Source organism: Tiliqua scincoides, chromosome 3 (assembly GCF_035046505.1).
Source record: "Tiliqua scincoides isolate rTilSci1 chromosome 3, rTilSci1.hap2, whole genome shotgun sequence".
NCBI classification, from domain to species: Eukaryota; Metazoa; Chordata; class Lepidosauria; order Squamata; family Scincidae; genus Tiliqua; species Tiliqua scincoides.
Genome location: NC_089823.1, coordinates 65857824 through 65929912, shown reverse-complemented (window position 1 = coordinate 65929912; position 72089 = coordinate 65857824). Strand labels below are relative to the sequence as shown.

At 43.4% G+C, this 72089-nt stretch overlaps 1 protein-coding gene across 1 annotated transcript; it reads left to right on the top strand.

The window, feature by feature from the left end:
* Window positions 1-22721: 22721 nt before the first annotated feature.
* Window positions 22722-38292, top strand: SIK1 (salt inducible kinase 1). The gene is made up of 14 exons (XM_066619119.1): window positions 22722-22847; window positions 23730-23960; window positions 24824-24940; window positions 27208-27271; window positions 27696-27857; window positions 28214-28338; window positions 28472-28595; window positions 29726-29949; window positions 30509-30658; window positions 31140-31262; window positions 31591-31813; window positions 33048-33314; window positions 33725-33989; window positions 35125-38292. Exons 2-14 carry the CDS (start codon window positions 23808-23810, stop codon window positions 35528-35530), a joined length of 2403 nt encoding a protein of 800 aa, XP_066475216.1. The 5' UTR covers window positions 22722-22847; window positions 23730-23807; the 3' UTR covers window positions 35531-38292.
* Window positions 38293-72089: the final 33797 nt, after the last annotated feature.

Sequence of the window (72089 nt, the reverse complement as noted above, 5' to 3'; positions counted from 1 at the left end):
GTAAGGAGGGAAAGAAAATGGGGGGGGGGGATTTAGCACCCCCCCTTTTTATTAGGGCTGTTTGGCAGTTCTCACTGCTCGCCCTCTGCTCCAGCCTCTGGCTGTCCATCATCAGTCAGTGGCAAGGCTCTTATACTTTGCTGTTTGACACACAGAGCTACCACCTTCTTCTCCTGCTGTGCCTAGCTGTAGCATCCCCATTTCCACAGTGACTGGGGTGTGGCAGTGCTCCGGGCTTGCTACATGATTGGCCATGGCATGGCTCCTTCCTGGACTGTTGGAGGTGTGGCTACATGCTGCACTGCATTGCATGGCCATCAATAGGCCAACGAGGCCTCTGTTCTTTGGGGGAGGGGGGCTCATCCCCCCCAAACACATCTAGCTTTATATTCTCATGATGCATACAGAGGATAAATAAGTCCAATTAGTATATCTGCCTCACTATATCAAGCAGTACAGGTGGAGCTTCGATATCCGCAGGGGATCTGTTTTCGGACCACATGCAGATATCGAAAATCACAGATAAGCAAATTCGCGATTTTTGGCCCCTTATGCCCTCTGAAGGAGATACGAACTGTGCTGTGGCCCCTCTAGAGGGCTTTCTGAAGCCCAGAGAGGCAGCATGTGTCCTTCCGCTCGCTGCCTCTGCAGGCTTCAGAATGGCTCGTAGAGGCCAAAAAAGTCACTTTCCCAAGGGAAACCGGAAGTGATGTTTTTATGCCTTTTAAGGCATTGTGAGGCCCAAGGAAGCCCTCTGGTCACAGGTCCAGACCCCTTTAGAGGGTCCAGGTGGGGCATGAATCTGGCTGAATGCCGGTCCGGTGCACCTGTGTTGAGCCAGATCCGCAGATACAGCATCTGCAGATACAGAGGCCCCACCTATATTCTCCACTACAAGGGATTTAAGAATGATTTAACCACTGCCAAAATTTTGACATCAGAGAGTCAAATCAAGTCCTAATTGGCTGCTAAATGACCACAGAGACAAACAAACAACAAACTCCATTGGGTAACTTCAGTCATCACAATTGCCTCATGACAAAGCTGTGAAAAATCATCCCAATTTGTTCCTGTGAGAGTATATATTTAGTTCAATAGAGCCCAGGGGTTCTGTGTCAGTTCTGAAGGAGCTCTATAAAACAGTTTAAAGGCCCAATCCTATCCAACTTTGCAGCACTGATGCAACCTTGAGGTAAGAGAACCAATGTAGGAGGCCTGCATGACTGCACTCCGATTGCAGGATGCAGCACACACCCTACTGACATGGCTGCTGGAAAGTTGAATAGAATTGAGCCCTAAAGTTGCAATCCTAAGCATACTTATCTGGGAGAAAGTTCCATTAAACTTGATGGGACTTACTTCTGAGTAGACATGCATAGGATTGTAAGAGCAATCCTATGCATGTCTACTCCAGACTAAACCCCACTGAGTTCAATGGGACTTACTATGACGTAAGGGTATATAGGATTGCAGCCTAAGTATTTTAGCTCTTTTGAGTCACTCAGTTTGCTCAGGATAGCTGTTGAAGTGTCATTTTCATGTAATAACCATACCAGAGTCGTTTGGTGCACAGTATCTGAAAGTGAGAATGATGGCAAACACGCAGACGTGCAGGCAAGCCATGTGTGGGCAAATATGCTGCCATTGATTTTGTGGACACAGTCGTAGAAAAATGAAGAAAGACCTGCAGGCATTTTTCCATAGCTGACTGCCTGTCATCCAATGAATCTGTCATGATGTCAGTAGCCAAGAGCACAAGCAAATCCTGTAAGGAGAAAAAGAGTAGCAAACCAGAGATTAAAAATAGTCAGTAACATGTTATCTCAGCTGTACAGGACATGGTGAAGAAAATGCACTCATACCAAGGACAGTTTGGTCCTGAAACATGGATAATGTAATAAAATACATGAGCATCAATGTATTTTTCATTCAGGTTCCAGCCTTGTCACCAGATACTATAGGTAAATTTTTGTCCACATTCTTTTAATCCACAAGCAACAGAAAATCTTGTGCAGTAATTAGCTAAGTACAGTCATGCACCACTTCATGACAGGGATGCGGACCAGCATCCCTGTTGTCAAGCAGGGCTTAGCATAATGCAAAGCCTCCAGAGGTGAGGGGATGCTCTACTTCCCTTGCCTCCGGAGGCTTGGGGGGTACGCCCAGGTTCGACCATGTGACCAGCGGCGGCCGTCACATATGCAACTCATTGCTGGCCAGAAGGTTGTTAAGGGGCACACTATACTATACACTATACCAGTGCTTCTCACACATTTAGCACCAGGAGTCACTTTTTAGAATAAGAATTTGTCAGGACCCACCAGAAGTGATGTCATGAGCGGAAGTGACATCATCAAGCACCAACGTTTTTAACAATCCTAGGTTGCAATCCTACCTGCACTAACCCAGGAGTAAGTCCCATTGAGTATAATTGTTTAAGGAATATACATAGCTTGTTAAAAGTACAAGACTGTAACATTTCCCCAAATGCAGTCACATAACATGGCAGCATCAAGTCTAATAATAAAAATAAAATATTGAAATGAATGGGGACCCACCTGAAACTGGCTCACAACCCACCTAGTGGGTCCCAACCCACAGTTTGAGAAACACTGCACTATACTATATACTATAAAGTGATTGAAAAATACTTTTGCACCATCACTGTCACCTGCAAATCCAGACATAGCTATGAGCATTGAAGCTTTGCATAGCCAGGGAAGACCGAACAGGCCCACTGAGATGACTTGCTAGTGACCCAGCTCACGTAATGATACTGTGTACAAGACCAAGAAGTGCTGGAGAAAACATCTTCTAGATATGGCTTTTCTGCCACTCTCAGTTTCAAAGGGTCAATCATGATGAATGGCACCCTGTTCAAATATTTATATGGCAATTGACGGTTCTCATTTTCAGTCTCCTGCTAGTTACTGGCACTTTGAAGATCTTCAATGCTTAAACGTACCTTTTCAAGGCTTGTTGTAATTTGCACTTTAGCACATTACTGGCACAAGGAATGTGATTTAAATAGGTGTGCTATTGATGCTCACTCCAGCTTCATCCAAGAAACCGATGAAGATTATGATTCTAAGCACGCTTTAGAAATAACCATAAGCAAATGTTTAAGACTATAGTGTGAAATTTCTGTTTGAATACTGATTTATTGAATTCTTACATCATGCTAGTATGCACCTTCTCTTTGATCTTCTTTCTCTCTCACCGCCTGTAAAGTGTTGCTGACTGGGCATGTAATTACTTAGGCCAAAATTGGCTTTTGTGATCACTAGATTCTCTAAGGCCACAATCCTATCTGCACTTACCTGAGAGTAAGCTCCATTGATTTTTTTTTTAGATTGTGAGCCCTTGGGACAGGGAGCCATTTAGTTATTTGATTTTTCTCTGTAAACCGCTTTGTGAACTTTTAGTTGAAAAGCGGTATATAAATACTGTTAATAATAATAATAATAATAATAATAATAATAATAATAATAATAATAATAATAATAATAATAATAATGGGACTTATGTCTGAGTAGACATGCATAGGATTGGGCTCTTAGTGTTACACCCAGCATCCTCAGCAGTGAGGTGACCCTACTTGCGTGTTTGAATCATTGGTCAAGGCCAGGCCAGAGTTAAGCCTGTGAGCCAGATTCAGAGTATCTTTTTTACCTGTTGCTTCCAAGATTCCCCTCCCCCTTGTTATAAGGCTCTGTTATAAGTAGAGCCTAGATAAGAACCAATACGCTAATTCCCCAGAATGGCTTTCCCTTCCCAAGCACACCCAAAATGCCTGATAGACTTTTGCGCCCAAATCCTAATCAACTTTCCAGCTCTGACATAGCTTTGATAATGGGGCATGTGCTGCCTCCTGCAATTGGAGGGCAGTCACGGAGGCCTCCTCAAGGTAAGGGAATGTCTGTTCCCTTCACTCAGAGCTGCATTGCCCTTTGATCAGATTGTGCCCTTAAGATATTAAGGGGGGGGGGAGAACCTGTTCAACTCAAAGGTAAGGTCATTTGTTGCCACAATAAACCAGTGGTTTCCTTAGCAGGCCTTGGTTAAATTTGTCCTGCCTTTGCCACAGAGAAACGACAGAGCACAAACTCTTTGATTAAATAAAAAGCAGCCAATGGCTCTAGCCTTAATCTAATCTACTACAAGACTAGGGAGCCCAACTCTCAGGCACTGGCGTTGCTAGGGGGTGCAGGCTGCACTGGGTGACACGCGGGGGTGTGTGTGTGACGCGCCCTGGGGGAGGACGCGCTAACTTCACGACTTTCTGAGCTACCCTGTCATGCCAAACAACTTTGGATGCGGAATTCCCAGCGGAATGCAATGCAAAAAAACGGAATTGAAATAGCTCTTTTCATTCAAAAGTTATGGCCAAAAAACTGGAAAGAAAAAATGCATGAAGCCCTATGGAAAGTGAAAGTGAGCCGTATTGCGCGTTTACTCATGAGTAGGCGTACTTGCCAAAGGGCAGGCTGAGAGGCATCCAATGACACCACAGTGGTCCCGATCCAATGAATGCAGCCCCCAAAAACACAAGAACGAGGTCCCTGCCTCCCTCCCAGCTGTGTCTATTGGGCCCGAAATGAAGCCACGTGGCCGCGTTTACTCGTGAGTAGGCAAATTTGCCTTAGTCCAGGCAAGGACTGAGAGGACTCCAAGGACGTCAGAATGGTCCTGATCCAATGAATGCAGCCCCAAAAAACACAAAAGGGAGAAGGATGTCCCTCCCTTCCAGCCCTATGGAAAGTGAAGCAGCCTCACGGTTGCGTTTACTTGTGAGTAGGCAGGCAAGCCTTGGCTGGTGATCAGGCCAGGCAAAGGGGAATGTGAGGACACCATCCGATGGAACTGAAGCTCAACATATGTTCCAGAAGGCAGCCTCCCCCCTCTAAAAAGGACAAAAAAAGGAGGCTTGAATGGTAAGGGGAAAGTTTTCTATTTTGCACTTGCAAAGTCAGGTGGGTCTTTATATGGATCTGCCTGAAATAGAAGAACTTTAAATGGGGCACTGGGGAGGGCTAGAAATCTCACTGATTCTTTTTGGGGGGTTGTTATTGCAAGCAGACTACAGAGTAAGCTCCATTGACCACTATGGGACTTACTTCAGACATGCATAGGATTGGGCTCACAGGCTGCAATCCTACCCACACTTTCCTGTGAGTAAGCCCCATTGACCACAACAGGACTTACTTCAGAGTAGATTCAATTGGTGGAACAGGACTGGCTCCCCCTTATTTAATTATTTTATTTTAATGTAATTATTTATTTTAATTTGCTTGATGATGTCACTTCTGGCCATGACATCACTTCCAATGGGTCCTGGACAGACTGTCATTCTAAAAAGTGGGTCCCAGTGCTAAAAGTTTGAGAACTGCTGCAATAAGGTGTTAGTAAGTTGACACGGGTGTGTGTGTGACTCTACAAGTTTTCAAAATCACTAAAATCAGAATTTGGAGGAATAATACCACCATGTTATATATCAATCAATGTGTAATTTCATGCAAAATGCAATGAAACAAACCACATTGAAATAACTGTGTTCAAACAAAAGGTACAACCAAAAAACCAGTGGGGGTGGGGCGATGGCACATCACCATGCCCACCACCTGGGGTGTTGCCCCACCCACTGCATGGGGTGATGTGCAGGCCTCTGTCATGAATATGTACAGGCCTAGTAGCATTGCAAGGCCTGAACTAAGCTAAAACATAACACAGAAGTGGCTTGCATTTCCTAGCTGCTAGGATTTACATCTCAATGGAAGGTGATTATGTAGCACCTAGGCAGCCAGAAAGACACCCATCAAGGATGGAATGCAGCTGCAGATCTCCAGGGGGGAGGGAAGAGCTGAGAGGGTGAGCTTCCAGCCCCACTACTTGAGGACAGGGTCTTTGTTCCTTGTCTCTTGGTGAGAGAGGTGGTGGGTGCACATCCTGCCCCGCCAGGACCATGTGGCCATAGGTAACTGGCCTGAGGATCTACAAAAGAAGCTGATCCAGGTGAGGGTTAGGAAATAATAGAGTTAGCCAGTTAGCTTTGTTGTTTTATGCTGTTATGTTTCCTAGAAGTTTTTTTATGCCTCTAGCATTTGCTGCCTTTTGTAACCTTTTGTAACCCTATGTATTTAATAAAGTAGAAAATCTTTTTACCATGTTGGTTCATTGTCTGTTGGGGACAAAGGTTCAGAATCCTGCCTAGCCGTTCAGCAAGCTACCAAAAATCCTCATTGTGGACTAGAAACTTGAGGACTGAGACTTTAAGTAAAGAAAGTGCCCAGTGCCTACAGGGGATATAGTTAAGCCTAAAGGGTCTTGGTTTCCCTGGACTGAGGCACTGGCTCTTACAGGGTGGTGGCAGTACTACCGAACAGGGATCTTTGAGGGCTCTAGGGTTCAGAACCAACAACTCTGAGCACCCAAAACCCTGGGAGTGAGACCCAAGTGTACGACAGCCTCCCACACTGAGTGATGCGAATCCTAGTGACACCACTGCTCTCAGGAACTGAAAATGAAAGCAAAAGATCCAGTCTGAGGTCCAGCTTTGAAAGATAGAAGACCAGGATGAGCCTCAGTAAAACAAAAAACTTCTTTGTTAGCCTGGGGGAACATGTCTTACACATAATCTGGCTGTAGAGAATTCCATACTTTGGAATTCCATCTCAGTACCTCCAGACCAACTGGAGTATCTCCACTGTGCTATCCCCACTCCCTTGGTCTAAAGACAACATTCCCAATGAATGAGGTAGGTAATATTTTGTTGCCCATTATTCTTCATCAGTGCCTCTCCCCCTCTAGCTGCCACCCTCTTCTCCTCTGTTCTTCTCCATGTCCTCCTGGGAATTGCAAACCCCAGCCACCAAGCTATGGCACAACTTGCCGTCCTCATCCCTGCTTCCTCCTCCTCTCCCTTGAAGTGTGGAAGCCTAGCAAGCTCACAGCAGCCCTGCTCCCCTCTCTTTTCTGGAACCAGGCTGACATGCTCGTGAAGCACCACATTGCCCTTACCGCAGTGGAGATAAAGCTGACATAAGGTGATGATAAAGCCAAGCTCCTATAAGTGGAAATCACAAAAAAGCTAAGATAAGGCTGAAACCACACAAAGTTATAACAAGAGTTCGCTTGGCTGCTTTTCCCCCTCTCTCGGATATTCCAGGACATTGATCTGGAGTTTTACTTGCCTGCGTCAGCCTGAGCAGCACAGCTCTGGCTCTTCAGATATCAGCTTGTTTTGGCAGATTGGGATGGGTAATATCTCCTGGCCACCTGCCTCCCCCTGAATTTTTCTCCCTCTTTCTCCCATGCAGCCCATTAACTTCTAGTCTTTTACCCTTTAGCCTTCTGTTGTGGTCATCTCCTGTGGCCCTCACCCTGAAGGTTCAAGTCAATGTCCTAGGGCTGTGGATGCCCTTCTCATCTTCTGTTTCTTCCTGCTTTCTTCCCTCTGTCTCCATTCACATACTCCTCAATTTCACCATTCCCTTTCTTCCACATCTACTCTCCCATTTACCTCCTGTCTGCCATTCCTCCACTGTTGCCTCAGTTGCACCCTCCTCTTCCTCCCTTCTGTCTCTCCTGTCTATTTCCAGCTGTCAGCCATCCCAGCTGGGGAGCTGTCACTCAGGCCTGGGCAGGAAGCACAGGATGGTGACATCATCACCACTTGGTAACAAAGTGAGACTGGGCAGCACAAGGCTCACGGAGCACTGAGGCAATCCACAGCTAGCCGAACTCCCCCATAAATACTGCTTTTTTTCTTTCTATTTCTCATCAGCAAGAGCCCGGAGAATCAGCCTCCAGAATGCATCTCTAAAACAGGGATTCTGACCAGTCTAGCAGGACCTCCAAACAAATGAAATGTGTCTATAATGTACTGAACAAACTGCTTTTGTATCTGAACCAGTGAAGGGCAAGCCATCCTTTGCTTGCTCAGTGGCTTTGGGATATTGGTTAAGAGTTCTCACGGAAGAGAGTAAGCACCCTTAACATGGATGAATAGCAAAGTCCTTTTAAGGCTTTGCCTGCACCTCTTTTGTCTCCATTCTTGAATTTATTGAAGCAGTGAGCCACTGAAGCACCTTTGTGCCTCAGCCATGCTCTCTCTTGCTCTGCGCCTTGCACCCATTTTTCTTTCTTTCTCACTTGCACTTTCTAACAGGAGAGTCTGTTTTTCCTAAAAGTTTGCTTGCCCTTCTAAGTTCTTACTTTTCTTCTGCTTGCCCTTCTTGCTCTAATCATCATTATACACTAGTGTTTGTCTCCCCAGCATGATCTTGGACCTCTTCCCTCCTTTCACCATAGAAACCAAGCACACCCCTCCTCTCTTTCTCCCCCCCCCCAATTCTAAATACTGTACTGTATTAAGCTGCTTTTAGGATAGTTCTTTGGGTTAAAACACACATGCACAGAGAGAGCAAGAGCGAAAGACCTAATTCTAAGTAGAATTGTTAGTGTATGTTTGCTTGTTTATTCTGCGTCTTGCTTTTAGCACTGTTTGGCTCTAATGTTTTGCCTCTTGCACTACATTTATTTTGATTCTCCCTCTTTGTTACTGAAAACAGTCCTTCACAAACTGTGTTGTGATTTGAACCATTTGGAACACTTTCTTGTTCTTCGTTCCCCCCACTAAAATACCAATTCCCTCTAAGTGCACCATGATCAGCAGTCAGGGATCCTGTAAAATGCTTGTTTGTGATAAAAGTATTATTATTATTATTACTATTACTTATTACTTATTAATAATTATTATAATAAATTTTATTTATTATATTTATATAATTATTATTAATTAATATTATACTTATTAATAATAATAAACCACTTTTCCACAAAAATTATTATAATTAATAATTAATTAAAATAATTTTTGTGGAAAAGTGGTTTATTATTATTATTATTATTAATAATAATAATAATAATAATAATAATAATAATAATAATAATAAACCACTTTTCCACAAAAAGTTCGCAAAGCAGTTTACAGAAAAAGCAAATAACTAAAGGGCCTAAAGCAGTTGTCTTCAACCTTTTTTGTGCAGTGACCCAATAAATAAAGTATGAGAGTGGGGACTCACTCTTGGTCCCATCCCTTTCCTTGGACCCTATCTGCCTACTCCCCACCTCTGTCGCTGTCCACTCCCCACCCCTGTTTACACCCTCTCAGCACTGTAACCAACTATTCTTATTAGAGAGAGCAGAAAGAGTTACCATGAAGCCTGGCACTAGTGAAAGCTATTTTGTGCAATCACTAAGAATATGAGCAAGACGCGGACACAATCTCCTACCTGGTACCAAAAGGGGTACACCAGATGCCTCCTCCTTTACCTGGTGGTGCTCTAGTCCAGAGGTCTTCAACCTTTTTCATTCCCCTAAATTGTCACAACCCCACAACTGACACTTTGCGTTCCCATTGGGTCCTGACCCCAAGGTTGAAGAACACTGGCCTGAAGTATAGCGTCATTCCAATGTGCAGGACTGACTTTAAGCTAATTGGACCAATTGTATCCAACTGGGCCCCAAATCTAAGGCGCCTCTGTGATAGGCTGCTCTAGTTTTGTCAAATACATACAACATATAGCAGTGGACATTTTGAATTTTTTTTCTAAACAAAAAAATAAAATTAATATTTGTTACTAAGTAATTTCACAGGCATTAAAACAAATGGTTTGCAACTATTTGCATTTCAAAGGTCATCTACACATTTTGTTTGTTTACTTGTAGGCTTACATGTATGCAGTTTTATATTAAAATGTGCTTAGATCCTCTTGGTCCGTTAACTCACGTGCACTTTTTAAGCACACATTCAAACAGTGCCCTTCCTTCTTTGTTACTCCTGGAGTCTAGAAGATGGAGATTGGGAAAAAGACGGACACTCTCCTGTTGGGCTGCAGAAAGTCTCTTTAGCGTTGCATATAGTCTAACAACCACTCATTGTTTGCCCCTAGTGAGACTAGCAAGTCATTTTTGTTTTTTAAACAAACTCAGAAAAAAAGAGAAGGCATTAGTGTTTGTCCGCAGTCACTGAGACTCCTGCAATAATAAACCAGGTTGCCTGTAACCATGGAGAGATGAATATCAATGAAGAAATATTTTCTTTTTTTCCCCAGGGAGAAAAGTTTATGATTGTTGTTCTCCAAGAGAACATTTAAATAAACATTTAAATAAACAGGGTTTTTAGTCAATCCCCTCTTTGTGAGGCAAGGCTATTTGAAATTAGGCGAGAAAGGGGGTAAGTGTCCATAGCTGCTCCACTATGATATGCTGTGTGAAAAAGCAGCCATGTGACAAACAATTTGTAAGCTCCTAGTAAGTACGGTCAAATTAGCAATTGTGTTCATGTATCCCTCCCCTCCAAGTAGCAAGTGTAGGGAAGAGGTGTTCAACTGCCATTGGCGCTAGTGCACCACTGAGAGCTTTCCTTTGGACATAATGGGGGGAATCTAGATTGAGACTACAGTAGTTAAAGCTCCCTCCTCCCATGTAATGTTCTCATTCTTGAACATGTTCCCTTAGCTGCTGTTTAGGGAAAAGAAAGTAAGTACATGATTGACGAGTATGTCTTTTACATAACATGTAGCTTGGTGTTACCTTGTGCTGTTTGACATCTTCCAAGGTAGAAACTATTTGGGGGGGGGGTGTCTGTAAGGGTGGATGGGGTGGGGCAGGTGCAATAATGCTTTTCCTATACCTGCAGGATGTAGCACATGCCCCACTGGCACAGCTATGCCAGACCAGTGCTGGAAATTTGGTTAGGATTGCGCCCTCAGTTTGGTCAATGTTGAAATAATCATGCATATATAAATAGCAAAAGTCTGTGTGTTTATGTCTTTGCAGGATGAATATACTTCTTGCTCTGTGGTATTTCACCAGTTCCTGTTATGTGGGACGGGAGAGATGGAGTAATGGGAGCGATGAGATTGCTTAAAGATTTAACCGTTGTCTCTGGTACATGGGGCTGGGGCATGGAAGGTGCGCTATAGTAGCAAGGTACAGTACAGGTGGTGTCTAATTCTTGCGTGGTGGTGTGGACTCACTAGGAGCCCTCAGGGGTGTTACCACAACATTAAAAGAATAAGCATTGAGCAACATAATGGGGCACTTCACGGTCACCAAGGACAGCCAAAGTGTGATGATTTGCATGACCTCAGTAACCTGCCATTTAACTGGAAACAAGTCTCTGATTGAACTTAGACTTGCTTGCAACTTTCTTTGGCTGGTTAAGACAGTGAGTCAAAATATTGCCTTTCTGGAATGTTTGTTCTTTGTGGTTCTGTGCAGGGGCAGTGTTAGGGGTTGACTGAATACAAGAAGGGGCGATGTTAGGGGTTGGCTGAATGTAGGTGAGGTATTAACTGAAGGAGTGTCCACTTGGCCGGACTGACTCCTGAGCACCGGTGGCAGGGATAGTGGCCAATGCACCCTCAAGGGACATATGGGGTGCCCTTGGGAACTTGGTACCAGAATGGACCTTAAATGGTTTTATCTCTGTGGTTTTAATTTGTTGGTTTGCTTGATGTTTTTCTGCAGTTTGTATAGTGCTGTAAACTGCTTTGTTTTTAACAAAAATCACGGTTGTAAACAATCCAAATAATACATACCTGTGATATGATTACCCTCAGTTTGGTTATATAGTGGGTACCCAGCAGTTCCACTGTGCCCAGTGCCCTCGGGGTTCAAGAGAATAGTGTCTACCTTGACCCAGCCACTGTCCAGGATTTCCCAGACAACGTCCAAGTCCAAAACTTGGGCTGCACTACCTCTGCCAATCTACTTAGGAAACCCAAGCACAGGGAAATCTTACAGTAAGGAGGAGAGGGATATTTTGGGATCATTTTTCATTCTTTCTCACAGTACCACCTGTAGAAGCAGGATTTATTATTTCCCCATCCCCCCGCCCCCGGCATACACTCTACCTGGCCAAATATTCAGGGTTATAATGCAACAAAATGCATTTCTCTTCAGTTCTGCCACCATCTCTGCTCATGGTTCCTGGTTCATACTGGGGTGTGCAGGAGGTGAGAAATAAAGACAGAAAAAAGTCAGACAGAAAAAAGTCACTGTGGTTCATTATTAATTTTTATCCAATTCATTTCTCTGACATAATGGCACCATTATTGTGGTGGGTTGTGCGATATCTCAGGGAAGTATGTGTTGATGTCAACCCTGGGGGCTGGGGATAAGAATAGGCCCTCAGTTTGGCTGTACTTGTAAGAGGTGACTAAACAGCCACTGGGTAGATGAGATTCCTTAACCTGGGAAGGCAGCTCATCTGAGAGAAGGAAAACTCTGGTCCCAAACCTCCACTGCCTTGTGGCTACATCCAGTTATGGAAAAGGCTTCAGGAGAACCTTGAGGCAAAATCTGGAGCCGGAGTCCCTGAGGCCATTCATGGCTGAACACAGTCACGTTCTGGCAACTCCTGTGATGCCGCTGGAACCAACCGTATTGGCTTCTGCCTTTCCATTGGACCATTTCAGCGATATGGAGAGGAGGGATTTGCTGCATGGGTAACAGTCTATCCTCCATATCTACCTTACCCAGGCTTCGCGCACTGGAGAGGACACTCTGTTCCAGAACCACCATTCAGAACGCGATACCATAGTCTTCCGAGACTGAAGAATGCCAACACGTGTTGATTCATAGAAGTACTCTGGTAGATGTATTCTGGTGATAGCAAGGGAGAAGGATATGTTAGAGGTGCTCTGCTATGGTAAGGGAGGTACCTCCCTCACTACCACATCTCAAAGCTCCCCCATAGCACCTTTTCGCTAAAGCAAAATGTCCTTCCTGCATGTTACCTCTAGCACCCACACACTCCTTACCCTTCCACTACCAAATATCCCAACCTTCTTTCCTGCTCACACAAAAAAGTCCTCCTATATGTTGGATAGGGTACAGCAGGTGAGCTGAGCCACCCAATGTACATAGCCATAAGGGTGCAATCCTGAGGCGCCCATGGGCTGGTGCAAGTCGCATGTGCCGGCCCAGGAGGTCCTCCTCGGGAGGAAGCCGGGCTTGCCCTCAGAGGTGCACTGGCCTGCGGAGGCTGACACAAGCCTCTGCGCCAGCTTCCTCAGTGAGGCTTGTGTCAGCCCGGCTGGGTCGACACAAGCCTCTGGGGTGGGCGGGGAGGAGGCAGGGAGGAGGTGGGAGGGAGGCATTCCTGGGTGGGGGGAGGGCAGGCAGTGGGCGGCCCCAGGGGTGGGTGGGGGGAGCAGGAGGCGGGGCTGGGATCCAGCACTTATGCTGGATTCCAACCCTTGTTCCCAGGGAGTTTGGAGCGGCATGAAGCTGCTCCACTCTCCTCGGACTTGCACCACCTCAGGAGATGGTGCAAATCCGAGGAGACCCATTGGGGCAAAGGTGCCTTACCCCAAGGTAAGGGGAAAAGTTTCCCCTTGCCTCTGGCTGAGCCACTTTGGGCCCCTACCCTGTGCTGGATAGAGTGCAAGCCTCTTGGCTTGCCTGTTTCAGTGCAGGGTAGGATTGCCCCCAAAGTGTGTTAATGTTAATGAGTTTGTTCTTTGTTTAAAGCAGAGGTTCCCAAATGTTCCAGGTTCACAGCACCCTTAGGGCCCAATCCTATCCAACTTTCCAGCTCCAGTGCAGCTGCAATGCAGCCCCTAGGCGAGGGAACATATGTTCCATTACCTTGTGGATGTCTCCATAACTACCCTCCCACCACAGGATACAGCACAAACCCCATTGGCATGGCTACACCAGGGCTGGAAAGTTGGATCGGATTGGGCCCTCAGTGTCTCAATAATTTTTTCACAGTGCCCTTAGGCTCTGTTTGTACAGTATTGCTGTGTTTCCCTTAAAAATTTGAAATATTCCATGGTGCCCCTGTGAATCTGTGGCTCCCCAGGGGGCCACAGCACATAGTTTAGGAACTGCAGGTTTAAAGGCATGTAGGTTGCTTTCTTCTGCTGTTACTAGCCCTCTGTTTTGGAGTCTTTTCATGCCTTGTTGTTTCTGCCTGTGTGTAACAATGGCTGCAATTCTTTCTTAGTACTAATAAAGTTCTTAGCTAAAGTCAGTTTGCTGTGTGTGGGTCTGCTTAATCCATCAGCCTTGCTAACTCTGTATGCTAACACTCTTTGACATTTATTTGGTGAATGACTTCAGGAAGTGGAACAAAAGGTAATGGCCTTAAAAGCAGGTGCCCAAGGAAATACTGGGTAGCTGAGATACAATGCTGAGAGAGGAAAAAAACAAACCTAGGAGAAGAACTTGGGTAAAATTACATATGGGGCCCAGAGACAACACACTTTTGAAAGGAAGCAAGTGGCAAACGAAAGGAACCAAGAGTGCACAGAGTTGCCAGGTCTAGCGTCTGAACCCTGATGGGGAAATTCTCTCAGTTGTGGTGTCCACTGTCATACAAACATAAGAAAAGCCCTTCTGGATGAAGCCAAGTGCCGCCCTTTGTAGCATTCTGTTTCACACAGTGGCTTACCAGTTGCATCTAGGAAGTGGGAGAGAAAGACATACTTCTCTCCATCCATTGCTTCCCTGCTGGTATTTAGAGGCATACTATTGCAGAACCTGGATGTAGTACATAGCCAGCATTAGAAGTCACTGGTAGCCCAGTCCTCCATGAATTTAATCAATCTCCCATTAAAGCTAGTCCATTTCTAGAGCTCTTTGAGAGGAAACATTGGTCCTTTCCTAGAGTTCTTTTACAGGGAGCATTTATCAGAGCAGCCCTTTGATCATTATGCTTTGCCTCTTTTGCACCTCTTCCAACTCTACGGTATCCTCCTTGAGGTGTGATGACCAGAACTGGACATGGAGTTCCAAATGCCTAAAGCCTTTCATGAGAGACTCGGTCAAAAGTTTTTTGAAAGTCCAAGTGTACAATGTGAACTGGATCACCTCTTTCCAAATGCCTGCTGACATTCTCAAAAAATTCTAGAAAGTTAGTAAAGCTTTGCAGAAGGGGCCTGTCAGCAGTGCATTGTGACCCGGAAACCCCAATGAGGCAACAAGGCCCTAAAAGCAGTGGGTCGTGGTAATGGGCTGCATTTCACATATAGCTTTGAATTAACCAGCCAGTTCTGGGGCTGCAGGCTTCTAGTGATTAAAGAATAGCTCAGCCTTTAGTTCATCCATATATTCAAGGCCAGCCTAGCTGTGAGACTGACTGAAGCACCTGCTTCAAGTGGTGAGTTGGGGGGGGGCAGAGGCAAAATGATGAAGGATGCCCTACACCCCATGCCTGCCCACTCCCCCCTCTGCTCACTGCCCACCAAGCTGTTTCAATCAACCTTCATTCCTCTTCTTGCTCACTGCAAGCGAGTGGGGAGACAATTGTGGCAGAGGCAGTCCACCTTTCTCCAGTGCTACAAGCGATTGCAGTAGCAGTAGCGGCAAAAAGTCACAGCAATCTCATTTGATTGCTCAATTTCACAAGTGATCAGAACAGGATCTCCCAGCTCTGCCTCCTTCTCCTTGCCCCCCTCCCACCAAGAAGACCAGGTGAGCAAGAAGGAGAGGAAGGGGAATCCCAGCACACCTCCTTCTTAACTGCAGTTTTAGTGCTGCCTCTTCTCTCATCCTCCATCTGGTCCTTTTGAAACAACCAAGTTAGCTCTTCCCATCCTGTTTGTTTCAAACAAGACTGGGAGGAGGAAGGGAGAGGAAGCAGCGCAGAAGCTGCAGGTAAGCAGAAAGAAGCATGGGGGAGGCTTTGTTTTGCCATGTCAAGTGGGTTTCACCCACCTCCTTCTCTTTGCCCTTTGGCTGTTTCTCTAAGCAGCTAGGTGGACAAGGAGGAGGCCACATGAGCACCGGTGGGGTGAATGCTTGTGTGTATTGGTAGGGGCAAGGTTTCTTTAAATTTTTAATTGTTTTTAAAGGAAGAGGGGAAATTACAGGGCCAGTGGATCTGCCCCACTCAGGCAGCAGATCCACTTGGGCTTCTCCTGCATACATTCCACCAACAAATACCCCTTATTCATTTGGAAGCCACAACCTCTGTTTCAAGGTTTCAGTCTTCTATATCATAGAATCGGAGTTCCCAACCTGAGGTTAATTTATCTGTACCTTGCTTTCACACAAGCTAGGTACTAAATGTTCCCCCAAATCTGCTCATTCCATTGAAGTGAGTGGGCAAGTCAATTTATGTAGGAGCTTTGTGCACATAATATCATTAGAGAGCACACTGGAGCCTATGAACTCATGCCTGTAAGAGATGCACTGCTTCCATGCTGAGAAAGTGATGAAGTACATACTGGGAATATCCTGCCGACTGCAGTGTTCAGAGAAATCATTCCAACTCATCCCTACACAAATTTCAAAATGGTGCAGCTGAGCTACAATATAATAATATTTTTTTTCCTTTAAAAAAAATTAAACAAGATCATTAACGCTTTCAAAACTTCTGCCTTTACACTGGCTGAAGTGTGATGCAATACTCATTGCATTAATGAGTAACAGAAACAGTCAGACCAAAAAGTGGGAAACCTGCTTTCTCAAGTGAATCATTACATAAATGGCATAGCAAAGACTACCCAGCATTGTTCCTGCTAAGCTCAGAGCTCAGCTGAACTGGAAGTTGGCAATGATATACGACGTCATTGCCAAACGCCAGAAGATGTCCTGTCCAAACACGCAGCAAGCAAAGGGGTCAGTGTGGTGGTGTGGATTCTTACATAGAACATTGCTGCCAAGGTATTGCAACAGTCTTTTGATGAGAAAAAAAGGCTAAACCCGATTTGCCAAACCCTAGAAAGTGTGCTACCTTTTAGAACCAGTGAACCATTAAGACAAAGGGGACTGATGTGACAGAGAGAGAAACCAAATGCATGGTTCACCGTTGATGAAAGCTTGAAAAGATGCCTTTTTATAGAAGACTCTGGCTTTACATTCCTCTTCTGTAAAGTATGCTTCAATAGATCCCTCAACACAGAGGGCATCAGTAGGTAGATAAGGACCCAGAATTCTCAGGTGGGTTGTGGTAGAGCTGCTGTTTGAGCACCATTTATTCCATCATTTATTAAGAATATTTCTGTTCCACTTTTCAACAAAACGTAGGACACAGAGTGGCTTACATAGCAACATAAACACCAATAGTCAGGGCTAAGGGTTTTAGATGAAGTAATCTCACCAGCTACTTTGGTTTTGGGGGCACTGCTTTGGTCAAGCTTTGGTGAAAATATCTGCATTTCCCATATTTTTTTGTCTATTTTTCCTTTTCCTTTCCAATCTATCTTTCAGAAGCTTCTGAGATGTTTCAGCATCATTAAAGCTGCAGAGACATCCTCCTGCAGTAGCCCTTGTTCTTTTAAAATTTAGCACCATTACAGAAGGGCCACATGGTACCCTAGACCAGTGGTTCTCACACATTTAGCACCAGAACCCACTTTTTAGAATGAGAATCTGTCAGGGCCCATTGGAAGTGATGTCATGACCGGACGTGACATCATCAAGCTAAAAATTGTTTAAAATTTTTTAACAATCCTAGGCTGCTATCCTACCTACACTTACCCAGATGTAAGTCCCATTTACTATCATTGTTAACAGAATATACATAGTAGCCTATTAAAAGTACAGGTCTGTAACATTTTCTCAAATGCAGTCACATACCATGGTAGCATCAAGTCTAATATATTAAAAACCAAATATTGAAATGAATGGGGACCCACCTGAAATTGGCTTGTGACCCACCTCGTGGGTCCCGACCCACAATTTGAGAAACACTGCCCTAGACAAACCTTTGTGGGTTTGTGTGTTTTCTGTGACTGACTATATAATGTTGGTCAGTCACTCCATCTGATGGGGGGGGGGGGAGTAAAGTGGATCAGGTAGTTGTAAACTATCCAATCAGATGACCCTATGACATCAACAGCCCTAGTCTTTTTAAAGTTCATGTGCACACAGCTGATTGCAGTTGCATCGCTGATGCACCTAGTCTGTGCATTACTAATGTACAAACTGCAAGAAGGTACTGAAGTACAAATTGCAAGAGAGGTATAAGCTAAAATACAAACTGCAAGAGAGGAGATTCCAGACATCAGGAAGAGATTCCTGCCAGCGAGGGCAGTTTGGCAGTGGAACAGATTGCTGAGGATTGCCATGGATTCTCTCTCACTGGAGATCTTCAAGCAGAGGCTCAGGAGGCACCTGCTGGATATGCCTAGGATTTCCTGTTACAGGCAGGGGGTTGGACTACATGAACTTGGGCGTCCTTTCCAAGTCTATGATTCTATTGTTCTATGAAGGGCACATTCTCTTCTTGTAGGATTGTAAGAGCCAGACCCACCCCTTCTCTGGGAACAGTGTGATTAGGTCATAGGGAAAAATATCCAGCTGTTGCATTCAGGGACTTCACATTTTATTTTCAACGTCTTTTAAGCTTTATGTTAACTTAGCCAGCCACCCCGCTTGGTTGGTCCTATTTCATTGTGGATATTCATCTTGCTTTATGATCCTTTGGATCTCCATTTTGTTTGTTCTGTTTATTCAGTCTTTTAGCAATCTCCTTTTTATTTTAACTGATTACATCTTTGGCCTTGATTTACCAGGAAGAATGTGAATTGTCACACTTCCCAGATGCCCCAGTCTCACTACTGTTTGGTTTTAAGTGGGACCCTGTTAGGGGCCCCTTGCTAACCATTGGGGAGGCTTTCCCTAGGTGGCCTTTTCCTGTCTGGGCTTCCCCAGTTTTAGGTGGTGGCAGCAAAAGCTGTGGTTTCCCCTGATAACTCCTGGCCTGACCAGTGGGAACAGTGGGGAGGGCAAGGTAGAAAGGGCCACCATTAACTGCTAGGCACTGCACCCATCACAGGGTAAAACAACACAATAGAAACACATACTGAATGGCTGCTCAGTTGTCCACCCCTTCTGAAGATGAATCCCATGTTGAGGGTTTGAGGAGATTCCCATCTCTTGATGTTGAAGATGTTGACATAAATTATGTTTTATTACTTGTGCTGAGCTAGTCCTTGATGTCCTCCTCCAAGTGACAGATCCTGTCTTCTTGGGACCGACAGTAAACTGTTACCTTCTTCCAGGCGTGCTGGATTCAGGACAGTGTCCTCTTTTACTGCCTGTCACAGTTTGCTTCTTCCTTGCTAGTCACTGAGAGAATTGTTCAGATGCAGCAGCTGTGCTTGGACATGCTGTTTTGTTAGGGCTTACAAGTACTGCCATGAGAACAATGAGTTTCATTTCCTAATAAGAAGGAATGTTAAACTTGGTATTTCATGTGAGGTTTTCTGAGCACTGCACAGGCATCAAACTGATTATCACAAACTAGGCAGATAGATGTCATCACTGGTGCTGGCCCAAGAAGTCCTTGCACTTGAGGCACGGTGACAAATGCTGCCCCCCCTTCCTGGTGATGCATCAGCCTCTGATCCTTCCATCTCCTGGATGGAAAAGGAAGAGAGGAATGGAAGAGGAAGTGTGGAGGAGAGGGCAATGGTGGGCTAGATTGGGTAAGAGGCACTCTTTCAAGTGGGTGTTCCTCTTTTTAGCAGGGGGAGAGTAACTGGCCCACCTCACCCCAGCAGTGTCTTTTCTAGTGGCTGTCTGCTGGTGTTCTTTTTGCATCTTTTTAGATTGTGAGCCCTTTTGGGACAGGGAGCCATTATTTATTTGATTTTTCTCTGTAAACCGCTTTGTGAACTTTTAGTTGAAAAGCGGTATATAAATACTGTTAATAATAATAATAATAGAGCACTCTAGCCTGCCACTCTCCTTTATTTTATACTTCCTCTTTCACTTCAGCCCCCTCTTCCTTTTCCATTTCAGGGAGTGGGAGGAACCATGGAGGCATGTGGGTGGATGAAAATGAGCACCTCCACCAAACTGCTGCCTGAGGTGACCCCTTCAGTCAGCCTCATGATCCTCACTCCCCATCACAAGAAATAGGTGGAGGGAGGCCGAAGGTCATTGGAGAAATGTTTGCCTAGGAGCTCAATGCACTCAAATGCCCAGAGCTCAGTTCTACTAAACCCTCATTGTCTGCCACCTACACACCGCTCTTATAATCCACTATCACTTTCAAGCTCATAGAAACACTGTTGCATATGAATCATATGGTAGACACAGATGACTTACATACACATTCTGAAGGATGTACATCCCAATCTTATATAAGGGTTTTTTCCCCATTCATCTCACCCTTTCATTTTCACAGAACTGTAACCTTAATTTTAGGACTCTGCAATCAGACTCTCCCTTGCTGTTTGTGAGAATTATCCAAGAAATATCAAAGGGACATTTTGGAATATTTTAACATTATACAAAGGTGTCACAAAATGTTTTTGTATCTGCATGTTTCAACTTGGTCTGGATTGAAAACAACAACAAACTATTGTGATTATGCTATTGCTGTAATTCTAAGGGGAAAAAAGAATCCCAAAGAAACAAAAAAATCTGAGCTGGATTTGCAAAAAGGAGACGGAGGTCATGAACCATGTAATCAAGTGAACAACACACTTATATACATATACATGCATATATCTTCTCTTCCTCCAAATCACTGCTCTTGCATCTTGGCTCCAATGGATGGTGCTGCTGGTTAAACCCTGCTCCTCAGATGCTAACATCTCCACTCTAAACTGGAAGTTCGATGCTCTCTTTCCCACTCTCAGCAAATTAAACTAGTAGGTCTTTGGACTCCTGGCAGGCCGCCAAATTGCCTCTTCTGAGCAGCTGCTGAGCAAACGCCTGGCAAATTTTAATGGCATTGACTGTAGGAGTTGGAGCAAGGTGACCTAGAAATTGAATGCAGAACAAACTGTCAAGGTCATGCCAGATGTTTTCGTTCAGGACTGTTTGTTTACACATACCAGGAAAAGAAGTATACTATCCATGATGCACTTTTTTCCTGTATTTATTGCTTTTTGATTTTGAGCCTAGACCCCTGTAGCCACATTGGGAACTCTTCCACGCACAGATTTCTCTCGAATGAACTGCCAATTGGCTTCTTCTGCCCAACACACAGAGGGATTTTATTTCCGTCCCTCACATTTCCAGGTAAGGCTCTGAAGTAACCAGCCAGTGAGACAGAGCAGCAGTAGGTGGCACTAAGCCTCTGGAATCAGCTGCTAGAGGATCTGACGGCAGCCTCTTTCAGTGTATGGTGGGGTTTGAAGACCCATCTGTTTTGTAGGGCCTTTGGGGAGGGTGGCACTCCTTAGGGACCTCTTTTTAACTTTTATGCTGCTGTACACTTTTATGCTGTTGACATTTTAATCTGCTCTTTCACTGTTATCTTTTAAATGGTTTTAATTTTAATATTTGATTTTAATGTTTTATCTTTATGTGTTTGTTTCTCTGTACACCACTTTGGGTTTTCAGAAAAGTGGTATAGACATCTAATAATAAAGAAATAAAAACAATCTTGAAAGCCAACAAAAACTTCCTTACAGCAGTGCAATTTGTGAATGCTATCTGGCAGCAGAGGTTTTTAATCTTATTTATGAATGTATGTAAAAAACGGAAATCTATAAAGGTTGTCATTTTCCCTCAAAGGTTCTAACTGGATGACAACAATGACAGATGTGCTCCTTGGAGCATAGATCTTTCCAGGGAAGTGGGAAGGCACACGTGGGGTTAAGAGCATGGTCATGCTCAGCCTGTACTTGTGGCTTAGCTGCTGCTGGAGCTAGACAAGGACCTCATTTTGGGTGCAAAATGGTTTGAGGTGTGTGTGGGCTTTGATGCCTGGGTGTTGGATTAGATCTCTCCAGGAAGGGGACATCCTGGAGAGAGCTAGGAGCCCTATCCTAGGTATGTCTACTCAGAAGAAAGTCCCATTATAGTCAATGGGGCTTACTCCCAGGTAAGTGTGGCTAGGAGTGTAGCCTAAGGCTACGCACTTTCCTATCCACACTTTCCTGGGAGTAAGCCCCACTGGCTATAACGGGACTTACTTCCGAGTAGACCTGCCTGGGTTTGGGCTGTCAGGCACGCTTTGCACAGCTACCTTCGTTCACGCCAGAGCTGACAGGGGCTGCTGGGTGAACGCGGAGGGGTGCCCGTGTGCGAGGCTGCGGGGCCAGCCTGGCCTGAGGCGTGCAGGTGATGTAGTGCCACTTAATCCCCTCAACGGGGTCTGGCGCGTGAAGGTTTATAAGCCTATTTGGGCGCACGTGGGATGGCCGCCTGTCTGAGGCGGTGAAGGGCCCGCGCCTCGGCGTGTCTACTCAGAAGTAAGGCCCATTAGAGTCAATAGGGCTTACTTCCGAGTAGACACGCCGAGGCGCGGGCCCTTCACCGGCTCAGACACGCAGGCTCCGGCTGCAGGCTTGGGCAACTGTCGGCTTAACCAACGCCTAGGACCAGGTGGCTTCCGCGGCTGGGATGGGTCAACGGTCAGGCCCCGAGCGTCCCAACGGCTCCCTGAGGCCCGTTGGGGTTGAACCCAGCCTGAGCCGCGGCGCGCGACGGGTTAACCGCGCTGTCGCGGCTCCGGCAGGGGGCGACCCCTGCAACGATCACAAACGGGTCACGTGGTGCCGTCCGCTCGCTCGCTCGCTGCTTCCCTCACGTCACCCCACCCTCCCCGTCTCCACGGCGACAGGCCCATCTGGGCGCGCGTCAGAGCGGCTCGTGTCTTGGCAACGGCTCCCCGCCCCTCCCTCCCTCCCTCCTCATTCAGCCTCGCGCTCGGCCGCGCGTCGCTCTGGCGTCAAAGTGACGTCAATAGGCTTGTCTGGGTTTGGCGGGGAGGGAAGGGTTTCTCCCGCGTGTCGCTCTGCCTGCTGCTCGCACAGTGCGCTCTGGCATCAGGGAGAGCGGCAGCAGAGGCGGGCAGACAGGCGGAGGCAGCAGCGGCACTACCACTACCACTACCAGCCGCCGGCCAGCCAGCCTTGCGCGAGGTACCGCTCCAGGCGGGGAAGAACTGGCGCTGCGAGAGCTGAGGGCAGGAGGGCTTCTGAGAGAGAACCTGCCTCAGTCTTTCCCTCCCTCCTTGGGGACAGACGCGCTCATCCCTCGGTCCTCAGCCTCCGTCTCCCCGGGCAGCTGCTGCTCATTTGCAGGCTGACTTGGAGGGAAGCGCTTTGGCGACTCCTGAGACCCGTTGCTGGGGGGCTGTGCGCCTTCAGCTCCCCTCAGGGCTCTTTCCCTGCTGGCTCCTGACTGCCCAGACCAGGTTCTGCCAGGGCTGAGGGCTGCATGCCCCGAGAATAATTGCACAGCCCCCTACTCTCGTCCCCCAGTTCCTGCCCCATTTATTTCAGCAGCACTTTGGCACTTCTGTAGGCGCCAAATCCATAGGTGCCAAACCCTCCATAGGGACCACAGGCTGGGGATCGGGGTATAAAAGAACGGGGTTAAGCATAAAGCTGGTTTTGGGGAGGCTTTTCATCCCTAATATTGTGAGTACTATTCACAATATAATGTGAGTTTTCTGGGAACCAGAACTTCCTATTATTGTGTATTCCTACTACTGTGAGTCGAGGAACCAGAACTTCCAGACCACTTTCTACCCCTTCTTGCTGATAAAGGATGGCGTTCCTAAGTGGCAATACTGTGTTCCCCCCCCCCGTTTGCCTTTATTTTGGGGGTTAACCGTGGGGTGTGGAGCAGAGGGAAGGTTTTATATTAGCCGTGTCTTAAATACACCCTTTTCTGTGTGGGATCAGAAAGTCATTGGGACTAACAGCTGAGGTTTGAGGCATTGCAGGGGGGGAAAAAGAAACCACGGAGCAGGAATTGAAAACAAATCTCAGTAGAATTTCGTTTTGTCTTCTTTGCAGGTGCAATTCGCAGCCTTTGAAGAGGAGTGCTTATGTAGACATTTCTGAATAGTGTTTGTGGCCCATCAACATCAAACCATGGTGATCATGTCGGACTATACAGCTGTCCCCACCGCAAACCAAAGCCAGCAAAGGCCTCTTCGGGTTGGATTCTATGATATTGAGAGGACCTTGGGAAAAGGCAATTTTGCTGTAGTAAAACTGGCAAGACACAGAGTAACCAAAACGCAGGTGGGTGTGATGATGTCTGCTGCCTTAATCTGTGTGGGAAATGTGATGTAAAAAGTTGGACATCCTTCTCTAGAATTTTCATTTTACAAAAAAGTGAAGAAACTCTGCATTAAGAGGGGCTCATTGGGCTAAATTGTGTGATAGTAATGTAATCAAACTAGCAGTAGCTTAAGTGACATGAATTTGAAAGAGTCAATAAGTTTTTCTCTAAGATTGATTTCACTACATATTGCTGACTTAATTAAGCCAGTCTACAGTTATTGTGCTATCTTAGTTGATTTTCTTAGTTGGTTGTCAAGTTTTGAAGTATACAGTATAGTACAGCCTTTTTTTAGAACGTAAAGGAAGTATTCAATTCAGATCAAATGATAGTGACTGTTAACATTATTTTTAAAGTACTTATTTGATTCTTGTTATATTGGTGAATTTATAAATTCATCTGGAATGTGTGTTTTGAACCTGGACTGCGCAAAGGATTATAAAATGGACTGTCAAGAGTGGTTGTCGATGAAGTTGGATTCAGTGACTGGCACTTTTATTTAAAGGCAGCAGTCTCACTGAATTCAACTGAACTTACTTATGAGTAAACATGCTTACAACTGTTTACTTGTAAGCAAACCTAATTTATATGAGTAGCATATGTAAAGTCGTAAGATTAGTCTTTGTATTGCTTTTTTGCACTTAATGTGTAGTGTCTCATATGTAGTCCTCTAACTAGAAACACTGTGCAGCCTGTATAGCCTTTTTTAACTTCCCCCAGATGTGCTTTTTTCACAGCTTTAGTTCTAGTTAACTAATAGAACTGTAGATGGCATAAGGATATATTTTACAAGTGTTCTGAGTTTCCTTTTTTGAATCTGCAGGTTGCAATAAAAATTATTGACAAAACTCGATTAGATCCAAGCAATTTGGAGAAAATCTATAGAGAGGTTCAGATAATGAAGCTTTTGAATCACCCCCACATTATCAAGCTGTATCAGGTAAAAAAATCATTCTGTCCTCGCTTATTATGGCTTTGACTGCTAATGATCTTAAAATGCACAAGGTTTAATCGTGAGAGGAAGGAGTGTTAAACTTCTTTCAAGTGCAAAAACAAAAATAGATTGACCCCTTTGTATTTAATATTTAGCCCTGTTATAGTGGACAAATCTGATTCAAAGATACCTACAAATAATTTGACTGTAATAAGTTTGCAGCTTATCAAACATCCTAGGTATTCTTCCAAAAGATATTTTTTACACAGGTATGACTATTTTTTATGCTTTTGCACTATAGTTCGTTCTTGTGAAAATGTCTTTCTGCTTATAGTGCGAGGTTTTGAAGTGTAAACTGCAATTAAACTTTCATCTATAGTGTTGATAATTTGGAAGTGAATCCTAATAACAGCACACATAGGTTATCTTCCGTTGGAATTTAATTGAGTAAACATTGTTAGGATCATACTGTAAGTTTCCTTTTAAATTTTAGTTTTGGAAACTGTAAAAAATAAAAAATCCACTTGAGTGACCATATCATCTGTTCTAATTCAGCAACTGCATTGCAAGAGAGAGAGTGCAAATTAGTGTACTGTGCAGGAAATGCAATTGTAGTCATCTGGTGAGAGGGGTTAATATTATCAAATGTTTAATTTTACTGAATGTTAAATATATAATTGGTATATGGTGGAAATTCCTCTTAATCGTCTTAAACAGTACTGTGTGGTTACTGTTTGTTCATGTGGTAGTGTGTAGTGTGATAGTTGGAAGTGAGGAAAGGAAGAGGGGTACACGTATGACTTTAGTAAATAGCAGATCTAAAGTCCAGTATATAGGTTGCTGCTGTAGTAAAATGTGTTTTTGAGCTCTCCTTTTTTTGATCCAAGTTTAACAAAACAAGAAAAGTAGAAGAGCAAGTAAGACAGGTGTTTATGTGAAGGCGTTGTTTTTAAAGAACATGTACGTGTTACAGTTACAACACATGTTTATATCGTTTGTCATCAGAGTCATGGCAGCAGAAGATGCATAAAGATTGTTTTGATATCATTGCTGTAGAGTAGCATGGGTCAAAAGAATATTTCAAAGCTTTGGAACTGGCTTACATTTTCTCCTTGTTGAATTGATCTAGTTAAATGAATAAAGGGAGTATTTTTTGAGAAGCCCCTGCTTTCTTTTTGGTTCATTTTTAGTCTTCCCATTGATACTTTGTGTTCATCTAAATGTTGTGATTGATGTTCCATTTTGATAGTCTGTGCAGTAGGAATTAAGTGAAATGCCTGTTTGGTGGGAGTGTAAGGATGGTGTTGACAGTTTGAGATATAGTGTCTAATTTCAATTCATAGGCATATTTCTTGGACCATTTAAAATGCTTCATGCCTTCTGGTCATTTATTTACGCACGCATACACACACATGATGTTTTAAAATGTGCTTTTTCACTTTATATTTATGTGTGGAATGAGAGCTCCCCTGCCTTTAATATTCAGACTTCCTTACAGAACACTAAAAATCAGTTTTCTGAAGCAAATGTCACCAAAGTGAAATTGCTCTGTTCTTGATCATTTTTTGTAAGTCAGCACCTAATAGAACCTCCCCCAATACAGTTTTTTTGAATGCTGTTTCTGATGGGTGTCCTGTGTTCATGATTTGATTTTAAGAGCCATTTCTAAAGTTGTAAATAGTAATGCATTTCTGAATTTGAACAACTAAATAACACTTTGGTGTTGATGAATGTTGAGAAATACCTTTGCACAAACAGGAAGCTGTTGAAGGTTGACAGGCATGTCTGACATCTTATTGAGTGAATAAACACATACAATGGCATGCAAACTGGTTGTTTAGATAGATCTTGATCACTTCTTGTTTTGTGTTCTGCATTGATTTGCCACCTTACTTTTTAGCAGTGTGTTCGTGAATCTGATTAACCTGCCCTTAAAATGTTTGTGCCAACGTGATCAGCTTCTGTAATTAATACATATTAAAAGAAGAAATAATCATTGGGTAATAAATGGAGGAGTGACTTTAAAATAATTTCTTTGTATAGAAATAATGGTAGGTTTAGATAAGGGAAACATGGTCTTTCCTGGAAACTCTTCTCTATAAATGCTGTAGCGTATGAATAAATGAACAACTTTGATATATTTTGATGCTGCATATACATTTACTTTATGTAAACATTAAACATTTCAGAGGTCTGTATCTTTGATATGTTTTTAATGTTTCCCCCCCCCCCTCTCTTCTCTCCTGCTGTGCTTCTCCTGCTTCTCTCCTCAGGTTATGGAGACAAAAGATATGCTTTACATTGTAACTGAATTTGCAAAAAATGGAGAAATGTTTGGTAAGTTCTCATTATAGAAAGCTATCAATTGACATGTACATAGTTAGTTGAATGATAGGTGAGAAGAAGATATCTAAACATTTTGATAGGCATACTTTGGATAAATTGGAGTATTTACCATCTAGGTAAAATTATGGGATTATATGGGTTAAATGCAACTTCAGCTAACATGTTTTGAACAGATATAGTGTATGCTTGGAATAGAAATTCATGATTACTTGGATAATGAGGGGTTCTCTTGTAAGGACTTTGTTGTAGTTATTTATTAGTGTAAGAAAGCTGAGGATTTGGATCCGAGTGCTTATGTGTTCACGATCAGGATAAATAACTGCAAAAGCAGAGTGGTAGCTGCTGCATGGGGACTGAGGATCTTGAGAATTTGGTAGGCATTTCATTTTTGTGCCTTCATTGTTGTGTTTGGTAGATCACTTGACTTCTCATGGGCACCTGAGTGAGAGTGAAGCTCGGAACAAATTCTGGCAGATCCTTTCAGCTGTAGAATATTGTCACAACCATCACATAGTGCACAGAGACCTCAAAACAGAGAACCTGCTGTTAGATGCTAATATGAACATCAAGCTCGCAGGTGAGAATGGTACAAATCTATTAGTGTTTCCTAAAATTCTTATACCACAAGTCTAGCATGTAATGTCTGAGGAGGAAGAATGTTTAAAAATCTAACAGCGCAATCCTATCCATATCTATTTAGGGGTAAGCCCATTGAGTTTAGTGGAAAGTATCCCCCAGTATTGTCCTGTAAATTTATGAACTAGCTGAATGGATGGCTGTTCTAGGAGGCATTCTGTGTTTATGGTATTTTTCAGAATAGGTAGTTGTGGTAAAGAATCAAAGGTGTGATATGGTGTTCCTGTGTGCCCCTGCTTATATTGATTACAGGATATTTTAAAAACAGATATTTCAGACTCTCTTCTTCCTTTACAGATTTTGGGTTTGGAAACTTCTACAAATCTGGCGAGCCTCTCTCCACATGGTGTGGAAGCCCACCTTATGCAGCCCCAGAAGTTTTTGAAGGAAAGGAATATGAAGGTCCTCACCTTGATATATGGGTAGGCTTTAGGCTCCATTTTACTTTTTGCACTTGTCTTGTTGTGTATTAATGTTCAAAAGTATTGATGCTTAACAGACTTCAGTTGCTACATTTCAGTCATTCATGAGTTTGCCTTTTGTTGTTATTAACAGAGCCTTGGTGTGGTGCTTTATGTCCTTGTTTGCGGTTCTCTGCCATTTGATGGACCCAACTTACCAACCCTAAGACAAAGGGTGCTTGAGGGAAGATTCCGCATTCCCTACTTCATGTCACAAGGTATGTACTATTCCTATAAATGGTAGGTGTTCATAACCCTTTCCCCTTTTATCTGCCTTTTGAATTTTGAAACAAAATGTTTTTTAATCATATTTGCCAGACAAATAACAAACAGTAATTTAGAACCACACAGTAGCTTTAGGATGCCTTTCAGAAGTTTTTTAGCTCTGATAATATTGAGTGTATAAGCTTCCCAAATTGTGTACTTTCACTGTGCACAAATGCATGACAGTATAGAAAAGTATTATACTCTTTTTGGCTGTAGAAGAGATCAGAATTTTCTTCCTAGAGAAATAGGGCCTCAGTGACACTGGACTATATTTGTATACTCCCCTTCAGTCATAAAAAGAAAATACAGGTTGAGACTAATAATTCGCGTGGGTTCCTTTCCAAATGGCAAAAAACACACTGTAGCAAATCAATTTAAAAAAGTTTCTTTGCTCCAGTGATTTAAATATAGCCTTGCTGACCTTTGTGATGCAAGATAAGTCATTAAGAAGACAATTCATCAATCAGTCCTCTGCTTCAGTCAGCCCCTCCCTTCACCAATGCAAAATGATCACCTTTCTTTCTCGTGCTCAGGGGGAATGGAGGGGTCCGATGGAGAAAGAAGGATTGATGGATTGTCAACCAGTTGCCCTCTCTCTCATATTAAGGATGCTATTGTTAAAGGACTGTTCAGTTTTTCAAACTGATTTTAAAGGGATGCATTTTCCCCTTCTCCAGGGATCAGCACATTCCTTCGCATTTGCTGTGGCCATTTGTGTTGAGTCAAATCCGTGTACAAAAACTGTGTATAAATGTGCTGGACTTGTATACTGTTAAAGACTGAAATACTTTTCTTTCTCTACAGTATCCCTACTATATTCTTCTTGCTCTTGCCAGGTCACTTTGTGACTATTCGGCTCACATGTATTCAAAAGCATATTAACAATGTTTTGAGCTGTGCTGTGTAGTTGTAAAATACATGTGAAGATGGATCTGCTTTGGCTTAACAAACATTTCGTGCTTGTACTTTATGGGCAGGGTGTGCCCATAATATTGCCATTAGTTTAAATCTTAGAAATGTGTCTTGCCTCTTATCGCTTATATTCAAGGTTTTTTTTGTATATCTTTTTTATAAACGCCAGACTGTGAAATGCTCATTCGACGGATGCTGGTTGTTGATCCCACAAAAAGAATCACAATTGCCCAAATAAAGCAGCACAAATGGATGCAGGCAGACCCTTCTCTTCAGCAGCAGCAGACTTTGTCATTCTCCATGCAGAACTACAACTCCAACCTGGGTGACTACAATGAGCAGGTCCTTGGGATAATGCATACTCTTGGCATTGACAGACAGAGAACAGTTGAGGTGAGCCTTTGCATCTGTATGATCTGAGAAGCATTTGTACCTTATAAAAGCTGAGTAACTGGTGTGTTTCCCTAGGAAAGAGCAGCATGTTTGCCACTCAGGTTTTAAGTTAACAAAGAGATAACAAAAAATTTTTTTAAGTTAACAAAGTTAACAAAAAAAAATTTTAATCTGTTGCTCAGCATAGTATTTGAAAACACTTGGCAGAGTGCTTCACAAATAGCAACACTGGCATGAATCTGCAAATTATGAGACTCGTTCTGAAAGCTGCATTTGTTCCTGTCCTGAAACCTCACCCTCTCTAAACTGTACAGAACACAACTACTCTTTTTTTACCTAATGAGAACAAGCTTGCCTTTCTTCTTATAATTCATCCACCCTAACCTTCTCCACATGCTGTGTGACCTTAAATGCATTATTTGGAAGTATCCCCACTGATTTCAGAAAACTTCTTTCAAGTAAATGTGCCTAGGATTGCAACCTTTAGTTCAGAAATGGAAACCTGTTTTTGAACCTGACTGTGTAGACTATAACCTTTCTCCATATTGTATCCTTTTAGTCTCTACAAAACAGCAGCTACAACCATTTTGCTGCGATTTATTACCTTCTCCTGGAGCGCCTCAAGGAGTACCGAAGCAATCAGTTGTCAAATCGTCCAGTAAGCAGCCGTCTACAAAGGCCAAGGAGCTCAGACTTCAGCAATATTGAGGTAAAAATAATTTGTTTCTGTTCATTAGGTGAGGCCAAATTGCTTATGAGTTTTTCTTTTGGCTCTTTCTTATTTCATTGGATCTTTTGTTCCTAATAGGTTTTATTTTGTGACCAAAAATGGTGTGTCTGGATTTTCTTTCAGTCCTTAGCAAGAGAGAGGGATGTGGCTGAGGGCGGGTGGGGAGATTTCAGTATTAGTGAGAAACTTGGTTTACTTTAGGTTAAAACCTGTTATCTTGCAATAGGGATGCAGAATAGGGATGCTAGTTACTTTAAGAAATCTATACCTATTCAGTACTGGCATACTGAATTGGCAGACTTGAGCTGTCCTATCCTCTGTGTTATTTTTCTCAGATGTAAAAATGAATTTTCTGCATTTATTTGAGGGCAAATCAACAGGTCTTGAGAATTGCTGCATATTTGTTCCAGTCATCAAAGTCACTGGCAATAAATAGTCTTCAAATTCCTTTTGCCTTCAGTTGCCTCAGGACAGTCTTGCCACTGAGACATTGAGATCAACTCTGCTTTATCAGCAGCCTCAGAATCTGATTCAATCGCCTCTGCAGTCTGACATGGATTGTGACATAAATAACCCATTACAGGTTGGTACTTTCAGTACTCTGGCTTTATATTACACTGGGAGAAGTGGTTGACTTCGGTTGACAAAGTCTAAATTTAAATATCCATCCCTTTAGAACGTATTTGTTTTACACTCAAATCTATGCCTGTTCAGTGTCGGTATATTGAGTTGGCAACTTTGAGACCTGAGTGTAAATTTATACAATTGCATTAGCCTTCTTGGGAAGTTATATCATAGAGACAAAATGTCATAATTAGCAAAGCAACTGTAATAATGACAAAATTGTCCTGAAATAGGAATGAGGAACAGTCAAGTGCACTCTGTCATTTCCTGTATCTTTGACCTTTCAGCCTGTGTTCTTTCCTGTGGATCCAAACTTCAACAGCCTTTTTAGGAATCGCTCAATCTCTCCAAACAGCCTCCTGGAAACCACCATCAGTGAAGAAGTTAGACAGGACAAAGAACTGGAGGAGGAAATTAAAGCCTTCAATCCAATTCGCTTCCCCATCAACACTAGTCGAAGGCACACATTGGCTGAAGTTACAACTCATTTTTATCAGTGTTCTCCACCATGTAAGTGTTCCAAGAAAGACAAGCTGCAGAGTATGGATTAAGGGCAGAAGAGCATTTCCAGTTTGTGTGTTACATGTTGATAGGCGCTGCTGTTTTGATTTAGGATTACATGCCCTTCTTCCCATCTGTTTTGTTCGTGTATTCATAGTGAACTGGCTTAAAAAGCTAACTGCAACAGTTCTTGTGGGATTTTCTACATTTACAGTGCATGATGAACATATAACTGTTAGTGAGAATCCAGTGTGCCCCCCCCCCCCATTAACTCATTTTATATTTTTCTAGAACTTAAATGGCAATATTTTGTTATTGGAGTCCACCACCACGCAAGCACTAAGCGCGTGTATTGATATGTACTATGTGAATGATGGTCATGCAAGGCTCTTGGTGCTTGTTGAATGGTGTCTGAGTCAGACGAAACATGATTTCTTTTTTCTACCCATGTTATCTAGTTAACCCTTAAAATTGTTCCTTCCCCCTTTCATTCTTTAGTGACTTCATTGTTCCCTGCTGTCTTACAAAAGTCTAGGGCAGTCAGGCAATCCTTTAAAACAAGATGCTAAACACCATCAGAATGAATCACCTCTGCAACACCTGTTTCTTTCCTGAGTTCTTCGGAGAGTGTGTGCTCTCCCTCTATCATCCCCCCCCCCACGATTTTTTTTAAATTTAAAAAGTGTAGTAAGCAGGCTTTCTCCTTGGCCGTAAGGCTACTGCCTTCTTCAGTTGACCCATGTTTGATTTGGGAGCAAGATACTTTATTATTAACACTGGGTTCTACTTAGTGGTATCTTTAATAAGAATAAAATTAATTCAATAGCTGGAAGGATCCTGAAAGGGTTGTGTGCATTTCTCATTTGTGTCACCATTTATTAAAAAATCGTTAATGTCCGATGGGCTGCCAGCACTATTCTATCTCATGTAACCTGAAATGCCCCAATTTCTAGCAGTTTCCAAATCAACAGTTTAAACTTTTTAGAGCAAGAGCCCCCTTTTGGACTAACTACTTGTTTGATCAATACAATTATCCCATAATAATAACTGCTCCTAGTTCTTAAACATTGCCATTCTTGCTATAATTGGGGTATCACAGTGTTTAATATTGGCTGGGGTATTGTCTGAGGCATTTGTTACTGACAGACTTTCTGTAGGTGGAGAGATTAGTTTGTGTCCAACATTTTGTTTACTACTTGTATTAATTTTGTAAATGGTCTCCCTACATCTGCTTCTCTTGTAGGTATAGTCATTTCCTCATCCACAAGCCCCACAGAAGGAACCAGTTCTGACAGTTGCCTCACTTCCTCAGCAAATGGCTCTGTGACTCTGAGCAATTGTTTGGAAGATCAGATGATGCACCCAGCCGCAGCCAGAGTTACATCATCGTTTTTGACATCCCATTTGGACACACCAGTATTGCAGGCTCAGGGCTCCCTGGGTGGTGCTTCTCTGTTGCCTGTTAGCTTCCAGGAAGGAAGGAGAGCATCTGATACCTCATTAACTCAAGGTAATTCTTTTCTTGTTATATAACATATACCACTGCATATACACATGTCTAGAGACAGAAAGTTCATAATTTTGCAGGTGGCATTTTAGCTCTTGCCTTCTTTATAGGTGTAGAGCTCACAATCTGTCAACATTCTACAAGTCCATCCCACAGAGTATTCACAAACCACAGCCATGCAATTTATAAGTTCATTAAATTAGGTAAAGAGAAAGTGCATGGCAGATAAATGGGTGGATTTTTTGTGCATGTGATGAGGCAAGAGATATTCTGTGGCTCAAGAGATACTGAGTTGCAGGTTGGCAGAGGGAGAACTAGGAATCGTATTTAGAGACATAGATAATGTCTGTTCAAAAGAAAGGGTTAACAGGTACTGTAAACAGATGTGTATTTTTTCGTTCTTTGTTCTGTAGGTTTGAAGGCATTTAGACAGCAGCTACGAAAGAATGCTAGAGCCAAAGGTTTTCTGGGACTGAATAAAATCAAAGGGCTTGCTCGCCAGGTGTGCCAGTCCTCATCTACTCGGATGGCACGCAGTGGCATGAGCCCTTTCCAGCATCCCCAGCAGCAGAACACCTGCATATATGGCAGTGGGGGAAATGGTGGCAGCAATAGCAATAGTGGCGGCAGCAGTAGGGAGAGCAGAAATCTCCTGGAAGAGGTGCTTCAGCAGCAGAGGTAAGAGCACAGTGCCTGATGTAAGACTTCCACCCACCCATATAAGACACTGGCCATCATGGTAGTAGTAATTTTGCACTGATCTTTAGTTCATACTGAAATCAGATGAACAATTTATTTTGCACTGATCTTTAGTTCATACTGAAATCAGATGAACAATTTATTTTTGTTATCACTTCAGGATTAGAAGTTGTGCTCTGTTTTTGAGTCAACTTCATTATATTTCCATCCAGGTTTAAGTGGTTTAAATGCAGTATTGTTGAATTGTTGTATTAAGAAGTCTGTGTCTGTATAAATCTGTCCAATTATTGTGATGTATTCTTATAGTTTGTGAGTAAGGAAAGACTCTCTTCCCCTCTTGCATTGCTTTCCCACTGCATGAGGGTCCAGTGTCTGTGTTCAAAGTATACGTTTATCGGGGGATTCAAACTTCTCCAGCCACCTTCACCTCAGCCTAGAGTTTGTATGTTCAACTTATCTTTTTTTAGGGTTCTATGCGCATACGATTGGCACACTTCTGTTTTGTGATTCACCTAGTATAGCTCTATACCAGCTATAACCTTTGTATAGCTGGTAGTTCTTAACATATATGTTAAGTTGAACTTGTGAACAGCAGATGGGATGAGGTGAGTGAATTATAAACAGGGTGCCCAGATACAGTGAAAGACAGAGTGGGTATACCTTTAACCATTGTATAGAGGAGGGAACTGTGGCAGGTGTAGCTCAGCATGGAAGGGTTTAAAAAATTTCACTTGCCAAAATTCCCTCCACTATACAATGGTCAAAGGTATAGACACTCTGTCTTCCATTATATCTAGTCACCCTGATCATAGAGACTGACTGGGCTAGCATGATCCAAGTCCCCTTCTCATCATACACTTTGAATATTTACTTGGGGATTGGGGGCATCAGTTTCAGAGTTGTAGCCAGAAGAGAAGTTACAGTGGTGATTGTTTAGTTATGCAATTATGTTGTTGCACACTTGTTGACCATTTCAGATTCTGGCTGTACTGTCACGACTTTTTGATATCCAGCAAGGATATCACTGTAGAGTGAGGGAGATGGCATGCTATTTGAGAACCACAAGGCAACTTATTAAAAATGGATAACGATCTCTCTTCTTTCTTCTGTTCAGAATGCTCCAGTTACAACATCACCAGCCAGCCTGTCACCAGCCTTCTCAGGTGTCTGAAGCGCACACTGTCCTCTTGTCTGACACTATAGGCAACAAAGCATCCAATTCCCTCCTCCTGTCTGAACTGCAGAAAGAGAACTCATTAGAGATGGCCATTGGCAATGCCCAGCTGCTTCAGCCTCACCTTTTTGGGGTCAGCGTGTCTCCAGTATCTTCAGCTGCTTACCTTCTCGATGCTCACCTACACATCAGCAGCAATGTGTCCCCATTCACCTCCATGTTTTCCCAGCAGAATAGCTTTGCTGTGCAATCTCCAAGCTATAAAATGATTGCTTTGAAGAACGGAGACTGTGAAATGGAGGACCTTACATCCCTGCAAATGGGGAAATTTGTCCTGGTCAAATGAGAATTCTCCTGTTCTCTTGATCCACATATCTCTTTGGGGTGGGAAATCTGCTCTGTCTAAAGATGTGTGGATGGTTAATTTATTTTACTTTATTTTGTGACAGTGAATAACTCTCAGAAGCAATAACACATTTGAAGTATGTGAAGAGGCCATTTGGCTCAGTAAAGCTCCTAACTGTAGAACTGAAAAAAGCAATACGTATGTCTTTTGGCCTCGACTATTCTTGCACTGAACCAACTGAACCAGAAACTGAAAGATAAAAAACTTTTGAAGAAAATGACAGGGAATGGGGGTGGAGGGAAGGGGCCAGGGAGAACACTTTTCCGGTACTGTATTAAAGTTAGGCCAATACAGCTCTGCTGTTATGCAAGACTTTGGTGGCTGTCAGTGGTTGTGGCTTAGCAGGGAATGGCTTTTCAATGAAGGGACCAGAGCCAACCTATTCATAATATTTGTTTATGGATTTGTACAGACAATGATTACCTCTTTCTTAAAAAACATACACACAAACACAGACTCTGAAGTGGCACGTGACATTATGCATTGATAGAGGAACAATGATGAAAGCATTGCCATTCATTTTTGATGCTCATTTTAAAAAAACCAATACCTCTCTTTCCTCCCCTATTCAGACCTTAAGAGAAAACTGAACCTTTTGCTTAGTCCCTCAGTTGCAGCAGCTAAAAATAGTTCATAATCATTAGAAGCAATTAATTTATCTCTTGGGATTTTAGTCCCTTTTGTCAGCTTACGAATTGTTTTTGTGTCTTTTTTTGTTTTTGTATGTTGTAAAGCAACAATAGGAGTGTTTCATGTATCAGCATGGGATTGTTCATATATTGCTGCAGAGGTAGTAGGAGTAGAACTGCTAGAGGTGTTGGCACAGGAAAGATATCTTTACATTAGTGTCTTCGTTCCTTCTTTTTACCTCCCCCCCCCCCCGCATTGCTTTGAGGTTGCCTATGGAATATTTCTCAGTGCTGTATGCCTTTGTTGCCATGGCTAATGAGGATTTTATGCATTTTGCTTATCAGGGTCCAAATTGAATCGACTCATTGGGAAATGTGCAATATTTCAGGGGTCATGACAATTATACTGACAGTTGAAAGATGTAGGATAGCACAAAGCGATGCTTTTCAGAAATAGTCATTTTGTGAACAAACTAAAGTGAGACAAACAGCACAACTTCTGGGTTTTGTCTTGCATACTGATTGATGAGAGGGTTTTTTTAATTTAGACATTTTTATATGTGGTTTTAATACTGTCTTTGTGAGTGAGTGAGAGAGAACGAGCACCTTGGTGCATATAGGAATTGGAAGACTATATACACTACTATTTAAGTTTTGAAATAAGCTTTTGAGTTTCCTGGCATTTAATGGCTTCTGTAGGTGTCAATGGAAACCATATATGGGTATTGCAGAAAGAGGGGAAACCTCCTTTAACCTTGTAGTAATTGGTAGAGGAGAAGGGGGAGGGAAATCAAATTTCAGTAGCTAGTAAGTAAGTAGTGAGCCAGCTTGGCCAAAAATTACCATTCGGATGTCTGAAAACAGCTTCCTTCTGTCTAACACTTTAAGGACCCATCTCTAAATGTAACACGGGGTGCCTTCAAGTTACTACTTCTTGCAACCTGCAGTGTTATATATATGTTTAAAAAAGCTATTTTTTAAAACAAGCCAAAGACTGGTGGTTGGGAGGCATGGGTGGGTAGGAGATAATGTTATATGACTCTATCTGTGACTCTTCAACCTCTTTTTATGTACAGTATACATACTGATGTGTCTTCAGCTTGCTGCTGCTGCTATGTGGTCTGGATTTTTCAAGGTGAAGGGAAATTACTGTATCTGACTCTCTCTGACTGGTGCCTTTCAGCAGAGAAAATACCAGTCTCATGCTAACTTTCAAAGTTTTGGTTTGTGGGAGTGGCTACAATGAGTGACGCAAGATCATCACAAAGCAGCAATGTTGCCTTCATTTTCATAAAACAGTAGCACACATTGTTAAGAACTGCATTTTGTTCCTTTTCTGTCTTTTTTTAATGCCATAGATCAAGAGGCCACAAAAACAATGTTTGTTTTTTTCGTGTTCTAAGCAATGACAAGCACTTTACTTCTAGCGTATCCTTCTCCCCCCCCTCCAGTTACTATAGAAAAAGCTTTGTAACTATTCTGAAGTAGAAAAAAGGTCATCTTCAACATTTCAGGGTTTATGTGTCTCTTTTCCTTGTAGTGTTCTTGACAGTGCTGTTCTGCAGACTGCAATGCAATAGATTATTTGAAGACTGGTGATTGGTTTTAATTAAGATGTATAGTTTTTATTTTTTATCATGATGATCAATTTTATTTCTTACGTAAAAATGAAAGATGTATATTAAGATTAGTTGTGGTTTATTTAATATTTAAATAAAAAGTTGTTTTGAAATAATGTGTCATTTGTCTAGCAGACCTGTTTTCGTTTTAAAGACCATCTCTGAATACATGTACACATACTGTATATTTAGATTTCTCTTATAGCAGATCTTTTAAAAATTGCTTTTATTGCTAAATGTGAACACCAGCTAGGGAATATGGGCCAGTTTTAATCACATAATGGAGCACAGAATGCATGCCCCAAAGAGTGGAAGCCAGTATCTTGAGCTGAACTCTGATAATCTCTGCTTTCTGTAAGGTAGCCTTTATGGCTTCAGTAAAAAGTTTTTTATTTATTTAAATGATTTTATCCTGCCTTTCTCTCTGAATAAACAGAGCACTTAGGTGTTGCTATTTTGTTTGTTCTTAAATGATTTGGAGATGGGTGAAAAGTGAGGTAAATGACTCCAAACCACTACAGTACAGTGGTTAAGTATTACACGTATTCACATACGACTCATCAGTGCCTACAATGGCTTTAACCAGGAAAGACACAATGAAAAACTTGCTGCATTTGCTAACATGGTGTGCAGCAGAAGAAAGGCACATCTGCTGTTAGGGATTCATAGGAAAGTTATTTAAAATATACCAGTAAGCATTAAAATGTCATCATGTTGCTGATAGTGTTATCTTTGCAGTGCTGTCCTATGCATGTTTATGCACAAGCCAGTCCCACTATATTCAGTAATAAACATTCATAGGATGGCAGCCTTTGAACATGGTGCATGCAGCTTTGGTCTCCCTATCTCAAAGGGTATGCTAGAGTTGAAGAAAATGCAGAAAAGGAACCCAAAAGGAGCAGGATTGTACATATTGAAGTTGTGGTTTTTATTTTTGTTTCCCTACATAGCCCATCCTGAACATTCAGTGCCTGCTCATGGTTAATGGCATAGGATAGGCTCAATGTACCCATGAGGAGCAGCTCCTGTCAATCTAGGGATGGGGGGAGGATCCTTCCAACTCTTAAGAGTTGCCTTACAAGGTAACTATTACACATTAAAATACAACTGCTAGAACTCTAAAGGAGCTGTTTACACGTTTTTGTGATCATACCAAAAGCTTGAGAGGTTATAGTGAGGGAAGCATCAAGGCATGTTGAATGTACAGTAATGGCACAAGGTGGGAAACTCGGTTTGAAATTCAGTTGCATTAAATTAACATGTTAATTGAGTCTCGAGTTTCAAGAGTAGAATCTAAGGTGGAGCAGTGTACTGGAGTCCATGAAAAAGCAATGACTTTGAAAGAAAGAGGGACAGAGAAGAGGCACAGGCAGGTTACAGTTTAAAATTCAACCTTCATTGTCTTGTTTGGGATTTAAACTGTTCTTTGCATAGGATTATTTATTTAAAAGACTTTGGGTACAATCCTAACCAACTTTCCAGCACTGACATAGCTGTGCCAATGTGGTGTGCACTGCATCCTGCAGTGGGGAGGTAGTCAAGGGGACCTCCTCAAGCTAAGGCCATGTTTGTTGCCTTACCTTGAGGGCTGCATTGCTGCTAAGTCAGTTCTGTCTTTCTTCTGCTGGAGCAGATGCCAAAGGCAGCTTACAATTTATAAAAACAATGAAAAAAATAAAAAATAAAATAGAACCAATGGAGGGCAGAACTATTAACATTCGAGGAAACTCCGTAGAGGCAAAGGAGACAACCTATCAGCCAGACAAAACAAAGGTTTGGAGTCGTCACCGAAACGCAAGATTAGGGCTACCACCTTTTCTGTTTTCAGAAACAGTGGTAGATGGGAGCCATGGGTGAAGCTAGTTTGGCTAAGGAGAAACCAATGAATACTTGGTAGGTCAAAGGAGGGACCTGTAGAAACTGAACGGCTAGACCAGTCATACTTTTGTATACAAGTACTATTGAACCCTAAATCAGTGAAATGACAGTGTAGTGGACCTGTACAATGTAAAACAAAAGGCCAGTATGGGTAATCCAGCTCCCTCACAACCATTAAGGATGTGTACAAGCCCATCCTGTTCTTCCTCCAGACATCTATGAGGAAACATCCCGCACCCCAGCACAGGAGAATAAAAAAGGCGTGCTGGAAATGGAAGCAGAATATGGGTGTAAATGTCCTGTGGGTGGGGGGTACAAGTGTCTGTGGGGAATAGACCCTTTATGGCTGTCGCAAAAAGTGACAAGCCATTCAACATACCCTGTCCACCACTGCAAGTGGCTGGGTCCGCATGACAAAGGACCAGGGATACCCACTAGCTCTAATATGTTGGCAAAGGGAGTTGGAGGGAGGCAGGGAGGGGCAGAACGGGGTGACGATGGAAGCAGGAAAGAGAGCAAATTGGGACTGGAAAGGTCGCACTTTTGGCAGCAGCTGTGTCCACTGTATGCAAACACTCTTCTCAGGCTTGATTAGTCTGCATTGCCTGTGCAGATTTGTGCCAGTGATATAGCTGGTGCAGTTCTGAGTAGACCCATTGGGCCAACAATGTTCCATTGCTCTGAGGACACCTCTGAAGGCTGAAGCTCCCCCATAGGTTGCAACAGACTGCATTGTTGCACTGGAAGATATGATGGATTTGGCTATTACTCTGTAGACTTGCCAAAGAACACGGCTCGGAACTTTTCAGAAAGAAGGTGCAAAACTCCATTTGGCCAGGCCTTTGAGACTCATGGTTAAGTCAGCAAAAACTGGGGATGTTTCAGGGATTTTCTGCTTGGCTGTGGGTTTTTTCTTTTGTTACTCACCACAGACCTGTGAATTGGGGTGGCCTATTTTTAATCTCATTGATTTTGTGGTTTTATAGCAGTTAGTATTATATATACAAGAGAATGAACCTTCTGTGATTCTTATAGCTGAAGTTGCACTTTATGGTCTGTGTACGTGTGTGGTTATGGGTAGGGCTTAATAGGATCCATCTGGTCATGGGTATATGATGTGTATATAAGAGGTGACAGCAACAGCAAATCCCTCCCCCCCCCAAAAAAAAACACTCTTTTGTTAGCCTTAGACCTGTCCTGAGTTTACTTGTTTTTCAGCTCTAGGTGTCTCCCAGAATGCAGTATTTCTAGTCAGACCGGTAAAATAATGGTAGGTTGGCAGACCTAGTTTTAGACAGACAAATGCTGTCATCAGCAGTGTGGAGTGACGTAAATAGAGTATCCAGCTTCCTCCTTGGACTGCCACTAGCACCTATTAGTCACTGAATCTAGTGCACAGTGGTGCTCTTTGGAATTCATGGTAATGACTTCAGCATTCTATAGAGTTAGCTCGCAACAGGCTTGCCAGAATCTGCACTGGGGGATGGTGTGAGGAGGGAGATTTCTGTCTCTAATAGAGGACCATTGGCAGATGGGTGTTGGTTAGAAACAAGTGCTTGTCTTTTACTTTCATCAGTTGTCAACAAGAGATGTTGGCAGGCTTTGTGTCATCTGTTTTGCGTATGAATTTGGACAAGATCTTCAGAAAGCTCTCAATTTTCCACAGGCTCATGCCTCTCCTATTGCATAAGCAGAAATAAATTGCCTGTGCATGCATACTTTTGGCTGAATAATTCCTTTGGCTGCATACCACTAGGTTATAGGGGTGGACAGAAACTGTGTGCTTAACTCTTAAGATGCCTGCTGCACACCATGTCTGGATATCAATGCTGCTTTAAATGTGGGCCACTGAGAGTTGTGCCTTTATACATACCTATTTAGAGAGGAACCACAAATTGTGAACAGTTATTTGGGATCCCTTCCCCAAGTCGGTGACCTTGGAGCTTTTGTCTCTTGCTCTGTGGGCAGGAATGTTGTTCAGTTCTATTAACAAACTCTCAGTGTCATTTATTAGTGAAATGCCTTCCTTGTACTGCAGTGCAGTAGTCCCTTGTACTGCAGAGCAGTAGGGACTGTGGGGAGCAGTGGTTAAGGGGAGACTTGAATGTGTCTCAAAAATGTATTTTGAGATCCAGGAAGTCAACTGCCCATCCGTAGAAGTTACCTTCTCTCTGCTTGGGGTTTCCATCACACCTCTGTTGCACATTCACACACTAGGGCAGTGTGAGGACATAATCTGGCTTCTGTCATTGTCCGTCCAGTTCTATCTTCTGGCCTCCTCCAGCCAAATGCCTTCTTGGTGTAGTTGTATCAGCACTGGGGGTGGGCTTTGAGTCTCAACATGCACCAGAGTCCCACCTGGAAACAGACATGACATGCATCCTGGTATTCCTTGGTTCAACTCAACTTCCAAGACTGCAGCATAGTCCCCATTGCTGAACCACAAACTTCAAATTTGGCTCCAGTCAAGAATCCAATCATTACTGTTATCTCTGGGCAACCCTCACATTTAATTGCAATGAAGAAAGAGTGATTTTCCTAGTGGCGGCTACACTTTGCAAGTGGACATTATTGATATCTAGTTTTGGTCCTCTTGTTATAAGAATCCATTACTGTTTGAGTTGGCCCAGGTCCTGAGCTTCCCAGGGCAGAATTATGTATGTGAGCTTCCAATCCTCTATTTGCCCTATAGCAAATGTGGGGACAGGGGAACATTTGCAAGGGTGAACTACTGCATAGCAGAGAGTGCTTAATTTTACTGTACCTCCCAATTATTTCCCACAAATCCCTGTCTCCTGTCATTTTTTAACCTACCCCTGCTGGCTCCAGGCTTCAAGACTGGAAATAAGCATATTTGGAGGCAATGTTCCAAAGGTCTGTGGGGTATTTGTAGGTAGAATTGGCAAGTCGGGTTACTCCCCTCCTTCTCCCAGTAGCTGCCCCTTTATGCATACAAATAGCCTCTCATTCTCCAGAGTCATGTCATGTTGAGAATTCAGGGTTGAGAACAAACATGGAGTTCCATCCTCAAGTCACCCTAAGGATGGTCTATCCCAGGGGTGCCCAAACCCTGGCCAGGGGCCATTTGTGGTCCTCTTGGACCCCCAATCCGGCCTGCCGGGAGCCCCCAGTCTCCAACGAGCCTCTGGCCCACTGGAGACTTGCTGGAGCCTGCGCTGGTCTGATGTGGCTACTCTCAGTATGAGGGCTGACCAACCTCTTGTGCAAGCTGCAGGCCGAGGTCTCCCTCAACTGCTTGCTGTTTCATGTCTGTGAAGCAACAGTGGCAGCAAAGGAAAGGCCAGCTTTGCTTTGCGCAAGGCATTTTATAGGCCTTGAGCTATCACGAGACCTTAATTCATTCATATAAGTTCCACCTCTAATATATTCATGTATGTAAATTTATTCAAATTTTAAACGTAAATTAATTCCTTTATTCCCGGCCCTCCACATAGTGTCAGAGAGATGATGTGGCCCTCCTGCCGAAAAGTTTAGGCCCCCTCTGGTCTATACTGAACTACTGCATTCTAATATGTTTTGCCTTATACACTGCAAGAGAGGAACAGTAGAAACACTGATGCGTTGTGGGAAGAGGCATTGTAGGACACATGCTTTGACTGCAGAAGGTCCTGGGTGCAGTCCCTTGCCAGACAAAGGGTAGCAACCCAACTATTGTCGTCGGAAGTTCTCTCTGTGAACTGAAGGAGTATTCTGCTCACACAAGGGGTCCTTTGCACAAGCGGTTGGGATCTTTGTGCAAGTAGAGCACTCCTGTTCACAGAGGAGACAGCAGCAGCACTAGTTGGAATGCTACCCATTGTTGATAATCCTGATCTAGACAGACCAAAGGTATAGACGTGGTGTAAGGCAGATTCCTATGTTCCATTGACAGTTGCTGCCTGGCACTATGTGGTGGCATGAAGGCACCACTTGTGCCTCAGAGTGCTTTAGTACTGATTGTATTGTCTGTTGTGTTTATATAGCATCTCATAGGATTGGGCCCAAAGACAAGAATGTCTTTCTACTAAACTAGAACACTGGTCACAGAACTGACTATAGAGGGTTCTATAAGAGGGTTACAATAATGCTCACTTTTGAGTTTTCCAGAGTCTACTTTGTTTTGTGGTAAATTCTGTTTTTGAATTATATTTCTACATTCTAGGTTCCAGTGTTAGTCTTCTTCCTTGTCAGATGATTTGACTGCAAGAGATCAGGAGATTATAATAAGCTAGGTCTGCATGATTGCATAAAAAGATACAATAATGACATGTTCCACGAATGGCACCATAAATGCCAATGTGGAATAAAGTTACCTGTGGAGAAGAACATTAGCTCTATTGACTCATAAAGACATTTCTTTATGGGAAAAAAAATTAAAAACAATGGTGTTGGATGAGTTTCACTGCCAAATAGAAGTGGACATTCCTGTGTGAGAGGACTGGCCAGATCCTGTTTCAGATTTTGTTTATTTAAAAAGAGATTTAACCTCTCTTTCAAATCATATCCAGCTGAATCAGATACAATGCCTTCATTCAAGGGTACCAGTACAGACAATGACTACACTTTTGACTTCACTTTCCTTGCTATGTTTCAGGCAAGAGGAAAGTTCTCATACATACTACTGCTTAATTTCTAAACAGAATGGCACCAGTTTGCAAGTCTACTTGAAAATGGCCTCCTCCACCCTAGTCAAAGATGCCTGGGTGTTTATTGTGGTTAACCATGAGAGAAAGGCACTCTGAGTATTGTGTCCAGTTCTGGTCGCCGCATCTCAAAAAAGACATAGTGGAAATGGAAAAGGTGCAAAAGAGAGTGACTAAGATGATTACTGGGCTGGGGCACCTTCCTTACGAGGAAAGGCTACGACGTTTGGGCCTCTTCAGCCTAGAAAAGAGACGCCTGAGGGGGGACATGATTGAGACATATAAAATTATGCAGGGGATGGACAGAGTGGATAGAGAGATGCTCTTTACACTCTCACATAACACCAGAACCAGGGGACATCCACTAAAATTGAGTGTTGGGAGAGTTAGAACAGACAAGAGAAAATATTTCTTTACTCAGCGTGTGGTTGGTCTGTGGAACTCCTTGTCACAGGATGTGGTGATGGCATCTGGCCTGGACGGCTTTAAAAGGGGATTGGACAAGTTTCTAGAGGAAAAATCCATTACGGGGTACAAGCCATGATGTGTATGCGCAACCTCCTGATTTTAGAAATGGGCTATGTCAGAATGCCAGATGCAAGGGAGGGCACCAGGATGAGATCTCTTGTTATCTGGTGTGCTCCCTGGGGCATTTGGTGGGCTGCTGTGAGATACAGGAAGCTGGACTAGATGGGCCTACGGCCTGATCCAGTGGGGCTGTTCTTATAGTCATATATCTAGTGGCCCTTGGAAAGTGCATACCCATGTTTTCATTCTGAAAGAAAAGCTGCAATAGAATGAGATTAGGAAATTTGTGGCAAGATATATCAGAGGGTTTATAGCTAAATTGAACTTCCAGGTTCAGAGAATACCAGTTGCTGTTGGGGCAAAGTGCAGGTTGGGGGGGGGGAGTGTTACCTTGATGCCTTTGGCTGGTCATTGTTGGAAAGATACTGGGTTAGATGGACCCTTGGTCTGATACAACAAGGCTCTTCTGCTATTTTTAAAGACAGATAAGATTGGGTGAGAAAGAATATGACTGACAGTCTAGCCCAGGGGTGTCCAAAGTTTTTGGCAGGAGGGCCACATAATCTCTCTGACACTGTGTTGGGGGCCGGGGAAAAAAGAATTAATTTGCATTTAAAATTTAAATAAATTTACATAAGTTTACATACATGAATATATTAAAGATGAACTTATACGAATGTATGAAGGTCTTGCAATAGCTCGAGGCCTATAAAAGGCCTTGCACAAAGCAAGGCTGGCCTTTCCTTTGCTGCCACCACTGCATCACAGATGTGAAACACCAAGCAGTGGAGGGAGCCCTCATCCCACAACTCACGTGAGAGGTCAAACAGTCACCCTCACACTGAGAATGGTTGCATCGGGCCAGTGTGGGCTCCAACAAATCTCTTGAGGGCCAGAGGCTCATTGGAGACTTGGGGCTCCCTGAGGGCCGCATTGAGAGGCCTCAAGGGCCGCAAGTGGCCCCAGGGCTGGGGTTTGGGCACCCCTGGGACTCTAACCTTATGCATTCCCCATGCAGTGATGCAGCTGTGCTGATGTGGCAAAATTCCACAGGAGAGTTTTGGCATCTGGAGGCCTCCTTGGGATAAGGGAACATTTGTTCCCTTGCCCCAGGGTAAGCCAGTAAGCTAGACTGCTACTAGCAATCTTGGCTGTGACATAATAGAAAAAGATCATCTCAAAACAAGCTCTTTGTTTCAAAGGGCTGCAGGTAGATGGGAACAACAGATTGAGAGTACATGGACAGTTTTTGTGAAGGTAGTTGTCTGTATGCTCCGCTGGGGTTGGGGATAAGAATAGGGCCTCAGTTTGGCTGTACTTGTCGTAAGAGGCGACTAAACAGCCTCCGGGTAGATGGAACTCCTTAGCCTGGGAAGGCAGCTCATCTGAGAAGGAAAACTCTGATCCCAAACCTCCACTGCCTTGTGGCTACATCCAGTTATGGAAAAGGCTTCAGGAGTCAACCTTGAGGCAAAATCCGGAGCCGGAGTCCCTGAGGCAGTTCATGGCTGAACACAGTCACGTTCTGGCAACTCCTGCAACACCGCTGGAACCAACTGTATTGGCCTCTGCCTTTCCATTGGACCATTTCAGCGACATGGAGAGGGAGGATTTGCTGCATGGGAAACAGTCTATCCTCCATATCTACTTTACCCAGGCTTCGCACACTGGAGAGGACACTCTGTTCCAGAACCACCATTCAGGGCGCGATGCCATGGTCTTCCAAGACTGAAGGATGCCAACAAGTTGTCTGTATGGTTGAACACAAACCTGTCATGGAAGCCTTACAGCACCTTAAATATGGTGTGACTATAGGGGCAGAGACTTGCTAACCACTGTACAAGGAAATGATCATCTAGACCTGTTTCAGCAGAACAAACACATTTGAAGTTGTCTTACAATAAATCATAGTTTCAACAAGGGGAGTTAATTGACTGTTGGAAGCTCCAACATGAAGAAATAGCAGTTAGGAGCAGGAAGGAGGCTACATGACAACCTGACCTTCCTTTCTCTGAAGTCAGGACTGATCCAAACATCTTTCTGTGCCCGTGATAGCTGTTGATTTGGGTCAGTCCAGGCTATTTCACCCTGTTGCTATGGACTTAGAAGTTTATGCGAAACTTAGCCAGTTTATGTGCTGTCTGAGTATTAATCTCATTCTGGCACCATTCATAATATTTGACAGCAATTGCATTTTGTAGGAATGTTTGACATTATGACATGCTCTAAAGGGATGTATTGTCCACATGGCCCAGGGCCAATTTTTGGCTTTGAAAAAAAAAGATTTGCACTGGAGTGCATCATATTTATAATTTGCTTGTTGTGAAAGACAGAAAAGTAGAAATAAGGGCATTCCAAAACAGTAATCAATATGAATTAAATAATTTTATTTATTGTGATGGTATAACTATGAGCACAATCTCTTATGTTAGGGTGATAATATTGCAAATTATCCTGCATATTGCCAGTCATTTTCTAAAAACATTTGGGATTTCATCAGTACATCCTGTGTTTGTTGCTCTGTCTAATCTTGGATTAAATACCTCATTAAAATCCAGAAAATTTATCCATGATCTTAATTAGACTGGTAAAAACCTGCTTTTGGCTACTGTTGGAAGTATAAGCAAACATACTTTAAAATGCTTCTGATTCCATCACATTTTTTAAATAACAGGTATCTACTTGCTTGATCTTCCAATTCTTTCTTTACACATAAAGCTTATTTGCCCTGCTTTATTTTTTTACAGGCTATGGCCCAATAAGTAAATGTGTTAAATGTATCCTTGAAAAGCTTCTCATCTAAGTTTGTATTTCTTGCATCATTTTGAGTCCAATCCTATCCAGTGCCAATGCAGCCCAGAGAAAAGGGAACAAACATTCCCTTAGCTTGAGGAGGCCTCCATGATTGCCCGCCTACTGCAGGATGCAGCACACACCCCACTGGCATAGCTACATCAGTGCTGGAAACTTGGATAAGATTGGGCAGTTATCATTTATCATAAGTTCATTCACTTTTTTCTCTTGGGGGAATGGTTAACTTCTTATTTATTGTGGAAATCTTATCTTGCCAGAATTAATCAATCAATAGGAAGAGGGAAAGAAAAAAGAAAAAAAACTATAATAAAACTAAGCCTAAGGATACTGAGTGAAGCTGCTCTTCTCCTTGATCAAAAGTGGATTTCTAATTAGTACGTTTTTTCCCCTGTTGAATTCTTCCTTGGACTTACGGTCCTTTAAAACTCTCTCTCTCTCTCTTTCCTGGTATCATTTTCCAGATTCATTCCCTGAATTTTTTTTTCTACCTACTTTAAAAACTTGACACCAAGAATTTGATTCTGGATTGCCATAGCTTTCTAATTATGGATCAGAAATAATTTTGCTGGAAAACCTCTTCTGTATTTGACTTTTCTGCCCTAAGTATGGTTCTTTTGCCATGAAGGAAGAGCACGTTTCCTAAGTCCCTTATACAAATACTGTATGTACACCAATGCATAGTTTGGGCAGGGGAATGAGAACATCCTGGCAAGCCCTACCTCATTGCTGACACACTCTGAAGCCCACTTACTAATCGTGTGTACAATGTTTGTCTCTCCCTTGGGGAGAGATCCTCCCCAAGGAAATCTGGGTGCCCAGGGTGCCTCCCTCTGGGCACAATATTTGTTGCTGCAGACAAAGAAAGCCTGTACTTGTGGTCAGCAGGTACTGGAGCTTCAGACATGCTGGAGCTTGATGACATGCTCTTGCTGCCTTCCCCACCATGCACTGGTACACATAGTTGTATAACATCTACATCGAACTAAATACTTTAAGTAGTTTTCATTGTTAGTATCAATCAGAATAAAGTGTCAGTATACATAAAGAACAGTTCCCCATGGCCTCACCAACCATTTATGTTTAGGAGGTGAAGTACACCATTGTTATAGTGCAATGATTATTGTGAAATATTCCATTTTGTGAACCAAGGAAGCTACTTTATACTGGGTCAGGCCATTGGTCCACCTAGGTCCAGGAGAGCTGGCACCAGCTCTCCAGGATTTCAGATGGAATTTTTCTCTGTCCCCTCTGGAGATGACAGGGATCAAACCTGGGACCTTCTGCATGCACAGCATGTAATCTGAGCTACAGTCCCTCCCCAAAATCAATTATGTGGGACAAAAATGCAGTTTGCTGTTCTCACTTCCCCATTTTTTTGTTGGTGCAGCCACTCTTATATTTCCATCTAATGTGGGATATCACTTTTCCTAGCATCAGATTCCCCTCTGCTTCCATGATCTTCCATCATTCCATCTTGCCCACAAATGCTACACTGTTCAACATGTCTTCTTGAGCCTTCCCCATTTGTTCCTTAATAATTTTTTGAAAATCTGAAACATAGAACAGTGCTTGTACTCTCACTGAATGCTGTTGTCTGAATTTTAAGCCAGGAGTTTTGCTCCGTGTAAAACACTTGAGCTCATGGGGGAAACCCTTCCTGGTAGATTGCAGATATTTTGATGAACATTGTGCAGACTTGTTTGCTTTTATGAGGTGGAATTCCCCTGCACTTCGATTACATGAATCATTTTCTGCTCTTCATGGTATAGAGAAAATCCAGGCCCCTCCGGCCTTGCCTCATGTAATTACCATAAAACTTCTAAGCCCAGTCAATGATATTTGGAATATATCAGTGTACAAGAAATACATTCAAAAGGTGGGAGGTAGAAATGACAGAAATTCCATTGGAAACATCCTCTGACTTGAAGCAGACTGTTAAAATAAGCTTGCTTTTGAAAACTGGTGCAATGTTTTCAGCAAAGAGCATGGCCTGGGAAGTCCCCAGATCAAATATCAGCTCTATCACAAACTCAGCTAGGTGGCCTTAGATGAACCACTCAGAGCTGATTCTAGACTAAAGGAAGGCCAGGCAATGGGTATTTCTGCCATTCTCTCCATTTGTTCAACTTGACTACCTTATTGTTTGATTGCATTTGTAGCCTTTCTCATGACCATGATGCGCAGCCTTCATACATTAGTTATCCCTGTCATATAAGATAATATATTTTCAATCATGGTACTGTATTTATTCATGCAACAGAGCATGAATAAATACTTTGGAGAGTGGGGAGTGGGGGAGGTTGGCACATCACAGAATAAGGAAGAGGCCACATTTGGCATGGAACCTCAGACATCAAGAGGTCTTGGGGCAGCCCTGAGATACACATTATGCTAACACTTGCTATTGCTTGCACATCAAGGCACTGTTAAAAGGTAAAGCTGTTGAAGTTCACAAGTCTAGAGACAGGTTCAGTACAGTATTATTAAAATTGTTGTCCTAGTAGCATTACTCTTCAGCGAAGTATAAATTGACCAAAGTAACTTAGGGCGCAATCCATAGATGCTGTTGAGGCGGCACAGGTCCCCTGCGCCAGCTCCCGAGTGTTGCAAACATGCCGTAAAGCAAGCTTGTGCTCACTTGGGTATGGGCTGGGCCAGCATGGAAGCCTGTGTAGATCCAGACTCTCCGGCAGCCTGACAAGGTATGTTTGAGCAGGATGGTGTAAGGAGTGGGAGAAGGTGGCAGGAGGGTGGAATGTAGGCAAGGAGGGGGCATTTTTGAATGAGGGGAGGGAGGAATGGGAGGTGGATCATACCCAAGAGGGGGGATGGGATCTGCAGCAGCAATTGTGCGGCATCTTAACCCCTGGGCCTTGCAGCCTTACACGGGCTGCTCAGATTTGTGCCAGCTAAATAGCTGGCTCAGATCTGAGTAACAGAAAGGAGTGGCTGGAGGTTGACACAGGGTAAGGGGAACATATCCCCTTAACCCAAGGTGACCTCCAGTTGCCGCCTAACCTGCCCTGAATACAGTGCAGGCCAGTGTGGCCTGCCTGTTCCAGCACAGGTTAGGATTGGGCTGTTATGCACATGAAAATGCTTTGAACTTTGTCCGTTATTGACTAGGCAAAAACGTCTATCAGCCATTCTTTCCCTTGGCTTTGTCAAGACATCAAATTCACTGTACAAACACATCTGAAATAACTTTTTTTTTTTTCAAAAATCATGCATAGCATCAGGAAGCGACCAGAGTTGTTTAGGGTGTGTCACATCATGAGGCCATGGAAACAGAAACAAGTAACAAGGAAACACTGACACAATCAGAAAGATGCTGAATCAGATGACAACTCGCATCTCTATAGCTACCAGTAGCTACCAATATATCCAGCAGAGGCTGTCTGTCTGTCTTTCTCTTTAAATCCTCCGGAAAAACAACAAAGAAATATTTACTTTGAATGTACTGCATCTCCTAATCCCCAGTCAAGTTTTCTAAAGCTCCTTGGGCACTTAATTAACAGGGTTTCATTACCTCTTAATTAAATGCATGCCTAAGAAGCTTAGCACAGCTTTTCACATGATTGCTACATATTTTCACCATCATATTAGGTCGAGAGAATTTGCAGAGCTCTCCAAATGGGCTTGTCCATTTATTTTCCATTGCACTCCAGCATGGGGTTTTTGACTGTAGATCCTAAAGGGGTGGTGTTAACAATAAACATTCAGTTCATGTCTTTCTTTCTTTTCTTTTTTTCCAGAGACCTAGTAATGATACCTGGGGAGAGGATTGAATGGGCAGGGGCAAGGTGGCATGAGGTGGAGACTGGACAGGGGGTGGGTGGATCAGGCCCAGGAGGGGGCAGGATCGATGGCAGCACCTGCATGAATCAATACGGTATTGCTGGTGCATTGACCCATTACAGCCAGTGGGGCTTATCCTGGGGCAAGGGGACCTCCAGCAACCAAAAATTGGATTTTGGAGTTGGCAACCTTCAGTCTCGAAAGACTATGGTATCGCGCTCTGAATGGTGGTTCTGGCACAGCATCTAGTGTGGCTGAAAAGGCCGATTCGGGAGTGACAATCCCTTCCACACCGGGAGCAAGTGCAGTCTGTCCCTGGTCTGTCTCCCTGACTATGGGCATTCCTGGTCTGTCTCCCTGACTATGGGCCTCAGACTGTTGGCCAAGAGTCTCTTCAAACTGGGAAAGGCCATGCTGCACAGCCTGCCTCCAAGCGGGCCGCTCAGAGGCCAGGGTTTCCCACTTGTTGAGGTCCACTCCTAAGGCCTTCAGATCCCTCTTGCAGATGTCCTTGTATCGCAGCTGTGGACTACCTGTAGGGCGCTTTCCTTGCACGAGCTCTCCATAGAGGAGATCCTTTCAGATCCGGCCATCATCCATTCTCACGACATGACCGAGCCAACACAGGTGTCTCTGTTTCAGCAGTGCATACATGCTAGGGATTCCAGCTCATTCCAGGACTGTGTTGTTTGGAACTTTGTCCTGCCAGGTGATGCCGAGAATGTGTCGGAGGCAGCGCATGTGGAAAGCGTTCAGTTTCCTCTCCTGTTGTGAGCGAAGAGTCCATGACTCGCTGCAGTACAGAAGTGTACTCAGGACACAAGCTCTGTAGACCTGGATCTTGGTATGTTCTGTCAGCTTCTTGTTGGACCAGACTCTCTTTGTGAGTCTGGAAAATGTGGTAGCTGCTTTACCGATGTGCTTGTTTAGCTCGGTATCGAGAGAAAGAGTGTCGGAGATCGTTGAGCCAAGGTACACAAAGTCATGGACAACCTCCAGTTCATGTGCAGAGATTGTAATGCAGGGAGGTGAGTCCACATCCTGAACCATGACCTGTGTTTTCTTCAGGCTGATCGTCAGTCCAAAATCTTGGCAGGCCTTGCTAAAACAATCCATGAGCTGCTGGAGATCTTTGGCAGAGTGGGTAGTGACAGCTGCATCGTCAGCAAAGAGGAAGTCACGCAGACATTTCAGCTGGACTTTGGACTTTGCTCTCAGTCTGGAGAGGTTGAAGAGCTTTCCGTCTGATCTGGTCCGGAGATAGATGCTTTCTGTTGCAGTTCCAAAGGCCTGCTTCAGCAGGACAGCGAAGAAAATCCCAAACAAGGTTGGCGCAAGAACACAGCCCTGATTCACTCCGCTTCGGATGTCAAAAGGGTCTGACGTGGAGCCACTGAAGACAACAGTGCCCTTCATGTCCTTGTGGAAAGATCTGATGATGCTGAGGAGCCTGGGTGGACATCCAATCTTGAGGAGAATCTTGAAGAGGCCGTCTCTGCTGACCAGGTCAAAAGCCTTCGTGAGATCTATGAAGGCTATAAAGAGTGGCTGTCATTGTTCCCTACATTTCTCCTGCAGTTTTCTAAGGATAGGTCTGTTAATAACGCACCTGCACAAGAGATGGTGTATGTGAAGACATTTCTTAATGTAAGTAGAGAATCCTAGACAAGTCCCCCATTCTTTCCCTTTCAGCCCCAATAGAGGCTTCAGACTAAAGGGGAATGTAGATCATCACTCCTTCCCCTCCCTATGCTCAGTTGACATGTGAACAGGGAGCAAGATTGCACCCACTGACCATGCACCTCTAGCAATTGTGCATTTGGTATTAGTGTGAAAGGGGGCCTATGCCCATCTCTCTGGTTTGGAGAAAGAAGCAAAACAATATGTTCTGCATACAGAGATATATTGCATATTTGAGAGCCCCGATTACTCTTTGAATAGTTTGATCAGCATGAACAGGAATGTCTACAGCAGGGGTCCCCAACCTACAGCTCATGAACCTCCAACATATTTTGACTGGTCAGTTGAGTACAGTGGCATTATCATTACATGAACCCACCACACCTTCCGCTTCTCTCCCCACCAAGTGCCTCCTTCTTCCTACTGGAGGAAGTGGCTACTAGGCTGGGTCACTCTTGTGGAGAGCCCAGCAGAGAGAGAGAGAGAGCAGTCCAACTGCAAATATTTTACTCCTATTGTGAAAATGTGTAGAGCTATGTAAGAAATATCCCCATGCTAGGAATTATTCTGAAAAGGTTTGAAAATAAAATAGCCACTTTTCCTTAATGCCTTAAGATCAGTCTGTGGTACAGCTGTGTGTAGAATAATGTGTTCTGTCCTGGTTGCCGCACCTCAAAGAGGATATTATGAAAGTGAAAAAGGTGTAGAGAAAGGGCACTCAAAAAAGAACAATAGATAGAACACTTTCCCCCTGAGAAAAGAATAAAAATGTTTGGGGCTTTTTAGTTTAGAAAAAAAGATATGCTAAGGAGAGACACATGATAGACTAATAAAATTATGAATAATATGGAGGAAATGAATAGGCAGAAAATAGCTCCCTGTCTCATATATCTCATATTTAGGGTCACTGAATGAAATTGATTGGCAGCCTTTCTGGAGTCTCAAAAGTACTTCGTCACACAAGGCATAACTGACGGAATTGTAGAATTCACTGCCCACAAGTGCTGGCCAGCAGCTTATTAAGCTTTTAAAAGGGATTTGATGAATTCATGGAAGACTGGTCTATCAGTATTAGACTTCTTCGTCCTAGCGATTTTCCTGCGTTGGTGCGGGGTTCGCTGTTCTGCAAGCCACACGCCATTTGGCACGGTCCAGGGCATCTTCTGGGTTGATGTTGAGTGCCTGCGTGTCTTCTTTCAACCGGTTGAACCACCACTTCTTTGGTCTTCCTCATGGACAGTGTCCAGATGTCTATCAGTATTAGCCATGAGAACTAAATGGAACCTGCAGGTTCAGAGCTTTGTTGGCAAAAGTCACTCTGAAAACCAGTTGCTGGGGGACACAAATAACTTCATTTACCTTAAATGAAGTTAAGCCAAAACAAAAAAGAAGAGCAATGCTGAATGTAAGAAAGAAAGAAGATATCAGAACAGCACTCAGTCATGGTTATGAAAATCAGCAAATAGGCATAAAAAGGTAAGCTTCAGGGAAACTTCCTCTCTTATTTTATTTTTTAATGCCAAAAATGTTCTCTTGAGAACATCAGACTTAGCCCTAGTTTCGATAATGTTGTCATACTGTGCACTCTCTTGTGGGTTGAGCACAGAATGACAACTATGTTGGACCAACATTAACCCTGGAATAGTAGAGACCACTATCCTCAGACAATAGGATCACCTGTTGCAAGTTTCTGTGTCAGGCTGCTTTAAAAAAATGTCTAAACATGCATCTGCACATGCTCAAACACACGTATATTTATATTCTGCCTTCTGCACAGCTCACAAGGCAGCTTTTAAAGGCACAGGCCAGAACCAAGTTAAAAACATGGTAACCCCCCAGTGACATTCCTTTAACAAACAGTGAGTCTCTATGAGGAACAATGTTTAGGGGAGTAAGGGCCCAATCCTATCCAATTTTTCAGTGCTGGTGCAACTGTGCCAATGGGGCATGCACTGCACTGGTGCTAGAAATGTGGATAGGATTGGATGCTTAAAGTCTTAAAGTGAAAGTCTTAGAAACCATTACCAAAAAAGGGGGGGGGGGTTGGCAACCCAGGTCTGAACAAATGCAAGGCACAGTAAAGTAGCTAGAGGGGGTGCAAAGCACTAAGTTTTGCACAGCACCTCACCACGGCAAGCATCCCCTCCCCTTTGGAGCCATTCTGGGCCTCTAGAGCAAAACGGAGGCATCTCCTCTGTTTTTTTCTAGCAACCTGGAATGGCTCTGAGGGGAGAGGCTGCTTGCATGCCGTGTTGAGGCACTGTGCAAAGTTTTGCACCCCCTCTAGCTACACTACTGGCAAGGCATTTTCATCTGTGCAAGAGAGTAGGGAGTGATTTTTGTCAATCCCCACTTTAGCAGCCTGCCGTTCTAAATTCCATAATGCTTGAGGCTGTTCCCTGAACTTCAGGATTGTCCTCTCTATGGGAGATGTGGTTACGGCGTTTAGAAAAACTTAGAAACTTGAAGAAAGGCCATTCAAACTCTCTCTCTCTCTCTCTCTCTCTCCATCCCAACCTATCTGAAGTGTCAACCACAATAGTTTCATTATGATCACTTACACTTTATGATTACCAAATGAACTGCTTGTGGGTAAGGCAACCATGACAACAGTAACCACATCAGTTGAGTTTTCTTTGAAATAGCATGAAAGTGTGCCTGTTGCAAGTAAAAAGTCTTATGCTGACAGCAGTTTTGCAGACATGGCTCTCTCCCTCATTTAAAACTACAAACAGATCCACATGTAGTTATTAAAAAGGGATCATCACGCTTGGGAGTTCGTATCTGCCCACAGGTGGATGACCTGCAGTGCACATTACAGTTTAGCTCTAGTTCACTCCTTTGTGATGGACTAATTCTGCATAAAGTGAATTAAGAGCCTCACTCATATTCCCATAGGATCAATTACCAGATCCCTAAGTAACTACAGAAGGAGCAGCACCAGCTCAATGGCTGAGAAGAGTGGATTGAGCTGACAGCTGGAGGACTGTGATCTGTGAATCTATGTTCAACAGTAGCAAGTAATTCCAGGGTTTTCCAAATGATACTGCTTTTTCTATTTGCTGTTTGTTTGATATCCTTATTTATATCCTGCTTTTCAGGACCACATACTCACAAGGCAAATGAATACTTAATTTTTCACATGGCTATGTTGGATTGACTTAGGAAGTATAGCAGAAGGGGTACAAACACCTTCGCATAATTCAAAACCTCTATCTGTGTCCTAATTCCTACAAAAAGGAGATGATGTGGCAAAGCTATTCCTGAACAGGTACTGGACTGTATCTGAGACTAGAAAAGGCATGGAAAAACATGCAACTGTGTGCTTCTTCCATCTGCACTCTGAATGGTACAATCCAGAAGAGTTTTGCCATCTCATCTGCTATATGCATGAACGAAGTCTTTAAGCACACATGGGTTGTGTATACATAAATACAAATTAAGCTTTAGTAAAAATCTGCATTGGCAGTTGCAGATGCTAAAGCCAAGATATGCATGTTTCTTCATGTCCTGTGAGTGGAATAATGGCACAGAAAACCAACAGCCTTTTAAAAAAGATTATAATAATTTGTTGTTGTTTGCCAGCTTTTTGACTGGTCCTCCTCCTGTGTTTGTTTTCTAGCTCTGACTTTGCCATCAATCTTTCTTAAAGATCTGCTTCACCAGGGCCTAGGAGAGGGGGGTAAAGGGGGTAATTTGTACCTGGGCCCAGGGTCAGAAAGGGGGGATCCAAAGGAGGGGGCCCATAAAGTTCCTGAGACCTGACATTTTCCTATCTCACCTAAACTCGCTGCCAGTGCATAATGTTGGGGCACAACCACGTGCATGCAGTGTTGACTGCCGCTGCAAGCCATACACACCAGATTCAGGAAAGCATCCATAACCCTCCTTAACACAGTGTCAAGTCTGGGAGGAAACTGGCCTGCTACAATAGCTCTTTGGCTTGTGGATCCCATTACCATGAAGGAGTGTATAGAAGCTCAGGGACCCAGCTGTGGGGCTACAGCTGCTGCAAAAGTTCATTTTGATCCATTCTAGTGTGAGCCTAAATATGATGATGCTAATTTTCTGCAATCTATTTTCTATATTTCAACAATTTTAGAGAGACTTAGGAGTGTGTTTGGTTTTCCATATTACTTCATCTAGCTGCCAATGCCGCATGGTCAGGTAGACCTGGGTTCTGCATCAAGAAGCCCAGTAGACCTGAGCTCCAAAGACTATTGTGGCTGTCAGCACCCTCCCCCAACCTATTTTGCCCCCTGTTCTGCCTGCCCCATTGCCCCCCTTTCCCTTTGGGAAGGGGCCCAGAAGAAACTTTGTACCCCCTGCTAAAATTCCTCTCATAGGCCCTGTGCTTCACAATTCACATGTTCCCAGTGTGATTGACCACTGTGAACACCCTTGCCTAAAAAGTGAAATGTGTAATGAGTCTCTTAATAAAGACCTCAAAACATGTGCTTTTATTGTATGGGTTAAGCTCATGGCAAGCTGTCATGCTGACTAATAGCCTAGTGAGTCTCTTACATAATGCTCAAGATGGGACACATTTTTCTAAGGAGCTTGCAGGGCACGTACAAGGTCTACCCTATCCCTGTATCCACCAGAACAGCCTGTGTGGGTTTGTGCTTGTTTTTCTACAGGCTCTAAGTTTCTGCAGGTTTTACCTGTAAGTACACAACTAAAGGAAGAATTTAGATACTTGAAGTTCAGATGTGGGTATGCAGAACAATTCCCAGATATCCAGCATTTCTGTGTCTGACTTGTGCATAGAAATATGTACAAATGTCTGTCTACATTGCATTTGCCAATTAACAATTAAGAACAAAAGAACCTTGCTGGATCAGGCCCAGGGCCCATCTAGTCCAGCTTCCTGTATTTCACAGCAGCCCACCAAATGCCTCAGGGCCCAATCCTATCCAATTTTCCAGTGTCAGTGCAGCCATGTCAATTGGGCGTGCGCTGCATCCTGTGGTGGTCGGGCAGTCACAGAGACCTCTGCAAGGTATGGAAACATTTGTTCCCTTACCTCAAGGTTGCATTTCAGCTGCACTGGTGCTGAAAAGTTGGATAGGCTCCTCAGGGAGCACACAAGATACTTGCATCTCGCTGCCACACCATTCTACTGTATTTACATCTGGCATTCGATTTACCCTCACAACCCCCAACGAAGACACCAGGCTGCACTGGGGTTTAACTTGGGCCAGTTTATTAAACACAAGTGACTAATTTTTAATGCATTAAACCTACAGAAGACACCTTCCCTCCCTTGCCAGTCTGGAGTAGGCAAAAAAACTGCCATTCACAGCCAATTCGGATAACAGAAAAAAAAATTTCTACCCAGCCCGTATAATAAGCAACCAGCTAATCTCAGACTGTACATACCCATCATGACTTGTAACCTGTGATGGACATTTCCTCCAGAAATCTGTCCGATCCCCTTTTAAAGGCTTCTAGGCCAGACACCGTCAGCACATCCTGTGGCAAGGAATTCCACGGACTAATTATACATTGAGGAAAGAAATATTTTCTTTTGTTTGTTCTAACTCTCCTGACACTCAATTTTAGCAGATGTCCCCTGATTCTGGTGTTGTGTGAGAGGGAAAAGAGTATCCCTCTATCCACTCTATCCATCCCCTGCATAATTTTGTGTGTCTCAATCATGTCCCTCCTCAGGCACCTCTTTTTTTAGAGTGAAGAGCCTAAAAAACTGTAGCATTTCCTCATAAAGGAGGTGCCCCAGGCCATTAATAATTTTGGTCACTCTCTTCTGCACCTTTTCTAATTCCACTATGTCCCTTTTAAGATGCATTGACCGGAACTGAACACTATATTCTAGATCAGCCATTTTCAACCACTGTGCCATGGCACACTGGTGAGCCGTGAGTGGTCCACAGGTGTGCCACAGGAATTTGGGGGAAGGTCATTTATTAATAGGGCCAATGGGAGATGTGAACCCCCACTGGCAGCGTGGTGTGCCTTGTCAATTGTCAAAAATCTGGTGGTGTGCCTTGACCATTTTAGTGCCTTAGTGTGCCATGAGATGAAAAAGGTTGAAAATCACTGCTCTAGATAACCGTACCATAATTTTGTACAATGGCATATTAATATTAGCTGTTTTATTCTCAATCCCCCTTTTTATTATCCCTAGCATGGAATTGGTCTTCTTCACTGCTGCTGCACATTGGGTTGATATATTCATTGATCTGTTCACCAGTATTCCAAGATCTCTCTCCTGAGCTGTCACAGACAGCTCAGAACCCATTAGTCCAGTGGTTCTCAAACTTTTTAACCCAGGACCCACTTTTCAGAAAAATAATCTGTCAGGCACCACCAGAAGTGATGTCATTAACCTGGAAGTGATGTCATGGCTGTAAGTGACATCATCAAGCAGGAAATTTTTTTAGCAATCCTAGGATCCAATCCTATCCACACTTACCCAGGAGTAAGCCACATTGACTATCATTGTTAAAAGTATATACACTGTAACTTGTTAAAAGTACTGATTTTCCCAAATGCAGTCACATACCATGGTAGCATCAAGTCTAATATACTAAAAATAAAATATTGAAATGAATGGGGACCCACCTGAAATTGGCTTGGGACCCACCTAGTGGGTCCCAACCCACAGTTTGAAAAACAATGCATTCGTCTATATATGCTTTCTACCAGGGATGTGAAAATCCACCACAGATTCGAGTCAAATTCCGAGTCCCCCCCCTTGACTCAACCCATGCACAAGTCTTTTTGAGACTCTATTTGACTCAAGTCACAATTTCATCTAACTCCAACTGAAGATCCCTAACAGATGACCAGGTTGTAAATTTTTTTGATCTTCCATGTGGAATGGAGGCAATGGCAGGATCTGTTTTAAGATATTGGGAAGGGATAAAGCAAAGGTTAGCAAATAATAGCAGCATGCACTTTTGCCTCTTAGGAAGCCAGGATGGCAAGGTGGCTTCTGTGTGAAGCAAACATCAGTTACTGATGCAAATTACATGCCATTCCTACTGTGACCTCTTGCATTCTAAATGCTGCAACCTTATGCACATTTGTGTGAGAGTAAGAGTGCAATCCTATTCATGTTTACTCAGAAGTAAGTCCCACTGTGTTCAATGGGGCTTACTCCCAGGCAGTGGCATAGCTAATGAAAGTGTAGCCTGGTGCCAAGTGCAAAATGATGCCCCAGAAGTGACATCACACCCAGGTTTGTAAAAAAGTGAAAAATGGGGCAGTGGCATAGCTATGGCATCTGCAACCAGGGTCATAAGAACATAAGAACAGCCCCACTGGATCAGGCCATAGGCCCATCTAGTCCAGCTTCCTGTATCTCACAGCGGCCCACCAAATGCCCCAGGGAGCACACCAGATAACAAGAGACCTCATCCTGGTGCTCTCCCCTACATCTGGCATTCTGACTTAACCCATTCCTAAAATCAGGAGGTTGCGCATACACAGCATGGCTTGTACCCCATAATGGATTTTGCCTCCAGAAACTAGTCCAATCCCCTTTTAAAGGCGTCTAGGCTAGACGCCAGCACCACATCCTGTGGCAAGGAGTTCCACAGACCGACCACGCGCTGAGTAAAGAAATATTTTCTTTTGTCTGTCCTAACCCGCCCAACACTCAATTTTAGTGGATGTCCCCTGGTTCTGGTATTATGTGAGAGTGTAAAGAGCATCTCCCTATCCACTCTGTCAAAGAAGATTTTGTAGCCCCCCCCCCAACGAAATCAAATTTAATTTATTAAGTAAATAAGTAAAAAGTGTTGTGGTTAATCGGCCATAACTTTTGTTAGAATAGAGATATTCCAGTGTGGTTTGTTACATTGCATTCAGCATTAAATTACCTTTCCAATGATATGTAACATGATGGTATTATTTGTACATACCAAAGTTTTCACAATTTTGGTCACGAGTGACAAGCTCAGCTTGTTGTCCCCCCTAAAGCTTGTTGCCTTGTGTAATTGCTACCCCCTGCATCCCCTTAACTACACCACTGCTGCCAGGAAAGTGCATATAGAATTGCAGCCGGGATGTCCAATCATATCCTGTGCTAGAACAGGCCGGCTGACTGGCCTGTGCAGGGCAGGAAGTTGATGCCATACAACTCAGAGTAACTCAGTGGGGCTGCTTGGATCTACACCAGCTAAATTGCCAGCTAAATCTCGGGTGCAGATCTGAACAGCTCAGTGTAACACCAGGCTGCATGAAAGGGGGATTAAGTTCTGGCATGAGTGCTGGAGGCCAGTTCCACCCTGGCCCGACCACTGGCTAGCCCTCTGCCCTCCCTCCCCTGCCCCCAAATGCCTCCATTCTGCTCTCCCCCACCCTCCCCAAACCCCCATGCCAGCCACCCCAGGCCAGTGCAACCTCACCTTTCGGTGGCCAGGATCTGGCACAGAGATGCACTGGCCTCCCCAGTTCCTGAGTTCTGGCAGATATGCTGAATGGCATGTTTGTGACAGTCCCAGGCCAGCGCAAGGGACTTGTGCCGGCCCGGCAACTGCTTTGGATTGCACTCTCTGTCTCACATTCATTGGGGCTTACTTCTGAGTAAAGAAATATCCGATTGTGTTGTAGCTCTCTATGGTGTAATAGTCACTACTGAGAAAATGTTTACAGAATAAGTTCTTTTTAGCAAGGTAAAAACACCTATCTACACATGTCAACAGAATGGTTGTTTAGGTTTCAGATTTTGTAGAGCCATGTTTTTCTACAAATCTCCAATGAGACCCGTTTTGTCCAGCATTCTTTATATACCTGAGAATCTCCTGGATAATGCAAAGATATATTCATATAGAGAAAGCTAGCCTAAAATGTCATGTGTAGGTTGGTTGTTAATCCGAACCAGTTCTTCCATTTCTAATTACAACTGTATGAAGGCATTCCTGGGAGTGGCATTTTGTCCTTTTATTAATATTCTTTTGAGGGGTTGAATTATGCCTGATGTGAATACACTTGAGCTATAGGTCAGTGGGCTGTTTCCTGTTTACATATGAGTTCACATAAATTCTCTGTGTAGGCTGCCACTAGCAGCTACTTCCGTAATATTACCTCACACTTTTCAAGATACATCCTAATGTATTTTTAGTCAAGTTAAGTGAAATAGCAGTAGATGCAAATAATTGTTCACTGTAGTCTCAGAATCTTAGGGTCTGTCTCATTAGATGCTTGCATTTATAAAGGACAAAGGGAGACAGACAGACAATCTAAGGCCAGTATCGCTATTTTGCAATTAAAATCATTACATCAATAGACACATAGATAGCAATCCCCATCCTTTTGGTTTTCTCCCAGGGACTTTTATCATAATCAAGTCCCCTGTTCCCAGCCAAGATTTAATGGCTAGGAGAGGAAGGAGGGAGCAGAACCTGAAGAATGACAATGCTAGCAACTCATATTGTATTATCAAGTATATCCAAAAAGCAGAAATACAGCCAGTGGCGTAGCTGGCTCCTCTCGCACTTGGGGGCTGTGATTCATAACATCACCCCACCCCACCCCCCCCAGAAGTGCCTGATCAAAGAGTAAGATAACATCACGGCCAATTACTTCTGGATTACTGCAGTGCTTGGAGTTGTTGTGAACCACTCAGAGCAGCTGACCGCTTTTTTTGCCCATTCCCCCTCCCACTTGTAGAGGGATAGAAAGGATACAAAAAAGTCAGCCTCTCAGAGTGGTGCACAACCACAACAGCTTCTGGTTTGACACCCCTCAGGCATGACACTGGGGGCTGTTTACCCTCCCAGCCCCACCTTAGCTACCCTACTAAATACAGTCAAAATAAGTACAAGGGTTGGGCAATGGAACATTGTCCCTGATAAGTTGGGATTCTGGGAGTGTATGAAACAGGGGGGGGGGAAATCTTGCTAAATGTTGGTGGGCTGGCTATTAGAGAAGAAACAGAGCCTTAAGCTAAAAAGCTGCCCATCCCTGACTTAGAGAACATCGTATTTGCAGTCCTAATAAACAATGAGTGTGTGTTATTCCCAGGTGAAAGGTAAGCATTGCTAGCATGGAACCTTGTAAATGATGACATTTTCTCCTCAGATTATTTTAGGTCGAAAGTGTTCAAACAATATACAAGCCTCCCCTGTCTGTGGGCAACATTTCCTAAACGGTTATGTTTATCCATTTGAAACCAAACCCACAGATATGTTGTCGGGTCTGAATCAATTCCAAAACACCTCACATTCACTGAGCATACGAAGTGCATTGGAGAGATTGGGTCTCTTATCTTCTGGAGATAACACTCTGAAAGTTGAAGCCTGGACTGTAATCATATAAAGTAATTAGCATGTTTACTCTATTCACATCTGTAAACTGTTCAAACTGGAAAAAATGCCTGCCAGATCAGAATTTTCCAAATGATCTGTGGGTACAGCTGCATTGAGGCAAGTCTTTTCTTTTTTCCTATTTAAACATTAAAGCTGCACCTCTCTTTCAACACAAGATGTTTTGCATCAAGCAAACAAAGAGAAGGTGGAGGATGAGCAGCTAATTATCATACATTTCCCTGTTGCTAAAAATAAAGACTGGGGAGAGGTCCTTGAGAAATGTATTACTCAAGGTGAACATGTTGCAGCATACAGAAAATCAGCTATCTGTCAACACAAATGCTTTTTGGCTGCCACTGGAAATCTACACTCCTCCAATTCAAGGATTGTTAAACATGCAAAGGACCAAGTCTTACACATGTGGGTGTGTCTGTCTTTAAGATTAACATTCCAGACTGCTAATGCAGTTCCTCAACCCCCCACCACTCTAATGGTTCCAGTGTTGGTAGGGGGAACTCCCACAACCATTGAATATCATCCAATCTGAAATGGAGGGCTGGTTGTCATTATGAAATGGAGTTCATGGATATTAGACCCTAAGCCATACTCAGAAGACCTCTTTCCCATGCATTCAGAGAATGGGCGTGAGCGGGGACAGATCCAAGAAGGTGCGTGGTCCCCCAAAACTGTTGTGCCAGCGGGGAAGGGTGCCCACCAGGATAGGGAACAAAGTTGGGCACCAGGAAAATGCCCATGGGCAGGGCATTGGTGGTTAGATTGAGCCTGGCCAATACTCTGGCTGGCCTGAGGTCTCGCGATACCTTGGACGGGCCATGCGGCTGGAGGGGGTGGGGCTCCCCAACTTGGCGGCCAGGCTCATAAGGAACCAGGCCCCCTAGGAGGGAGGTCACTTCTTAGGGAGCTCCAAGGAGGTGACCTGGGGAGGCATACCTGCTGCCCTTCCTCTGTCTGGTCTGAAGATAAGTGCTCATGTCCCTGCCCCCAAACACACTGGATCTGCCCTTGTGTGTGAGAGGCGGGAGTATACTCACTGACTGTGACCTCCAATACTGATGTGCCTGCAGAACATGCCCCTGGTGGTTGCATGTTCGGTGTCAGTGTGGAAAGATCCCATACACATACCGTATGTGTGGTATACATATGAAAGGGTAAAATATCTGCTTGACCCTACAGTGTAGTGACTAAGAGTGAAAATTCCTCAGATCAAATTTTAACTGAGCCATAAATTCATTGGATGGCCATAGGTAAGTCACTTAGGTAAGCCACTATGTATTTTTGTTTATTAGTGAATTTTAGAACCTTTATATCTCACTTTTCCACACATATTCCCAATGCGGCTAACAACAATAAGGTTGACTAGATTAGTTATGAACTCTTCCACTGCAGTGGCAGTCCTGGGCTTTTCTCTGCCCCATACCGTCTATCCTGGAAGTAAGTGTGGTGATGTCATCATTGCATCATAATCACTTCTGAAATCGTGCCAGGAGTTGGTCTCTCCTGGCGCAATTCTGCACCACTCTGGACCGCCCCTTTGCCCCTCCTTTATAGGAGGAGTTGAAAGATGCAACCCAGAGCAGCATCACACTGGGATGGTCTGCAACTCCTGGTGCAATGCCACTCTGGGCCACGTCTTTCCTCTTATAAAGGAGGAGAGGAAGGGGGACAGCCCAAAGCAGTGTGGAATCGCGCCAAGAGTGGCTACTGCCTCAGGTCAAGAGGAAGTGGGGGAGACGGGGTCAGGCTGGGGCATTTGCCCCCCTTGTCCCCCCAGGTATGCCAGTGTTTCACTGGATCAAGTTTTAGATTTAAAAATGCAAAACTATCAAAAAAAAGTCCTAGTTTTAAAAGCATCAACTGCTCCTTTTATTATTCTTTTGCTGTGGATTTGGAAATCTGGTCATTTATTCTATCACCCAAATTGGAGCTCATTGCAACACCTGCAGCATTACATAATATCTTCTGAAGCTCTGGTCCATATTTTATACCCATGTCTGTCCCACACAAGATTCACAAATAGGGAACTGGTTTTATGAATCTTATGCAATTTCTGGGGTGTATTACAAATATGCTAGGTCTCTCTGCTGTGTTGCAGCTGCAAATGGCAGAAAAATCACGGCTTAATCCTTTGGAAAACAAACACCAAAAAAGCAACAGTGGTTTGAAATTTGACAGGCAAAACTATACTCTGCTTGAATAAAGTTCTTTATGCTTTTGCATCCAGCCTGTTTATTTACAAAATCTTGTTCCTTACCATTATGACCTTATTGAAGCTAAACACCCATGTGCTTCTCTGGAAATATCTCATTGTCAATGAGATTTCTGTCAACTTATATCTGAGTAGATCTAATTAGGTTCGGGCTGGGCTGGAAAAATGCATCTGCGTCTTTAAAATTAATGCTAAGGCAGGAAGAGTTTTAGAAAGTATACAGGCTGAGTCTCAGTATCCCCGAGGGTTCCATTCCCAGCACCCATGTGGATACAAAAAATCATGTTAAAGGAAATCCATTTAAAAAACGTCTCTTTGCTCAGCTATTTAAAAACAGCCTTGCTGACCTTTGTAATGTATGACAGAAGCAATCAGGCAGACAATCATCAATCATTCTCTCTCCAGGTGCTTAGAATGGCTTCACTCCAAGGCAGCAACCCTTGGTGAAGGTGATAATCATTTTCATTCTTTCACATGCTCAGGGGGAAGGGAGGGGTTGCTTGCCTCTGATTGAAGCTGTTCTAAGCCCCTGGAGAATGACTGATAGATTGTCTGTCAGCTGCCCTCACCTGGACTAATGAGCTTATTGTAAAACAACTTTTTCCTTTAAATTAAAGGCCCTTCTCATCATGTTGAGATAAAACCATTGTTGAATAATTAGGTTATAACTGTACTGTAACTCCCTTGTCAGGGCAATAGTGACCTAGGCATCTGACATGTTCTGTTCCCTGCCACACAAATATTAAAGGTACAGTAGACTTTCCACTTCCTGACCCAAAGTTGGGCCTTATTATTTTGAAATATCAATATTTTGACATTCAAAATATCATGGTTCATCTCTCTTCCCTTATTCAAGCACGGTTGAGCAATGATTGTGCTAGAAGCAAGTGCCTCAATTGCTCTGTTCAAATGCTGCACTTTGAACACAAACACCTTTCAAATTATGAGTACATTTTAGCATCATGAGGTGTAAATGAGGACAGGGCTTCTGAATGTTTAATTGTTTATTTATTTATAATATTTCTATCCTGCCCTTCCCCCACTGACATAGGCATCCAAAGCGGCTAACCTCAAATATCCAGATAAAAAATAAAACAATAACACTACACATAAAATGACCAACTAAGGAACAGCAGATGATAGTAAAACAATATGTAAATTTAAAAACAAACAAAGGAAGTTGTGCAGAAGCTGCAATTTTGACCCGTTTGGCTTGACCAGTAGCCATCACCATTTGAAAAATGGCCATGAGAATTGTTCTAAGTTCTTAATAAGACATTAACAGGTTCATTCTTCTTTCCAATCCAAACGTATTTACCTGGCGAATATTTCCAGCACAAAATGATTGTACGACATGAAAAACCTAAAAGCAGCTAAGCAGATCTTCCTTTCTCCCTTATAGAAGTTTTATTTTCTGTCTCTTCTTATGTCTGTCTCTTCTTTAACAACTGTTATATTGTCAAAGGACATATTTCTGCGTCATTCATTTCACTGAGGAAGGCTTCCAGGTTGTTTGGTAATTTGAAGGGGGGGGGGAAAGAGCAATAGATTCTATCATTTGCATCCCTTCCCTCTGGAGTTTGAGAGACATTTTACCCCCCTAAACAGAGACACAAAGAGAAAGAGCATTTGCCCTTCCACTGAACTTTGTTGAACTGATGAGTCAGCCTCCCTAATAGAAGATTCTGGTATGCATAAAGGAGCACAACATATGTTAAGGTACTTTCCATCTAGAAAGTAATTCGGAGTGGGAGATGTTTCCATCTGAAAGAACCTTGACACTTCAGCAAACTAATTCTCAGATAATTTAAAACTTTTTTAGTTCTGATATACCTACATACAGTACAAGCCTATACCTTTTTATCCAGAAGGCCCACTATGTGAATTTACCCCTAAGTAAGTGTGCATAGGATTGCCGCTTCTGTTATATACAGTCAGCCTATACTGAGGTTGCTTGAAATGGGATGTCTCTCCTACCTACGTAGTTAGTACTGCCATTTGGAAAGTCCATGGAAACTGAACACAGTTAATTAACCATGGTTATGGCGACAGAGGCACTATGCATTTCTCTGCACTATTTATTTCCCTACTGGGAAATGGCAGTTGACTGTGGCTCCCTCATGCATATACACCCAATGGAAAATCACCAATATAGATATGTGATGGTCTGAATTTAGTTTGCACACTACTATCTATTACACTCAGCCATTGTGTGTGTGTGTGGGGGGGGGGCATATTACTACAATAATATGACCCATAACACAGGGGATACATTCTTGCAAAGCCAACAGCTGTGTGATACAACACTATAGGTTAGTGGTTCTCAAATTCTCTGGTAGAGTTTGAGAGCCTGTAAGTCCTTGCGCAGGCAGAAGAAAGGCAGTGGGGGCGGGGGGAAGTCAGTGACACAATGTCCAGCATCATGCTGCTGTGGAGGGGTGCGGGGGTGTGCTTCCACTCACTCCAGCCTGCAGCAGCCTTCTGGGGGGTCAGAGGAGCCTGGTGCCAGCCTCAGCAAGGCTCTCCATGCAGCACAGACCCCTGCAGAACGCAATCGTGACCACTTCCTGTTTCTCGATTGTAAAATTGGAATTGCATTCTGCAGGGGGGTCTGTGCTGTGTGGAGAGCCTTGCTGAGGTTGGCGCCATGCTCCTCTGTACTTGTACTTACTGTACTTGTATACAGTTCTTCTAGTAAAGAGAGAGTTAGGATGGTGTAGTGGTTTGGGAATTGGACTTGGACCTAGAAGTTCAAATCTGTGCTCAGCAATGAAACTTCCTGGGTGATCTTGGGCCAGTTGCTATCTTTCAGCCTCACCTACCTCATAGGGTTGTTAAAGCAGGGAAGGGACCATGGACACCACCTGGAGCTTTTTAGAGGAAGGGTGGTATAAATATGTAATAAATAAATAAACCAGGTCATGCCAATGCAAGAAAGAAAGAAATGTAAGAATTTAGGTGCTCTGCTTCATCCTGTTGGCAACCTTCAGTCTCGAAAGACTATGGTTTCGCGCTCTGAAAGGTGGTTCTGGAACAGCGTCTAGCGTGGCTGAAAAGGCCAATTCGGGAGTGACAGTCCCTTCTACACTGGGAACAAGTGCAGTCTGTCCCTGGTCTGTCTGTCTCTGTCTGCTTCATAAGTTGTTTGTATTCTTTGGTATCCTGGTTGCATTCCAACTGGTTCTTATCTACATTTTTGGTTGCATAATGTACTCACTTTCTGTCAAGAGTTGCAGTGGCATGCTCATTAACCTAATTGTCATTTCACAAAGTGTAGCCGCAGTTTAATAGGTAAAGCAATTTCAGGGGTGAGGGTGTGGTGCTAGAAATTTGCTGGAGATAGGGTAGATATCATATGGGCCCTTCAGTTACAATTATCGTGATAGGAGTGCTTCCATGTTGTCACTGTGGTGATTTTGTCTTCACCAGTTTCGCTTTCTTGCTTCTTTCCCATGCTTCATTCATAGTTTGTGTTCAGTCCAACTGAACCAGCAAGAGAAAACAATTTGCTTTCAGTAAGAAACTCTTACTATCATCCATCCCTAGATGTGATGTTTTTTTAAAGCTTATGTAACAATCTTGCATGTTAGAACAGGGTATTCAACACGATGAGTGTCTCAGAGTCTTTCAAAATGAATCTGAGTGGGTGGAACTAGGCTGTGCTGAGAGATGATAAAATTACAAAACTCGTACTCTGAAACACTGTGATGAGGCTGACCCATCCATAGAACTCAACCAGTTCTTTGCTTAAACTTAGGAAAGAATAGAGACCAACCGTGAAATATCTGGTTGGTTAATTCAAATTCTGAGTAATACAGCCCCTGCTATTCCCTTCGTGGTGCCACTGGCCAACTGCCTTGCCTATTCATGGCTTTCTAGCCAACAACCCACAGACCCACGATTTATGGGTTCCCCCAGAACCTTTTCCTGCTTAGTCCCTTGCTTTAATCCACTGGCAGCTTTCTTCCAAGAACAAAAGCACATGTGAGAGGACCTCAATCTGGATAGGGGTTGTAGAGGTGCAAAGGCTAAAACAGTCCTTTCCTCTCTGTGGTCCTGATCAGAGTAAGGTCCCTGTGACTGCTATTTTAAAAAAAGAAAAAAGCACCCCAGACAAAACAAGAACAAGCAGCACATTGAAAGTCACATCAGTAGGATTCTAACAGACCACTTTATTGGGCTCTTTGAGCAGGGATGTGTGGTGCGGGGGCGGCAGGTGAGGCTGAACCGCCCCAGTGTAGTCTGTGGAAAAGCACCGCAGCTGTCCTGCCTGCTTATACCTGAGGAGGCTCTCCTGACACCAGAGAAAGCGGGTATAAGGAGAGCCTTTCCAGGAGCAAGCAGACAGGACAGCCGTGATGCTTTTCCATGGATAAAGTGGGGCAATTCTGTCTCAACTGCCACCCCCGCATCGCATGTCCCTGTCTTTGAGCATTATCCAAGGAGAAATGCTCTGGAAGGTTTCTCCCCATGCCACCACCTTCATCTAAATGGCATTTGATGGCATGCAGTTTCCCTGGGGAAAGGAAAGTTTTGCAGCAATTCTAAATATAAGAGATTTACTACAGGTTCCAGAAATAACCTATAATAATGTTGGGCTTTAAAGGTCATTTTAAATTCTTTGTACTTTTCCTAATTTAACCATAGCTAAATCATAGAGCAATCATCAGGCACACCAAAGGAGAAGTAATAGCATAAGTTAAGAGGAGGGTGTGAAAACCATTTATTCAGTGGTCATTTAGATAATCAAGTGCATATACTTATAATCTAAAGTTATAGATTATAACTTTAAAATTTCTAAATTATAGAGGCAACTGTCTCTCTTCATTCCAGCATGGTGTCATTTCCAGTGGCTGTTGCTGATGTCTTTCTTTCTTTTTTAAAGAAAATTGTGAGCCCTTGGGATAGGGAACCATTTATTGATTTATTATACTATGTAAACTGGTTTGTGAACTAGTCCTGTTGGAAAGCTATTGTTAACAAAAACATTATAATTAACAAAAGCATTATAATTATGATGATAATAATAAACAACTTCCTCCCTTTGGATGTTCCTTCCTTTTTATTGAGTCTCCACTTAGATATTCAAGGTCCATGCAATGCAAGCATGATGCTTGGGAATGCTTTTATACCTTCAAGTTTCTGAGGTCCAATTGAAGAGGGACAGAAGGGGCTGTTTGCTGACGCAGGAAGCAAGGAATTCTGAATTTCTGATGCAGTTCCTGCTTCCTTGGTTGGTTTTGAAATCCTGTTTAGGGAAGACGCTGAATAGAGTTCTACTCCTTGCAGTGCCTGCCTCAGCATACACATGTTACATGGGTGTGGATGCCTGAATTTAGAATAAATCTTTCAAATAATTTTTTTTTCTGCAGATCCATTTTGTCACCTACTTATCATGCTTGATGCCTTGAGAGAAATATAGGGCATTATCTTATATGTGATTTTAGTTAAGAACTTTCAGCTTTGGGGAAACGAAATACAGTTTGATTCACTGTTATGGGTAACTTCATAGTTTGGGGGGAAATGTAGGCTGCATCTAAATAAAATTGGAAGAAACCACGAAATAATGCAGCACCACATTTTTGCAAAAGTTAAATTTTCAAAGTGAAAATTTTGCAGGAGGGGCAGTTTTTATAACACCCTTAGCTTTCACACTTGTGCACATTTTTCACAGTTAGTGTCTCCTCGCACTGCTTCACCTTTGTTTTTGCTTCAGAGCATGGTTTCTCAAAGTGTGAGTTAAGAACCCCCAGGGGCCATGGAAGGTGGCTGCAAAGCCCTGAAGAACAAGGTTCAGTCCCTGGAATCTCTAAGTAGGGCTAGGGAAGACCCCTGCCCCAAACCCCAGAAAGCTGCTGCCAGTATGTATAGGCAGTACACAGCCAAATGCATAAGCGGTTCTGAAAGTATGGGTTGTGATTAGCTGTAATATAGGACGGGGCCATATACATTTATTTATTTATCAGGGGTTGCAGTAACAAAGTTTGAGAGCCCCTGCTTGAAAGGCTTCTTCATTGAATGATGCCAGGCAATCAGGATCATGTAGTGAAAATGACTTGGGGTACATAAGGGTCATAGCATCATAGAAGTACGTAGTAGCGTAGCTAATGATCTTGTTGCCCGGTGCAAAACTCAAGATGATGCCCTGGAAGTGATGTCAAAGCCGGAAGTGACGTCATGATTTCACACCCACCTTTTAAAGAGAAAAATAACAAATCTGCCACATCCCCCAAGCTGCTTGCTGCCTCCCCCCAGCACCAGCGCCCTCCTACTCATCCCCAAGCTGCTGCCACTTCTCCAAATGAAGAGGTTGCTCCCCATCTCTGTTCCCTCTGAGGTCTTACACTGGGCTGCTGCAGCCCTGCCAGGCTCATTGGACGGGGGGGGGGGGGTAGAAGCTGTCGTC

Coding starts and splice junctions, on each gene's coding strand:
- SIK1 (XM_066619119.1), top strand. CDS start 23,808: ATGGTGATCATGTCGGACTATACAGCTGTCCCCACCGCAAACCAAAGC. Junction 23,961..24,823: donor ACAGAGTAACCAAAACGCAG/GTGGGTGTGATG, acceptor TTGAATCTGCAG/GTTGCAATAAAAATTATTGA. Junction 27,272..27,695: donor AAAAAATGGAGAAATGTTTG/GTAAGTTCTCAT, acceptor TGTGTTTGGTAG/ATCACTTGACTTCTCATGGG.